Source organism: Durio zibethinus, chromosome 18, assembly GCF_047325235.1.
Source record: "Durio zibethinus cultivar Kanyao isolate XHJ-2024 chromosome 18, ASM4732523v1, whole genome shotgun sequence".
Taxonomy (NCBI): domain Eukaryota; kingdom Viridiplantae; phylum Streptophyta; class Magnoliopsida; order Malvales; family Malvaceae; genus Durio; species Durio zibethinus.
This window is the reverse complement of record NC_143179.1, coordinates 1,946,947-1,998,980: the sequence shown is the minus strand read 5'-3', so window position 1 is coordinate 1,998,980 and position 52,034 is coordinate 1,946,947. Positions and strand designations below refer to the sequence as shown.

Genomic DNA, 52,034 nt, shown 5'->3' with positions numbered 1-52,034 from the left:
ACTCAAAGCACAAGCACACAGCAACCATAGCAAGCAATTCAACAAGAAAAACAGAGAAGAATAACAAAAAGGGCAGTTAGGATTTTGGGTTTCATTGATGTTCTTGGTGTTTTGAGGTTAAGAAATTGAGTGGAAGATTAGGTCATGGAAAAAGATAGAATCAAAGATGGAGGAGTTTGGACTGTTACTCGGGAAGAATCGAAGGGTATATTTTGAGATTTCACTAAAATCTGGTAAATTTTTTACATTGTTACCCTCTTCTGCTAATGGAACTAAATACCAAAGTTATAAGTGGAAAAAAAAAATTCTACGGTGGGTGTAAGTAGGAAAGTCACAAATCATATGAGATGTATGTAGAATTTACTCATAAAATTATACAACAATGATGTAGCAAATAAATATTTATATAGACAAAAAAATACAACTAAAGTAAAATTTTCTATGCATGTCAAATTTGTGAAACTATTTCTAATGAAAATCCTTACAATTAAATTTTTCTTATAAAATAGTTCATAGATGAGGATGAATAAAAAAATTATAGATGCTAAAATTTAAAATTTAAACTTATTGAATATTATTTTTTAAGAATGATTATTTAAACCAATTAAATTAAATTTCGAGTTTAACTTATGATTAAGAGTTAATTTAGCTTGCTGCTGCGGCTAAGTGTTTGATATTAGTGAAAAAATATTGTGACTAATTGTAATGTTTAAAAAAATATGTATAAAATAATAAAATATTAAAAATATGGGAATAATATAATAATTTTTATTTTAAACATATTTTTTTATCACAAAAGTATGCTTTTTTATTTGAGTTGAAAAATCAAGAATTAAAAAACCAAAATTTTTTTTATTGTTTAATATTGTGTTTGAATCAAAAGTAACTTTTAGATGTAAAACCTACCCTAAACAGCAATACGAAACAAGACCTAAAATTTAATCTAATTCTAAGTACACATGAGAGGTCCCATTAGACAAAAATTCTATGCATAAAATTCTTACTTTATTTTAAAAAATCTGAAATTGTGTTATTGTAAATGTCGAGGCTAGAGTTCCTTCCCTCTATTGAAAGGGGTGTGCTTCCGAGGCAAAAGTACACCAACAGTAGCAAAAAAAGAGATGATGGCAAGCTCATGGATTGGTGTGTTTATTTTTGTGCTCGTGGTGGTAGAGGGTGTTTTTGAGGTTCCTGCCGCAAGTGGAGGCATGACTCCTATCCAGTGCAAAGAGGAGCAGCGCCTGCTCGTGAATGCTTGCAGTGCCGTCATGTTCGACCACACCCCCCTCATCCGACTGCTGCGAACGTGTCAGGGTCACCCATGTCGAGTGCGTATGCTCTGCCGTGACCCCTAAGTTGATGACCCTCATCGGAGTTGAACGCACCATTAAGCAGATTGAAGGTTGTGGAAGAACCGTTCCTCGCAACTACAAGTGTGGAAGTAAGATTGAGCATGATCAAGCATACATCTGCTGGTTTCTTTAATTGCATAAATAGAAATCATATTAGACCTTTCCTATCACATTTGTAATAAATCTGACAAATCAAGAAGTGATAAGTAATAAAAAATCACCAAATATATATATGCTATAAATATCCGATAAAACATTGAATCTCTTTAATCTGTCCTTGTGCAGTATATGCATGCATGCCTGGAAGAACGATTTTAGCTTTGTATTCAAATCCAACATGATCTGCTTCTGCTCTTATGTGACTATGAACTTACCAAGTAATTAAAAGTATGCTTTAGTATGGTTGTGATTAAAATCTCTCTTTCTATCCAAGTTTTCGTCACAAAAATGGGTTGTCATGACATAATTAATTAATCATGTCAAAGTCTTTCACATAAACACGAAATATTTATCACACAGAGTATAAGACATAATCCGATTAACACATTTAAGTATAATTAACATGTTTAAGTATGACACAATTAAACATGTAACTATGATTAACCAATTTAAACATAATTAAAAGTTATTTTACTTATTCTATTAAATATTAAAAATTCAATAAATGACTTTAAACAAGTTAAATATGTTTAATAAAGTAGATTAACTTGTTAATACGATTAATTAATCATGAATAAGCAAGTCATTTATAGGTTAAACAAGTCAACAAGCATAACATACAAATATTTCCGCAACATAAATGATCATGACAAAAAGTCTTAACAAAAGAATTTTAAAAAGAAGTTAGAGAAGGAACAAGAAAAGTTTCTGGAATAATATTTTGGTCAAGGAAAGAAAAAAGAAAGATATTTGATAAAAGGGACAATCAGACTGCCAGAATGAAGAAACAATAGTCTTTGGCACTGGGAAGCAAAAGTGAGACGCCAAAACAGTGGAATTACACCTGGGGATGCAGTCAAACATGAGAACTTGAAGTAAACAAGCAAGTCATTCCACTTGACTTAGAATAACAAATGACCTAGATAAAAGAATTAATGCATTGAATTTCTACAAGAATTTCCACAATCGAGTAATTGAACAAGAAATTACTAGATATGATAATTTTAGATATTATATGATGACATGAAAATGAAATGAAAAAAAATATAAAATGAGACAATTTAAAATTAATAAAAACCATTTATATGTTTGGTAAAAATAAAAAAAGATGTTTCATATTTAGAATATCGGCATAAATTGTGATAATAGTAATTTTTGTGTTTTACACATGCTGGTATAAAACAAACATGACAAGAATACACATCAACCAAAAAACTGAGACAAACAATCCTAGCTAAAGTTTTTCTTCTCATTGAATCTGCAAAGCAGTCAACGGAAAAACCAGCTTATGTTAAAATAATATGTCAGGTTACAACATACAGTAACATGCTGAAACACCCAAACTTTTCACTTGTTAGACAAGAAGGAAATTTACCTTATCACGGGTTTATGCTTCCTCAAGTCCCAAACAACTAGAAAAATATAAACATATAGTTAAACTTAAATGACAAGATAAAATAGTCTCGACTCCATTAATGTTCTCACAGTTGTTCTATTCTAAGAAGTGGATGCTTATAAGTATTGGTTGAGCCTTGCTGTTTCAAGAAGAAAAGAGATTTCACCTTGAGTAGCGGAATCACCACCCTGTATGACGAATGCTACAACTACATTAGATGCCTTAATATATACATGTAAAGAAACCAACAGCATGATTTAACTTATAATAAAATAGTAGTCAATGTATTATACCTAAATTTTAACTTAAAATAATAGTAGTCAATGTATTATAACTAAAATTTATCTGAACACACATGATAAGAGATGATTACAACATGCACTGGTCATGAACCATTGTATAATGGTGAGACAGAGAGCAGAGAGCAGGCTGCAAATTGTTGTTGCTAAATGTAGATTTCACCATCATAAACCACAAATTCTAGTATGTTTGGAGCTATGGCATTGAACTCGAGACCACCGAACCGAGAAAGATGGGTAAAGGAAATAGGTAAATGTACCATGCAATCATCAAAAGCCTGAGAACAGATTATCACGTCTGTTAAAAGGAAAAAGTTATATTACAGAAAAAAGGAAAGTCACTTGCCTCAGAACTGAACAAAAGGTTAAACAAATCAAATCAGTGCTACATGATGCAAAGCACAAATTTTTACCACTTTAACCAGATATAATAAGATACATGTACATATTAGCAGTATGCGTATAAGCACAAATTGTCACCTTTTCACGTATAGTCTCAAGCGTGACATGCCAATGAGTGCAACCACATATTTATACATCTTGGCACCTTTTGAAACCTCTGTTTTCTTTATATATACCATCTCCTCATTAAACGAAGTCCTTGGAATCAACGTGGGAGGCAAGATGAGCACAGCAATCAAATCATTTCTGCTAACACCCATTTCTTCATACAATGCAATGACTGGTCTGATACTATTGTGGAAATCATACGTCAAGAGGGAAGGGAAGCATTTCTCGTGAACCGAACAGGGTCGTGAGAAAATCATCCCGCTCATCAAAGTAATTATTGATACGAGAACAAAAGAAACGAGGCCGGCAATTGATTATCTTAACGATGTCGGAAGTGGTGAGTCCCAAGCTACTCAGCAACTTGAGTTTGGATAAAAGGGGAGTTACTTGAGCATGGCGCAAAGAAGGCTGGCATGAAAAAATCTTCAACAAATCATTTTCGCTGCAACCCCATTTCTTGAAAAGTTCAATAGAGTCTCTCAGATACTCTAGAGCTTCTTCCGTCAGGCTTTCAGCTTGGTTTTAGCATATTGTAGAATAGGTGGCGGTAATACGAAAAGCAGCGCTTGAAGCCGTTAACTGGCGGTTCGAGGCGGATACAAGAACCCGGATTTTGAGTAATAGAAGAGATTTAGGGAACATGTGAGAACTCTTCTTTTTGCAATTTTAGCGAAGCAAATTTGTCAGAAAGAGGAGGAGGCCGGAGTTGGAAGAGGGAGAACAAAGAAGCGAAAGCCCAAAGGATAATGTTACAAACTACGTAATTATTTCGCGCAAATTGCTCATGCACGTATTAATTTTCGCTCAAGTTTTACTCTTCTTCAATTTAATCCTTATTTCTATTGAACTATTCTTATCTCCAATGGCAAACAATATATGCAAATTAAATTTTAACTGTAATTAAGACTAGAATATAATATATAAAACAGCATAATTATTAAATCTGGATTGATCCGATCAATCCAGATTTAATAATTATGCTGTTTTAAACCGTTTTTACAATTTGATTTGTCATATTTACAAAACAACTCGTGGTTTATTGAGTTTATTATTGACCTGAATTATTTAAATATATATTTGTAAAATAATTTAAAATTTATATCTATCTTAAGTTTTGTGTACTAATTATTTATTTTTTCATCTTTTTTTATTAAAAATTATTTTTTCTTAAAAAATAAAAATACATTTTCAAAAACTAGAAAGTAAAAAAATAATCTTTGAACGCTTAGGGTTTTTTTTTTTTTTAATTTTTAAATGATAATAAAAATTTTGATACATATATCATAATATTTAGTTTACAAAATTAAGAAAAATATTTATATAATCTATATCATATTTTTATTAAGAAAAATAATTTAAAATATTTAAACCATCCCTCGCACAAATCTCTCTACTGTCTTATTTGAAACCTATTATTATAGAATAATAATTTAGGACAATCCTTGTCAAATTTAACATATGCTCAAATAATTACAACTGCCATTGCAATTTCTATCTTTCATCAGTAGGCTTGAATTACAATTCACCAATCACAATTACAATCACATCAAAAGTTGAGGGAGCTGTTATTAGTTATTACACTTATGTAGAACTGGCAATGGCATGAAAGACAAATCTTTGTTTAGAAACGAGGAAAGCTATAATAAATGATGAATGTCACGGATATTTCAAAAAAAAATTTATACATGTAATGTTTTTTTCAATCAAGTATGTATAAGAGTAGAAGATTTAATGAATAATTAGAAATTAAAAAAAATAATAATAATAATCTCATGTGAGTTGGATCCTGGTCCAAGGATTAATGCTAGCAGCATGCTTAACACATTTAAGACTTAATTTCCTTAAAGGAAATGAAAATGTGATTTATGCAATCTGCGTTGTGTAGAATAACTTCACAAAAGGGGGGTTCTCTTTCCAATTTTCTTTTTCATTTATAAAGGTAATGTCGAATATCTTGCAAGGATGAAAATTTAGGCAAGCCATGCTGAACCCACCATATTAATGGGAACCAAGTGCATGGAGAAAAGAATAACATGAAAAGCAGGCAGTCTCATTTTTTCTTAAATTTCTTCGAAGACTTGCCTTTGATGCCTAGGTATCTCCCTATGTCCTCGTTGTCTTCTTCTCCACCCTTCCTCTTCTTTGTGCCTCCAATTTCTTTAAGTTTCTGCAAATGTTCAAATTTTATTGATTAGAAAAATTTGTTATCCAAGAAAGTAGTTAAAAAAAAATGCTTTATATAAATAGAAACACAGAGCAAAAGGGTGACTCCACCATAAAGGGGCACATTCTACATAGGATTTAAATAGCAACTCTGAGGGTAAAGTGAAAGAAGCATGAAAGACTATATATCTTGAGCTAAATATCAAACCCTAGAAACATATAATATAAGCACAAGACCAAATTTATATAGCTATTACTTCTACAAACCAAATGGTTAGACCAGTAAAAACCAGATGACAAAACAGAAACAAGAAAATAGTGCTTTCAATCCAGCTTGTGATAAGATAAAAATATAGATAAAGCTAAAAGGAACTTGGATTACCATCTGCGATAGTCTTTTTGCTTCAGTGACACTTTCCAACAGTAGCAAGACTTCCTCTTCTTGAGCAGGATACTCGGGTAACTTTTTGCCTGGAATACATAAAACAAAAAAGTTTAGTCCGCTGGACAAGCTACTCAACCGACATCCTAGCAACAAATTTAGCTACTGCAACATACCAATAAGCTTTTCTATCTGCAGGTACCACTCCAGCTCATACTGATTCACTAGTGAGATTGCAACACCAGATCGTCCTGCACGAGCTGTTCTACCTACTCGATGGATGTAATCCTGTTCCCACATGAAATTAGCAAAATGAAGAAAAAAGGGCAGCAAAAGAACTAGCAGAAAACTTTTATTCACTCTATCCTTTTAAAAATCCAGACCATTTCATAGAATAACAGAATGCATAGTTTTTTTCAAGGTCTGACATATGCTGCAACAAGTTAAACAAAAAAGAGATAGTGCAAGCGTAACCTTAGAGTTTGTAGGGATGTCATAATTAATAACCATATCCACAGATGGAATGTCAAGTCCTCTACTAGCCACATCAGTGCAGACAAGAACATTACACTCTCCAGACTTAAACTTATTCAAGGCTCCAAGCCTCTTTGACTGTCAAATACATTACATCAACAAAGTGAGGGCAAATAATAATAAAAAGGAAACAAAGGGAAAAGTTCATGGTGTGGGTTTGGTTTACCTACTGGGGGGGGGGGGGGGGGGGGAGACTCTGCATTTGTAGAGAAAAAGCATAAATCAGTACATCACCAAAATAAATTTCATGTACCTGAGTCATTTGACCACTAATGGGAATGGCCCTTATATTAAGATTCCGAAGAATAAAGGACAAAAGGCGAGTTGCATCACATGTTCGAGTGAAAACCATAGATGTACATCCAGACATCTCAGTCAAAATATAAACAAGATAGCAATCCTGCAATTACAGCAAAATAAAATATATAAATAAAGACATCGCACAAGATATAGAAGTGTAAACAGCACCATATAATAAATGAAGAGAAAGAAAACAAAACAAAAGGCACGTGCAGACAGAACTCAGATCTAATCTCTAAAATATTAAAGCCCCAAATTCTGCATGCCCCCCCCCCCCCCCCACCAATCTTGTTGATGGATATTTCCCTGTTTCTCTCTTTTCTCTGTCTCAATCTCATCATTCTTTCCAGATTCTGCTTCATTCTTCTGTGACTCTTGGCCATCGCAGTATTCCAAAAATAGACTCTTTCTGTCTTTGTTTTTCATTTTCCCTAATTGACAATAAATTGTATGTGTTTGTTGTATGGGTGAATGCAATTGCAAAGAGGCGAGGAAAGAAAACAAGAAAGATCTTAGTAGGACAACAATTCGAGCCAATTTCTAGCTTTTTGTTGCCTATCAGAATCTGGTTAAACTGAAAGACCCTGTACCATCTGTGTCATCCGTGTCATGCCATGATTACACAGTACTTCACCAAACATTCCAAAACTGAGCAAAATATATGTTGACTATTAAAAATGAATGGTCCAAGCACGATATTAGACTACTCCTATAGCCAAAAATTCCATGACCAACCCTTTGAAACTTTCTGATTACTCAAGGGTATATAAAGTAGCTGGCTGAAATATTAGTTTTCTATAGTACTGCTGCTTGCTAGAATTTATATCATCCACCGGAAACTTCATCCTACTTTGTCAGAAGCTTGCTAGCTTCCAACCTGTGCCAGAAAATACATCCTAGCTTTAACAAATAGATCCTAACTATGCTCTATATACCTCCATAAGGCCCTTCTTGAATAATACAAGTCCATTTTGCTTTTCATTTTTAAAACTATCAAAATAGGCTCCGGCAAGAAAAAACCGTATGAATCGCAAGTGCTTATCATCTAATTATAGAAGGTGAAGAGATGACTTAAGAAATAAACTGAATTTAGAAACCATATTTATTCCCACATCATATTATGTATGTGTGCGTGCGTGCGTGTGTGTGTGTGTGTGTGTGTGTGTGTGTATAGAGTCGTCACCACCAGCAGAAGAGAAGAGAGTGTGAGAGTTTAGACAAGCTCAGGCTGAGTCAGCCTACTCCTGCCAAGCCTTGACAAATCAGCATGCTAATGGATTTGGTCCTGAATAGCCAGCTATAACAGCACTCAGTGTGAGTGGCTGTGCAACACAACTTTGTTGCATAGCCTGTGATCCCCATGTAGTGCGTGGACAAAACTCTCTCAAACCATCTAGAAGGCTTACCTTGTAGTCCACACAACAAAAGGATCTAGAAAGCCCAGGTGTGGGCAATATAGCACTCTTGTTTGAGAAGGTTCTTGGATAGAGTTTAGAAGTGTTAGCCTAACAGCACTCACGTGTAAAATCTTGTATAGCACTAAGAAGTTTCCAAACACTGCAGACTCTAGAAGGTTTGCAGAAGATCTAAGAAAGGCTCTACTCTGGGTTATTCTAGAACCTTGTATTACTCAACCACTTGACTTACCCTGGCCCCATATTTAAGGGGCCTCTAAGAGTCCTCTCTTTACATTGGTAAAACAACTAGTTCAATAATATACACTTCCAAGTAATCAACACTCGCTTGATTGTATTTTGCTCTATCAATCCTCTAGTTTGAGTGCAAACATCATTTAATGGTGTTGGCCTAATAGAACCTACTTGAAAATATCTTCTATGGTACTAGGAACTTTTTAGACACCCCAGGCCCTAGAAGATCTCTACAAGACGCTTAGGAAGTCTCTAGTGCTAGAATGTGTGTTTTAGAACCTTCCCGCATAACGTTGCTACCACGCCCTCATCTTTTAGATCATTTTGTTGACCAGACTGCAAGGTAGGCCTTCTAAGGTTTTAGAGAGTTTTGTCAATGCACCACCTTGGAGTCACAGGCTGTGTGGCAGGTTTTGCTATCCTAGCACCTACAATCCAAATAGTAGAAGAATCTAGAAGGCTCTGGGCACAGGTATAATATCACCCTTATGCAGGCATTGTTGCACCCAATGCAATAACTGCAGGCAAGCTTAAGTTGCCAATACAAACTTATGCTAAATACCACACCCAAGTATTATGCCTAAGTCACCCGTTGTTAACCACACGCTAGACATCCAATCAAAACTATAGCGTGTTGGAACACATACTAGATGACTGAAAAAAGGTAAGCAGTGTGAATGCTTGTAAGTGTATATTTGCTAAACTAGTTGTTGTAAAAATGAAGGGGATCACATTATATGAGAGGGTCCTTTACACTGTATGACCAGGGCTATGTCAAGTGGCTGAGTATTATGAGGATCCTAAAGCACTCAAATCCTAAATTCATCCTAAAGGTCTTCTGTAGACCTTCTAGAGAATGGGATGTCTAGAGACTTCCTAATATCGTACAAGATATTGATAGTGTGTGTTATCAAACAGCACCTCCAAACTCCATTCTAGAACCTTCCTGCACAAGGTGCTATCGTACCCACTCCTAGGGCCTTCTAAATCTTTTTGCTACCTGGACAGCAGGATGGGTATTCTAGAAGGTTCCAGAGAATTTTGATTGCAAACTGCCCTAAGGTCACAACATGTGCTGTATGGGCCTATGGCACATGCATTACCATTCATTAAGCCAAATACTCGAGAATATAATTTTCATAAAATTACTCTAACAAACTCAATGCCATTCACAAGACTAGACTTAGAGTCCATCTAGTTTGGCAAGGACCAAAAAGTTTTGCTCAATCCTTTTCAGTAACTTGATCTCTCTCAAAAATAGATAGATGACAATCATCAAAGCCCAATGATTTATATGACATTTACATCTTTGAAAGAAATTTAATGCGGAGAAAATTAGGAACCTTGTACTTTGCAGGTATAAAGCGATACTGCTGCTTCAGTGTGTCAACGGTGGAATATTTAGATGCTGCTTCAATCTGAAAAAGTAATGAACATGCCAAAAGCTTTTAAAACATTAAAAGTAAAAATTGGTGAATGCTGAAAATTTTTGCATAAATATTATCATCAAACCTTCACAGGATTTCTCAGACATGCCCTTTGTAGCTTCTTCACCTGCAACATCAACAAATATTGTGGTCAAGCTTTCAGCAAGTAAAGCCATCTTTTATGTAAAATCAGGTCAAATTGTGAAAATACTGTGCAATAAACACACTTCTTTCTTATGTGTGCTCTAAACATGATTCATTGCTTCAATTTTTTTATTTCTCCAATTCTCCTCATAAAAAATAAATCATCTTATATAGTTGGACCAATCCAAATAAGTTTGATTAATATGGCACTGATGCTTCATGTTAGATTTTTGCATTAATACCAGTATATACAGTCTCAAACTTTAGATAAAGGATTCCACTTGTCTTTAGCACCAGCTTTGCCTCAATAAATTTTCTATCTGACACTATGGAATGAATGCTTTACTTTCTGAAAGTGAGAATCCCTTTTGGGTCAGTATATTGCTTATTCAAAAGGTTACTCAAAGAAGGATTGCAAACTAGCTAGAATGTTGGCATGTTATTTATAAGTATTGTACATCTAACAGAGGTAATGTTTCTCCTGTAGATTATTCACAAGTAGGATAGAAGTAACTAGAGGCTACAGAGCATTGTTTATGTGTAGCATGGCACATTATTCACATATGAATATCATAAAATCTAACAGAATTAATCATAAGCTCTCAAATATGCATGCTCATTATACGCCTAGCTCCTTACCAAAGCCCAAGATGGTATCACAACATCAAGTTTTAATTTTGTCTGACCTCTTGTAGAAATTTTAAAAAGAAAAAAATTCAAACTAACAGAAAAGATATTAACTAACAGCAACCAACAACACCAAACTAAGCCTTTTTACATGGGTTTTTAGCTATATAGATCATATTGCACAAATGTGCTCTATTCAAGATCGTGTTGTTAGTAAGCATGACAAAGAGATGTCTTTTTTACTTTTTTTCGTTGTAGTTTTCAACCATAACCACAATGGTAACTAATAAAGTGAAATGGAAAATGGCATATGAAGGAAATGTTTCTTATTGAATACATATAATTTTTTTTTTTTTTAACTTTCAAGACATACCTTTTTGGTCATGGTTGCAGAAAACAAATATGTGTGCCTATCACGAGGAATAACATTCAAAATATCATCAAGTGCTTTCTCAAAATCCTCATTCAGCAACCTATCAGCCTCATCTAAGACCTGCCAAATACATGCGCATTGTTTCAGCAGTACAAACAGTCAATTATAAATTTAAGTAAGGAAATAGGTATTTTATAAATCCTATCCAGGTCAATTATATGAAACTATATCAAGCAACAACTCTAACATGGCTACATTGACTCTGTTTTAAAGTGCCATGTGAGGCAATGGCATTCATATAATGAAGGTGAAACCGACCAAAGTAGAATTTAGCAGTTCAACAATGGAAAAGTAATCTAACAGATGGTGTAACCAGCGAAAACACTCATACCAAGGCAAAAGGGAGTTTGAAAAAAAAATTGAGGAAAAAGGAGAAAAAGCTTTTACCAAATATTTCAGCATGCGGAGGGAAAAACCTTTAGTATTAGTCAGGTGATCCACAAGGCGTCCAGGCGTCCCAACCTACAGGGTAAAGATTAAAATTCAGGTATCATACAAAAAATAAGAGATTCAGATGTATTCCTTGTTCTAAGACACTTATTTCATTAATTTTCTATGTCCATCCTAAAATTGTAGCTACTTAGAACAACAGGATAATGATATTTTTCTCTTGGGGTTTTCCTTTTAAGGAGGGTTATTACCATTAAGGGAATATCTTTTAAATCCTAAGTAAAGTTTTTCCATCAAAGTGAACACCAAAACACATAAAATCATCTAAATAAAGTCACAGGCATACCAACACAGAAGCTCCATAGCCCTGATCCTAACAATTTGCAGGGAAATCGTAAAAGAAAACTGAAGGCCCTTGGTTGCCTAGATGAAACAAGTATCATAAAAGAAAGGGACTCATATAGGAGTCAAACAGTAGACCAAGATTAAAGAAAAGGACTATAATGACCATAGATCAAGCATATGTATAGTGGAAACCACTTACTATAATCTTTGTCACTAGACTCACTACATCATAGAACATAAAAAACTTAGAAAAGGCATCAACAAACTTAACATATAGACTAGCAATCAATTTTTGTCTATCCTTCTGTTAAATGCAGTTTTATAATTACAACAAAGTCTTCTCTCACAGGTCTACTTAGCCTGGATCCTTTAGGCTCAAATTTGCTTCATTGCACAATGACTTTTAGATAAGAATGGAGGGAGAACAGACGAACTTACAATGATGTGTGGCCGCTTTCCAATGGCAATTTGTTGTTGCATTAGGTCCACCCCTCCAACAAGCTTTCAAAATTAAAGAACCAAAATTTAAGCAACCAAAATAATGAAACTACAAAGCAAAATTTTCAGAGTCAGCAAATAGCATATCACTCATACCAAACAAGTCTTTCAGACAAAATCTTCAACAAGCAAAGCGTAAATTAAGAACCAGTCAAAAGTGAAAATCTCAATCATATTAAACAGCTGACAAAAACCATTTTAAAGTAACTAACTAGCTAAATATTTTGATTGGAAGCTTACCACAGCACATTTTAGGCTAATCCCAGATCCTAAGGCTTCAAATTGTTCTGCAATTTGAATTGCAAGCTCCCTGCAGCAACAAACTATCAACTAAACTAAAAAATATTCAACAACAAGAATATTTCCTTTATAAAAAGAAATTAAATAACTTTTTAGATATCAGACCGTGTTGGGGAAAGCACCAAAGCAAAAAATGCAGGAGCGGATTTGTATCCTTGTTTCGAATGGCACTCTAAAAGAGCGTGCAGTATAGGAAGAGCAAATGCCCCTGTTTTACCCGAACCCGTTTGGGCAAGTCCAATCAAATCCTTCCCTACAAAATAAAAATCCATAAAAAAAAAAATTTTAGAAAAACAATAATATTTCAATTAAACATAGTTTCTTAAAACAACTTAAAAGAAAAGGAAAAGCGGCGATTTTAAGAAGTGAACCTTCGACAGCGTGGGGAATGGCTTCGACTTGGATTTTGGTAGGGGCTTTCCAACCTAAACCATCGCAGGCTTCCACTAATTCGTCGCATAAACCTAAATCTTTAAACGAGTTGATTTCTTCCTTCACTTCTTCACCCATCTTTGTTGAGGTTTGAAGAAGCTTTTACTTGACGGCCCGTGTAGGAAAGAGAGTTAAGCGGTGGAGCGTGGTTAAAACGGCTAGGGTTTTTCTGTTTGGCCGTTATGAACTTGTGAGACACAGAAACAAAGGGTCTTGCTCCATCTTGCCGCCAAAGGTGTACTAAATACTCTCAAACAAAACGCTGCGTTTTAATGATGTTCCTTTTTATTTTTTATTTTATTTTGAATAAGTTTGTTTTTCTTTTTATTTCTTTTTTTTTTTTAGAATGAAAAAGGAGAAATAAATATTATCATTATTATCCCATGAACTCGAGCCTATAAAATCATTGTTAGTGGAAAAATACAAGAAAATTAAATTCTTTTTATGATTATATAAAAATCAACCTTAATTCTCAATTAATATTTCAAAAAATTTCTCTAATTAATTGTTCAAAGGGAAAAAGAAAAAAAAAAGTGATATTGAATCATTAATATTTAAAACCTAGTAAAATTGTGAAATTAGACACACATACACTAATATTTTTAAAAAATAATAATAATCTATAACAACTATGACATTATATGAAAGTAGTCTTTGGATTGTAAAAAGTGTTTGTAATATGTAAAAATATATATAAATAGTTTTAAAATTAAACGTATTCAAACAAAATAAAATTTCTAATAGTAATTGCGGCAACCTTTCTCTTATTCCCAAGCTGTGATCTAATTTGTAAAGAAAAAAAAGTTAAGGATGTAGCAAGAGGATGTATTCTATAAAGAAGCAGCACATTTACTTGCTATTCCTGTTATAAGATCCTGCTTAGAGCTCAAAAATAGCTATTCTTACCACTCACCAGTAATCAGAACAAGAACATTGGCCACCACTAAAATGGTGGAACCGGTAAGGATCCCTCAATAAAATTTTTCGGCTGATAATTCCGCTGACAAACTTGTAAAAAGAATGGCAATCACCACAAACACGAAGGTTCTTGAACACTCTAATGGTTGAACCATCTGGAGTATTTAATAATCCAAATGCAAGGGCTAGTCTCTCACTGTGGTTCCAAAGATTATGCTCTTTTTGTTCTTCATCTGTATCTTGCAATGCATAGCTGGTATCAGGAACATAACCTGCTTCTTTAATCATCTTCTTAAGCTCTCCCAACTTTGCATATATTTCATTGGCCTGAGGATGTGTTTGATCCCCCATTCCAAACAATCCCACCTGGTTCTTCAACTTCACCCAACTGCATGCAGGTTTCTTCTTTATGTTGTATGACCCCATTTGTCTCCTTACATCCTCTACATCATCCCATTTCCCAGTAGTTGCACAAATATTAGAATATAGAACATAAGCCGAGTCATCTGATGGGTCCAACTCAAAAAGATGTTCTGCAGCTTTCTTCGCAAGCTCCAAATTGCCATGGATTTTACATGAACCCAACAAGCTCCGCCAGAAAAGATCATCTGGCGGGACAGGCATTTCGTTGATAAAAGTTTCAGCCTCAACAAGCCTTCCTGATCGTCCAAGAAGATCAATTATACATACACAATGCTCTTTTCCTGGTGGGACATTAAACTCTTTGCTCATTTTAGTATAATATGTAAGACCCTCATCCACCAGGCCCCCATGATTGCAAGCAGAAAGAAGAGAGACAAAGGTTACATGGTCAGGCTTCTGCCCCATTTCCAGCATTTCATTGAAAGTTTCTCTTGCCTTTTGGAAATGCCCATGTCTGGCAAAAGCTGATATTAATATGTTCCATGTTAATCGAGATCTATTGAATGGTTGGGGAAGTATTCTTAATACATCGTCCATTTCCCCACATTTTCCATACATATCCATTGCAGCATTAGTAACAAAATCATCTGAGTCAAATCCAAGTTTAACTGCAAGACAGTGGAGTTGTTGGCCTTCCTCCAAGGCAGCCAACTTAGCGGTAGCAGCAAGACCTTCAGAGAAGCTGAATTGATCTATATCTATACCAGCACTTCTCATCTTCACAATAACTTTTAAGACCTCTTCCTCAAGATGATGATAAGCATTTGCTGCAATAATTGCATTCCATGAGACAGAGTTCTTATGAGGCAATCCATCAAAGATATAGTTACTTGATTGGAGATCACCACACTTGGCATACATTGTGATAAGGGAATTCTGCACATATTTGTTTGATTCAAATCCTGTTGAAACAATATGTGAATGGATGGGCCTCCCGTATTTCAGTAAATCATTAGGGGTCATGCAAGCACCTAGAACATTTGATATTGTAATGTAGTCTGTTTTTATACCTTCTTCTCTCATAAACTGAAAGGCTTTTACTGCCTCATCTGGTTCTTCATTTTCTGCATGGCCACCGATGAGGGCATTCCAAGTGACTTTGTTTCGCTTGGGCATCATCTGGAAAACCTTTTTTGCTTCAACCATCAAACCAGACTTTGCATACATAGTCACTGATGCATTTCCAACAACCACGTTCTCATGCATACCTGACAGAATTACAAGAGCATGCACTATCTTCCCTTCATCAATAAACTCAGAGTTAGAGCAAGCTGCCAATGCACTCGTAAAAGTCACATAGCTAATTGCCTTTTTCATTTGAAGCATTTTGATCAATAATTTTAAGGCATCTAGGCTCCTCCCGTCTCTAACATAGCAGGTCATCATGGAATTCCAAGAAATTAAATCCGTCTCCAACATTTCTTTAAAGACAAATTCTGCATCATCCAACCTTCCAGCTTCATAATACATACCTAAAAGTGAATTGCATATACAAACGTTTGAATCCAGTCCCAACCTAAAGACTAGACCATGCATTCCTTGTCCCCATTTTAAATTATCTACGGAACTGCAGGCAGAAAGCAAAGTTGCAAGAGTAGTAGAATTTATTTTCTTATGAACATGACGCATCAGATGAAAAAATCTCATTGACTCCCCACAAAGTCCATTCTGAACATGTGCAGAAATTATTGAGTTCCAAGAGATCGTGTCACATTCATTCATGCAACTAAAAACATAACAGGCCTCTTTTAGTCTCCCTAAACTACCAAACATAGATATGAGAGAATTAGCAACAGAAACTTTATTTTCAAAACCAGACTTTACAACATGACCAAGAACTTTATGACCCAATAATTCATCTTCAAGCAACGTACAAGCAGTTATCACGATAGCAAATGTGTTCTCATTACAACTAACCTCTTCTTTCATCATTTCCCGATATAAATATATAACATTCTCCAAATCTCCACTATCTAAATATCCAAACATCAATGAAGTCCAGGAGACTACATTCCTCTCGGGCATCTCCTCGAAGAGCCTTTGCTCATCAAAAACTCTCTTGTAAGCTCCATAAAAATGCAGCAAACAAGTTCCCACAAACACATCACATAACAAACCAACTTTAACAACAAAACCATGAACTTGAATCCCTTCACTAAACATACAACCCGACCTATCACAAGCAGTTATCAAGCTTGAAACAAGAAACCCCGAAGGCCTGACACCAAAACTCTGCATTTCACGAAACAAAAACATCACGTCCCCATATAAACCAACTCGAACAAGCCCCGACATCATAGTGTTCCAAGAAGCATCATTTCTAACAGACAAATTATCGAACAGGTAACGAGCGTAATCAACAAGGCCAAACTTTGAGTACATATTAATCAATGTATTTGTAAGAAACACGCTTAAAGGGACTAAACCTTTGATGCAAAGCGCATGTAAGGCTTTGCCAGTGGTTTCTTGGGTGATTTGAGAGAAACCCTTTTGATAAAAGCAAGAGATTTCGGGGTTAGGGTGGTTTGAGAGGGCAATGGTGGCATGACTTCCGGGTTTTTCTTCTTCTTTTTCTGGCCATTGGATTGAGGAGATGACGTGAAGTTTGAAGTGGGTTCGCGAAGGAAGGTTGTAGAGAGCAGTGGGGAGTACTGGAAGTTTGGCTTTGAGAAGGTTTCTGCAACAAATAGCCAGCTCTGGTTATTGGTTTTGTTATGCTTTTGTTCCGAAGAAAGTGGCTAGAAACAACGCCCAAATTCCCTGGTTTGAACTTGGAGGCAAAGGCTTGAACTTCATTTCTTCGTTTGTTGAAATTTTAGTAGGGTTACCTTCTCCTTTCTTTTTTTTTCCTCTTTAGGAGCTTTTTTCAATGTGGAACAGAAATTACTTCATTATTTTAGTTTGGTTAATGTGAAAATATTCCCTAGATTATATTATTTTTCACCATTTAATATTTTAATTTTGATTTCATCAAGTATTATATATTAACCCTTTTAGTTTTGGTAAAAATAAACTTCAAATTATTTTTTGTGACAAAAGCTTTACAAAGATAATATTAGAGGTGTGACAAAAGCTGTTTTAGTCATCACTCTTGCTTTCCAAAACATATACTAAAAGCAAAGCCAGAAGATTGATAAATGAGCTAAGCAATGCAGGTTATATAACGTCTTTGCCATAGCTTTCCTAGTAATATCCATGGAAGAACTACGAGCGAAAGATCAGAAATATTTCTACTGATGAAACCATACAAATGCACAATGTAAAAACTAAAAAATTCATCCCATAATAGACTGCAGACCAGCGTGTACAAAAGGGAAGCAGTAAAAATAAACGAAAACAAGTAGGGATCAAGCTGCTGAAGGATTCTCTCTTCCCTCCCTACTGTTTGATTTTCCAGTTATGCGCAGTCCGTGGCCCAGTTGCAATGCCTTCATAGTACTGAGATCCGAGCTTCTGGTTATTCCAGTCTTTAACAAAGTCTGAGAATAATTCCCGAGCAGACTCAGACGAAAGATTGGAGAAAAACACATGTTTCTCTTCTTTCAGCCAGGTAGCGAATTCATTGTTCTTAGAAAAATAGTCATCATTGGATAACTCTAGGAACCCATGTTTCTGCAGGAATGAAGGCAACAGCATGAGCAAATTATAAGCATAAACCCTGTGTTTACTCCCACCCAAACCGCCAGCTGCGTAGGGAGGCAAATGATGTATAGGCATAAGATATTCATGTGCGTTTAGTTATCACCATAAGATTTCAAAATTTTTACTTTAACACCCTATAATATTTTAGAAGTCTTTTCCCCTTGATTCCAATAGAAGAAGAATGGAAAAGTTAGATGAAAATCCTAACCTCAATTTGATAATTTTATTGCTTTTTTTATTGTTGTATATATATAATTCTCTTTGTAAATTATTAAAGGTGCGTGTAAGATAATTATGTCATTCTTATAGAACAAGTTAAACTATGTAACGCCTAAGAAAAATGGAATAAAGTACAAAACATGTTAAATGAAACATTTGAAACCACAAATGTTCAGGGATGAAAAGGGTAATTTGCCCTTTAAAGTTTGGCAACATATGGCATCTTGCCAACTCGAAAAACCAAAAAACCTGCATCATGTAGCTATCATAATCGACCAATACAATATATACAGAACAGTACCAATACGACATCTAGCAGCTCAGCTGGTTTCAAAGCATCCAGCATTTTACCATGATACATATTATGGCATCAAGCACTACAACAATTCCTTCTACATGCAGTGAGACTTCATGGTAACTGTGTTTTTCATATTCCTTAAGAATGACAGTATGCAGATAATCAGAATCCCCAATGCTTTAACAGTGAATTATCCCAACCTTCCACACAACAAATAAAAAAAAAAAAAAAACCGGCAATATGACCAAATTATAGAGATTGCATTCCACCAACACACCTCCAATTTGACATCATGGGCCTTAAGAAGTGATCTAATTATTGCGTACAGCAGTATGGAAACTATGACTTAAGACTGCAATTTGATAAATATCAAGGTAAGCAGAATAAGAGGACTCACAGAGTGGCGGTAATCTTTGTGATGTTTACTTCTGTGCTTCTCCTTTGACTTCTTCTCTGATTCAAGCAAAGTTCATCAATGTGATATAACCATTTCATATAATGTATGAGACAAGCACTGCAGACGAGGTGCAGTTCTTGAGCATTATCAGAAAATACTGCTGCTAAAGTTTTAATAAATACTGTATGCATATCTCAAAGAATTGGCATGAAGTGAAGAAAGGAACCCAACAAACAGAACGCATCAACCTTTAGATGCAATAGAAAGACATATTTGGATATTCATTACAGTTCTCAAAAAAAAAAAAAAAAAGAATTAATCAGAATTTTATTAGTGAATATTCTAACTATAATATTCATGCAAGTAAAACAATTCTTCAGATTGAATCATTGGAAGCAAATTACTGAGGCAGTTTCTCACTGTCAACTTACAATTTTAAGTCGTGAATCCAATAAAAAGTTAAAGATTTTGGATATTATACTTTCTTTTAATGGCACTAAATCCATTCACATTCTCTCAACTCATGTATTCCCAAAATCTTATATGCTCCAACTTGCAGCAAGAGCAAAGAACCTAAAAAACATGTCAAAAACTTAATGCAGATGAACACATTAACTGAAGCCATTTAAAGAGTTAATATAGTTAATACATCAACACCTTCACAGCTAAAGTTTTACAAAACACATTTAGTGATGGCACTGATTGTAGAGAGCTTGTATTGCTATCTCAATCCAATTGGAACTTCTAGAAATTCCATGAGATAACTACCACATTTATACAAAGAGCTGCCCCAGAAATCCCACCTTCATTAAAAGGCAGAAAAAACTTGAACTAAGGTATCATTTGGATGCAACTGAACCCCCTGTGGAGGTGTGGTTTGCATCAAAAACCATGAAAAACACACTGATTTTGTGTTTGGGCGATACCAGTTCAGTGCCCCACTGTGATAGAGCTTCAGTTGCTCACTGGAATCTCACTGGTCCAGTGAAAATTTCTTCGCTTCAACTGTAGTTTTATTCCATTTTTAGCCTCATTTGTTTTATTTTTTAAACTTTATTCATTTTTTATTTTAAAGTTTTCAAAATGATTTTTTTATAAGATAAAATTACTAATTATTAATATTTACTAACAAAACTATTATTTAACATAAAAATAATTTTATAATTTTATAAATATTTAATAATTTAAAGTTTTTATTACATCCAAATTTTAATCTAATATCCTCAATGGTCATTTCTCTTTTCATCATAATTCAACTCACCGCCACCGTTGCATTTATATCCAAAAGCATATTCTTACTATTGATTTTAAACTCAGCGCTATAGTAACCAATCTTACCTCTAATACTATTTTCAATTTCACTGAAACCAATTTCACTGCCCATCCAAATAGACCCTAACTTTCATATCAAGCAAAATGGCATGTGCTCGAAGCTAATTCAAACAGCAATATAAACATCTCAATCCATAATTGTATATTTATTGTTCCTTCATTTTCCCCCCATCCTAAGATGCTTTACTGTTCTCACTTGAATTTTTAAATTTAAGTCAACAAATGCAATATATACTATTTCATATATAGGCTATAACCCAATTCTTCAAGCTTTTGCCTCGTGAAGAAAATGCTACTCATGCTCAACAAAGACTCAAAACTCAAACCCAAAAACCAAAATAAAATAAAATAAAATAAAATAAAAATTTGAACTTATAAGCTTAAAGTTAAAACCTTTATCAGAAGAGTGGTTGTGAGGTTTCTTGTCTTTCCTTTTCTCTCTCCTATCATTCTTCTTCCTGCTTTTCCTTTCCTCTTCCTCTCCTCTCCTTTGCCTTTTTTCCCTTCCTTCATCTGTAATTTGACAGTAAACCAAATATAATCACTGTAAAAAGAAAAAGAAAAAAAAAAAAACCCTTCTATCAAGTAAGAATTTTGAATAAATCTTACTTGAAGCCCAAAGTAATTTAATTGGCATTTTGACGTTAATTTGGAAAATTCAAAAAAAATTCAGCGAAGAAAATTAAAAATTAATTGATTATTTTTTGATAAATAGAAAATTAGAGCCAACCTTCGGAGGCAGAAGAAGAGTAAGTTGATCTCTTCTTGCTCTTCCTTTCCTTGCTCTTCTTTTCCTTCCTCTCGCTTCCCATTTTCCTTTTTCTTTTTCGTCTCCTCGTGGAAATAAAAAACGCTGCGTTTTATACTATTTGGTAGTCAAAGAAAACGTTTTGGTCAAGCAAAGATAAAAATAAAAAATAACCCCACCCTAAAGAAACCTGAAAACCTTCTCGCCTTCAGCCCCTGAGAGAAACCCAAACCGCCAACCTCTCAAACCCGGCAACCATCACCAGAATCCAGCGGAGCCTCCAGTTAATACACTTCCTGCACTCAGTTCAAATGGTGCTTTACTTTGATTGAGATTGTACTCATGAATAATAGTAATCTAGTGCTCTGTTTGGCTGTAGGAAAAATCTTTAACAATGCCTGAGTTTAGCGCAAATTTATTTGACAAAATTTAACATTTTTTTTGTCAATTTCAATTTCTTGTAGGGATTTTCTTGAGAAAAGTGTTTCAAAGTGTTGCAATCCAGATTTTAATATGGAAGATTCTAATTTTTTCTTGGATGAGCCGGTTGTAACTCAAGGTTAGAAAAGCTTCAATTATTTCTTTTTCTTCTTATTTTTTAGAAAAAAGTTGGTTTCATTTTTGAGGCTGTTTGAATTAAATTTTGAATGTTTTGGCAGCTCGTGCTGGTGCTAAGTTTCAACCCAAGGCTAAACGTAAAGCGAAAGATGAAACCTCTGGCTCAATCGCTTCAAAACTTCCTGATGTTATGAAGGAAGAGGCAGTTAAATTAGCATCCGCTGGCTTAGATGCAGTTCAGGTTGTCCAGCCTGACGATGTTTTTGACGGCACTAGGAGCTCGCAAGTAATAAACCCTTCCCAAGTAGCTGTCTCAGATTCTCTACTTGCCGAGGTTCTAGTTTCGAATTCTTGTGATGATACAAATTCTAGTTTTGGAAGATCAGTTGGGGAGGTAAACGACAAAAAAAAAAAACTATATATTTCGTTCATAATATTGTTGAATTCAGTATCTTTTCTTTTTAAATTGGATACAAATTATTCTGTGGATTTGGACACATTCATTACATCTGAAGGGAAAAGAAAAAAATGGTAACATATTTATGTTAATTTTCAGAATGCAGATTTATTTTTTGGGTTGGAATGTCTTGATCAATTTCTTACTCAATCTTCTAATAATGACGGAGGTATTCAGATTGATTTTGAAGAAACCGGGACACAGGTGAGTCATTACTTCCATAAAAGTTACAGAATTTCTTGTCTACAGTTACTACCTGTAGTAATTTGGTTAGAATATTTATTCATTTCAGGAAGCAGGGGCCTTTCCTGATGTGGAGACTCAAGATATTTTGTCTGATACGACCATTGGCTCTGGTTTGTACTAGAGCTACTAAGTCATTCTTAATTTCTTGCATGGTGTTTTGTGTGTCTTTATGAAATACTTGTTGATATTTAGGAAGGCGTGCTGGAAAATTCAAACCCAAGCCCAGGTTACAAACTAGTGTAGTCACCACACAACCTGCTGTGGTTGAATCTGTTATGCATCCTCCAAATTCTCAGTTTGTTGAAACTATGTGTGGAGAGAGCTCAATTCCTGACATTCCAATGGATGATTTTCCTGATTGTTCACCAATGGATTTAGGTGCTTTTATTCCTCCAGATCCTTCTACCACCAAATATCCAATGAATGAGGAACTAGCAGACCTCACAGAAGCTTCTAACCCAGGTGTTGACCTTTCTGGAGATATTCCTACCATGCCTCAAAAATTGGTAAATCTTTTCATCAACTAATTTCTTTCCTGTATTTGATCTCGTTCTTGGGTAAAACTCTTTTTGAAATTGCTTTACCTCTTGCTATTCTATTTATATTTGTCTATTGGTTCACAGAGTTCTAATATCAGGCCAAAGAAGGCCTCTCACGTATCAAATCCTTCTCCAAAGTCCAAACAGTCTTTCACTGGAGATGAGGGGAATGAAAATGGAAAAGCAACAAAGCAGTTGAGAAAGTCAGTGACTAGTCCTCAGATTGTTGATGATCCTAAGGATGACACTTGTAATGACGATGGTATAGCTTCCGAACTTCCACATAGTTCTGCTATAGATGAGGATAAAGATGATGAAGATGGTGAAGATGACGATGACGATGATGAATATAATGTGGAGAGTGCATATCCGAAAAGGAGAACCACTAGGACGTCAAAGAAAAACGTGAATGAAAATGAAAAACTGCTTCGAAAGCGTAAGATAGCTAATGAAGCTCAAAAGCGTAAGAAAGCCAATGAACCATCAGATCAGCCAGCAAAAGAACAACGGAAGAAATTTTCTCATACAACTCGTAGAAAGAGAAGATTTGGTTGTTACAACTTCTAGACATTAAAGTTGTGAGGTATTATTCTTTATCTATTTACTAATAATTTCCTTTTTCTTTTCTAGTGGATGAGTCTTTGCTGCACACCCCAGAGGATGAAATTGACTTTGCAAAGGTGGCCTTGAAGGATATCATTCTGTTTGCAGATTATAAGGAGCGGTTAGCGGTACATATTCTGTTTTTCTATAAAAGTTACCATACTTTCTCCAGCCATGCAAAGGCTTTTTGCATTAGAATATCATTTATATTATCCTTGCTGATTCATTTCTATTGTCCTTTCTCTGACCTAAATCTGTCATAATATGCAGAAGAAAGAGGCAAAAACATCAAAAATACCTTTGCCCAATCAAAGGTACATGAATCTTTTAACTAGAGATGCATATGGCTAGAACTTTGTGTCTATTAGTTCTTCCATTTTCTTACTTTTCCTGAAATGCTTCTAACTTGCTGCAAACTTATGTTTTGGCATTTTAAGGATATACTCACTCTCTTTATCTCCCTCACCCGATGCATCTGTGTATATATGCCAATGCTACGTTGAGTAGAAATTTTGTTAAGAGTAGGTTGAGGCTTCACTCATAAACTTCACCATGCTTTGGGTAAAAATTGCTTCCATTGGTATCATGATATTTCTTTAGCTGACAAGAAATTTGAAATGTGAGGGCACTTGTTTGCTCTTTTTTTTTTTTTTTTTTTCATTTATGTAATCATTTTGGCCTTGTATGCAGTACTCGTCAGACATTTGATGAGGAAAATGCTCATGATGAAGAAAGCTTCATTGCTTCAGAACAAGACCAAGGCTTTACAGATGATCAAGTGAGTGGTAGGGCTCAATCAAGTTCCTTCTGCTTAAATTATCAGTCTTACATGGACAAAGAACCGAGAGCAAGATGGTCAAAACAAGACACAGAATTGTTTTATGGGGTATGTGGATGAAGAATTTTATATCTTTTTTGATTCCATTAGAAACCAACTATATATCTGAAAACGTAATAGAAAGAGAAAAATGCATAATATGTCTTTCTTCCTTTTTGTGTGAGTGGTTTCAAAATTGTCTCAGTTTGTACTACAAAAATTTGTGTTTGAACCTTAGTTGGCATATTTGTTGGAAGGATGTATCACTGAATAAGTGTGGTAAAGTTACTGTGAATCCCATTTTAGGCATTATGAAGAGACACAGGTTAGGTTCTTAGGGCTCTTTCACCACTTTCTAGAATGAGTTTATGATCTGATTTTCTCTTGATGTCTGCTGTAATATGTGTTTTAGGCCATTCGGCAGTTTGGGCCAGATTTTTCATTGATACAACAACTTTTTCCTGGAAGAAGTCGTCATCAAATCAAGTTAAAATTTAAGAATGAAGAGCGTCGATGTCCATTTAAACTTTCTGAGGCTTTAGCAAGTCGTGATAAAGGTGAAGTTCCTTTTTGGTCGTCTTTTCAATCAAATGCTTCACTGATCGAATTATTGTGAGTTCTGTCATGCTTAAAAAATATGGTGTCGTAATATTATTAACTGTTGTGCAGATCATTCCTATTTTGAGAAGGTGATCAAGCAGTTGCAACAAGTTGCTGGGGCAGAGCAGGAGTCTCATGGAGATGTTTCAGTCGATTTAACACGTGAAGAAGCAGTGTTGACTCCTAGAACTAATGTATGTTTCCTTTTTCTTTATTTTCTTTGTCATCTGATGATAATTTGCAGTGATACCATGTTGATGAGGAGATATTTTGTGTTGAACATGTTGAGGAGTTGTTATGCCCTGCCTAAGGATCTGAATCAATGCGTGGGAATGGCTATATGCATTTTCAAGAATTTGCTATTACAACATTGTTGAGAAATTAGAAGGTGATAAGCAGAACGAATTATCTAATCGAAAACTATCCAATCCCAACAATGCTAGGCTTATTCATTGAATCTGGACAATGTCATTCTGAGTCTCTTACCCTCTTCATGTATTCACACCATGGCTCAAATTTGTCCTACATGCTAATCACAACCATGTTCCTTTTTTTTTTCTCTGGATGGTGGTGGGATAATCACAGTTATGGGAATTTAGATGGATTAAAATTTGGTTATGTACTGCTTATCATTTGTAGCTGTCATTAAATTTTGCATCTTCCTTTGCTGATATGCTTGCAGGAGGAAGTAGCAAAACCTGAGCAGGATGAGGATATAGCAGTCAGAGATCAAGAAGCAGATGTTACTGAAGATCATAGTACTTTGAAGCCTGATGAAACTGATGATGATCATGAAATATTGAGTTCGTATAGAAGTTCATTTTAGGAATCAAGATCAGAAGAGGAGTGGTGTAGATTTTTTTACCATGTGGTGACTTTATTGATCACCCTCACTGAACCAACTTGAATTTAGACTATGATTCTTCTCAAGTTTTACTGAAATCCGATTTCCTTATCATGCCATATGCTTTTAAGAAAAAGCTGAAAATGAGTGTATTGCTTATTTCTAACGTATTTCTATGTTTTTTTCATTTCACTTTTAGGCAATTTTTTAATCTGCTTTTGCAAAGGGCAATTTCCGTAAAGGGGATCGAAGGTGGGATCCTTTTTCTTTAAGAAGAGATAAATAATCATCAATTACATTATGTCCTATTCAAAGGATGTATATATTGTAAGAACTCTATTTATAACTATTTGTATGTACCTTATTCCTTTAATAATTCCGCTAGTCTTGCTGATCATTTGACATGTATTTTTTGTGTTGATATTATATTTGTTCATATATACCATTTGAAAGTCTTATTATTACACCAAAGTGCTATTGGACATCAATTTCTTGAAGAGCATTACCTGTGTTATTGTTTTAAGGATTCTCACAATACGATCACTTGCTACAAACAGACATCAGATTAGTGTAGCTCTTATCAGATCTGCCTCACTAAAAGTTTTCTATTTCTTGAAATTACTATTGAGTTTGCTGTTGGCATGCATGAGGGCTAATGACAAGGTCGGTCCCTCTACTGAACGAGTCATACTTTATTTGCATGCAAGTTGATTTCAGATGAATGTTATGGCACCATATACATCTCCAAGAGGACAAGAATAGTACCAATGATGTTCATTGATGCTTTAATTCTTAGTGTTTCGAATTTGCCTCTAACATCGTGTGTCTGCATGTACATATGATAAGAGAAACTTGTTCCCAGCTTGTGGTTCCTCTTATTATGTACATATGATAAGAGAAAAAGGTTATGTGTTGAATTTATTAAATTATTAAATTTTTTTTTTTATAAAGGAAGTAGCTTTTTGAAAATAGAAAAAGAGGTTGTATATGTTGAAAACCTATTAGATAACATCTTTAAAAGGTGATTATATGAATTAATGCTCTCTTATGTCTATCTTTAGCTTCAGGCTAGTTTAACAGAGGGCTTCCTTGCAAGAAGCCTTATAGTCAAGGCCCAAGGGTGAAACGGTTTATTTGGACTTGCCCGCCTACTGCACTTGAGATATGCATAAACTTTATTATTTTCACACCCCAATCAATCCTCCAAGAAAATCCTTTGTTAGCAAAAACTTCCGAGTAAAAACCCTTTCTTTTAGTAAAACCATGAAGAAAAAATCCGGGGAAAACAAGTCCAAAGCCATTGAGAATAACAGTAATGGAGGGTTTTCAACTAAGGAGGATTGCTCTGCTGCTTTACTTCTTGCTTCTTTAAAGCATCAAAAGTTAGACAAAGAAACTGCTGTTACTTTGGATAATCTGAAAAAAACGTTTCTTCGTCCAAGTAAAGGCAAAGACAAGCAAGAAGAAGAAGACTCTTCTTTTCAAGAGGAACCAAGATCAGTTATTCATGGAAGTAACAGAAATCTTGTTTCAAATTCAACTATCTTTGACGATCATCAACCCCCAGATATCCCTCCCATAGCAGCTCTAGCCGGCCTCATTGGCGAATGTAGCAGGCCTTATGAAAAGCGATTGACGGAGAGTGATTTGAATGACGATAAAATAATGTTGAGTTTGGACAAGAATCACGTCCAAGAATTCATGAAACCATTGTTGAAAGAAGATGAGGATGTGATAAGGGAATCCCAGTGATCACATATGATTCGGAAGGGAAGGAGTACTCGATGAAGTTCGTGTTCTGCACTTTGTATGTGCTTACTACTGTTGGGTGGAAAAAGTTTTACAAAGAACATGGGCCTGGAGAAAGATATCGATATTGTTACTCTTTGGATGTTTCGCCATAGGCTGACACAGAATCTTTGCTTTGCAATCATTTGGAGAAGGTCGCCAATGGCAGTGCCAATGCAGTTGAATTGAAGAAAGGGTCAGTAGTTTAGCAATACTACTATCCATCAAAAAGTAGTTGAATGTTATTCTAGGAATATCATCTTTGGAGTTTCTGCAATCTCATGAAAACTTGAAGAAAGTGTTTAGAAAATCGATTTTATAGAGTATAATATTCACAATATTTTGTATTACATTCAAAAAGGCCGCAACTCTCTTGGGTCAATTTGAGCTTGTAGGGGAGGATAAATATTACATTAAGTTTTATAGTTGAAATTCGTGAAATTTTTTTATAAAAAATAAGTAAATAAAAATTTTAATAAAAAATTCATATAAATAAATTGATAGAGTTTAATAAAGATTAATACTATGTAAAAAAAATATTAAAAATATTATTTATAATTCAAATTTGATCGATTTTATTCAACGATAAAAATTTTAATAACATTTTTGTTAAAAATATTTATTTAGTAAATATATAAATTTATTAAATTTTTTTAAAATTTTTTACATTTAATTTATGTGATGAGATTTTTTAATATATTAATTTTTATTTACTTATTTAAAAAAAAAAAAACTTAAGAAACTCCATGAAATTTCATGCAGGGGAAGAGAATTTTTACTTTGATTGAAACAATCTTAAATTGCTTGGGTAAATCACTTTCATGATCTCTAAGCTTTAAGCGAGTATCATTGTGATCCTAAAAATTTAAAAAGTAACATATTAGTCTTTATATTTCAATAGTCCTAACAAAATGATCCTTCCGTCAATAAAATCATTAGTTGAATTATTAAATGCTAAAATTACAAAATATATATATATATATGTTAATAAAAATTTTTTACTTAATACTAGTAATTTTGATAATTCTATAAAAAATAAAATTACTCTTTACCCTTAAATTTTTCAGTAAATATTTTTTTGGATTCATTTTTAAGATAAAAAAAAACTTGTATCTTGAAAATGAAAATTACCAAATTTTCTTCAAATTTATTTATTGTTTGTTTAAAACACAATTAAATTATAAATCATCATAAAATATTTTTTTCATGTATTTATCATTTATTTTATAACATTTCACCGTCGTAAAATATTTTTTCAAAAATCAAGTTTTTTAGTTATAAAATATTATTATACAAAATTTGATTAAATATTATAAATTTTACACTATCACTTATTAAGAGAAAATAAAATTTTTAATAATTTGAATCACAATTAAAAAATTTTGTTAAAAATTTTTATAAACCGAGTCAAATTTTGATGACAATTTTAAGGTCTCATTCAATACTCAGTTTGACTCTTCCATTAAAATTTGAATAAACCCATTTTACCATTAAAATTAAAATATTAAAAAAATAATTCTATCTTAATATTTTAATATATTTTAAAATAAAAATTAAATAAAAATATTTTATTAATAAAATAATAATTTGATCATATCAAACATAAGCTTTAAAAATCATATCTAAAACTTAGTTCGTGTGAACCTCATTTAGTAGATCTTATTAACAGCTTAATTTATGAATAAGTTTAATTGTAACTTAATAAAATTTTTCTTGAAAAATAAAAATATTAATTAATTTAAAAATTAGAATTACAAAAATAACAATAAAAATAAGAATTAATATACAAAAAAAAATTATAATTATTTTATCTCTTAACCTGAAACTTATAATATTATTAATATATTATCTTACTTTGTAATTTTTCTTTTATCTTTTTATTTAACTGTGGTTCAACTAATGCTTTGACTGACGGTAAGATCATTTCGTTATATTCATCAAAAGTATAGAGACTAATATATTACTTTTTAAAATCTAAAAACCAAAATGACACTTACCTCAAACTTTTAAGAGTAAGAAAGTTATTTACCTTAAATTGTATCCATTCAAAGAAAGAATAAGGAATGGTAAAATTTGATTATCAAATTAAATATAGTGATTAAGGAGAAATAAGTTTCTAATGCATTAGAAGTAACATATTAATATGTTAGAGTTTTATAGTTGATGTCTGATGCATTGTCAATAAATTAAATGATATCATCTCATTAATGAGGTAAATCAGATAATATTATCTCATTAATAAATAAATATTTAAAAAAATATATTAATTTTTGTATATTTATTTTAAGGGCTGATATTTATCTATATAGGATATATCATATGTAAACTCAATATGTTATGGCATTTTTGTATAAAATGATTGATTAAAAAATTCAAGCAAGTTAATTTATATAAATATATTTAAAAGATGGCATTTAACAAATTTTAAATTCAAAATTTAATGCTTATAATCTATATTTCTATCTCAAATTGTGATATATTTCATAAAAAAATTTTTTTTGAAACCTTTAGATCACATATATTAAGGTATATGAATTTAATCTAATTTTAAGTTAATTTAATCTGATTATTATTAAGGGAGCTCAAAGTTGGACAGATTTGAAATTTTGTATAATCCTAATGAGATATGATCAAAATGAGAATAGTCTAATTTGCATCAAAATCAATATCATGTGATAAAACGTGAGAATACCAACTTGTGTAAGGCTAACAAAAGTAAAAGATTTCAAGATGATTGAATTTTGTTTTTTTTTTTTAAATTTAAGAGCAAGATTTATCGATTTATTGAATTTTAACTTATAAATTTTCTAAATTTATAAATTATTTATCACTAAAAGATCGTGAGAGATTCGAACCTCGGGGCTAATGCACCTCTTGCACATGATTGATTGGAAGCGGCGATTCAAGCTTTGATTACAACCCATTATTGAAACAAACAGCCTAAATCTAATTTTGAATGGGCCAATAGGGCTGCTCTGTCCATACTGGGCTTGACCCGTTTGGTCTTGTTGACCAGGAAAGTCATTGGGCTTTATAAAAAGACATGAATAACCTCGCTTTTACCAATTATTACGACATCGAATTTAAAGGGTTGGCTTTCAAACCTTCATCAAAATTTCTTGCTGTTGGCAACTCTCTTTTTAAACGAGAAATAGAAAAACACCAGAAACAGAATATCTTCGATCCGCAGGCTTTAATTCCTCAATTTACTTCACAAAAAACCCAGGTAAGCTTATTTCTCCTCACATTGTTCTGTGTTTTCTTGGTTCTGTTGTTATATTTCCTGCATGTTTTTCTTATTACAACTTTCTTCTGTTACTGAAACATGTTAGTAGGTTTTTTCATGTTATATATTTGTTTTTCTGTTTGAACATTGTTCTTTCATTTTGTTGAAATTTGGGTTGTTTTATTTGAAAAACTTTTGGGCTTATTTATGTTTTGCAGGATAAGTAAAGGAAAGGAAAAAGTGTTTGCTTTATTTCATCTGTTTCTTTTTTTAAGTGTAAAAATTCATTGGTGAATTTGAAAAGATGAGTGGTGCTCCAAAGAGATCTCACGAAGAAGGTGGTGGTCATTCTTCTTCTGCTTCTAAATACCCACATGAGGATACTGGTACTTACCCTAAGATGCCCTCGTCTTTGGTTCCCACTGAGTACCATCATCCTGCCCCTTTTGAGATGGGGCAAGATGCTAGAATGCCTAGGATTCCCAGAACTGAGCCTCGTGATTCGGATAGAAGGTCACCTCTGCAGCACCCCTTGTATCGAATGCCTTCATCTACTGTTTCCAATGATTCACATATGGATTCCCATCAGGGTGGTTCTGAGAGTAGGATGGAGCCGCGGGATGCCAAGGAAAATCGAGAGGTTAGGGTTGAAAGTAGAGAACCAAGGGTGGAACAGAGGGAGTTTTATGGTGAGGCTGCGAAGAGGGAGTATCAAAGTGGGAAAGGGGAAAAGGATGGTAGGTTTGAGAGTAGAGGGGATGAGAGTAAAGAATTGAAATATGATAGGGAGAATTATGGTGAACCAAAGGGTGATGTGAAGGTTGAGAAGGATCTTTATGGTGGGCCAAGTATTAATTCCAGTTGGAAGGATTCAAGGGATTACCATAGAGGAAAAAGATATTCAGACCCCCCGGGTGGAAACATAGATCCATGGCATATCCAACGCAGTAGTTCAGTAGGACCTGTTGAAGCTGGAAAGGAGGGTTCTGCTACTGAAGAAAGAGATTTTGCTGAAGCACATGAGGCTGTTGGTGAGAACAAGTTTGATTTGAAAGGGGAGGATAGGTTTAAAGACAAGGATAAAAAAAGAAAAGATGGGAAACATCGGGATTGGGGAGATAGAGATAAAGAAAGAAGTGATCGTAGGAGCAGCATGCAAGTAGGTAATAGCAGTGGTGAGATCAAAGAATCTGCAAGAGAGGAGAGAGAAGCAGAGAGATGGGAGAGAGAAAGGAAGGATTTGAAGGAAAAAGAAAGGCCAAAAGAGAGGGAAAAGGATCATATCAAGAGAGAATCATTGAATGGAGCAGAGAAAGAAGGATTGAACAATGAGAAGGAATTGGGAGATGGACCTGTTAGAATGCAAGAGCAGGAAAATCAGGCATCTGAACAGAAAAAGCAAAAAGAGTTGGATGCCTGGAAAAATGTTGATAGAGAAGCAAGAGATAGGAGAAGAGAAAGAGATGGTGACACAGAAGGAGACAGACCTGAAAAGCGCAACCGGTGCTATGACAAAGAATCTGATGATGGATGTGCAGATGGTGAAGGGGCAGCAGAAAGAGAAAGGGAAGCTTTTAATTATGGAGTTCAGCAGCGTAAAAGGATGCTTCGGCCAAGAGGCAGCCCTCAAGTGGCAAACCGCGAGCCTCGTTTTAAACCCCGACCTCAGGACAATGATGGGTATGTCCTTCTATTCTTCTTAGTGATCATTTTAGTTGCAAGCATATTTAGCTTAACATGTCATTGTTTTATATGTTATGTGGATTTATTCTCTTTAAAATCCCCATGCATATCGTAGCCTTTGTTATTAAAACTCGATGAACAAGTTCCTAAGCAGGTTCCTTAATTGTTCCTTGTTACTTGTTAGTTAGATCCAGGGGCCTTTTTTAATTATAATTTAAGTTAAGTAAAAAGGTAAAATCTTAGCTTTAGAAAAATATTTTACAAAAACTTGCATTTTTCTCAATCTCACAGGGGCAATTAAGGGTTAGAAGTTTTTAGTTTCATCATATATTAGGAGCAAGTTTTAGAAATTCTAAATTAATTTGAGGGACAATATCGGTGCAGTTAAGGAGAATTTGCTCTGTTCTTTATGTTTGATGTTCATATTTTGGTGTGGATTGGTACTTGTGATGTATCTTTCATTCTTTAATAGTATTGTGGAGGAATCTTGACTAATTGGTAAAAGACTTTAATGCAATTAAATTAATAACTTGAAAGGAACCTGTTCAAAAAGGTCACTAGTACAGTTTTTCAGATATTGAAATCCTCTAGTCCACTTCAGAATACAGTTATACTTGGATGATGCTTGCTCTTATCTATGTGATCACTGAATTCTTCAAATTACTTATTTTCTCATTGAGAAAGGAAAAGATTATCTTAGATTTAAGAAGGGAAATTATGAATTCAAAAGAGAGGCTAAAGTTGGGGTTTCTGAAGGTTAATATAAATTAAAGATTAAAATGCTAAGAATTGACTGAAAAATTGTGGTGGTAGGATCTGCCAGTAATGGCTGGAAAATTTGGGTGTGGGATGGAGATAAAAAAACATAACAGCCGGGCCTTAGAAATCTTCTCCATGAAAGAAATCTCTCTCTCTCTCTCGTTTTATCAATATGCATTCCCTCTCTCCAGCACTTTTGTTTTGCCTCCACTACCTTCAATGTGCTGGCACTTTCTATATAATCCTTTTTCTAGCATTCTGGTTTAGATATTGGTTTTACCATTGCTTGCAAATTGATTGAGGTGTCTATTTGTATTGGCTATTTTCATAGGTATTTTTAAAGTGTTTTGAAGCATCATACTGTTAAAAACAATGCTGCTGATATTAATAGTACGACATCTTATTTTATCTGTTTGTATGGTATGGAATTGATGCCAATTGTTTACAGGGATATGCGTGTTATGATGGCATCTCCAACCTTTCTATCAGTACACAAAATGAAATTCATATAAATTAACTCTTACAAGGTCTTTTTAAGTGAAATGATTTAAATATACTGAAAATTCTACTGACGTCTAGTTGAGGCTTTGACGGCTGGTCATTTTCTTTTTCATGAAGTTTTGCTCTGGTATTTCACTATTGTTATTTTTGTTTTGCTAACCTTGGTTTTTGTTTCTTTAATCTGCAGATCTCAGGGTAAGATGTCATTTAATGCATTCTGGATATCAAATTTGTAGATGGAATTTTGTTTGCATGTTCGATTGAAGGGGACATTATGATCTGGTGAAGTAAGACTGATCTGAAAGAAATTATTTAGGTTGCAAAGCTTCTCTCAGCCTGTGCTTAACATGTGGACATTTATGTTTTGTATGTTTGAAGTGTTGTGTATAATGGTAGTTTAGGCTTGATCTTGTGCATTGACATTTGATTTGGTAGATGAAAACTGCAAACAATGTATTTTCAGAGATTTTCTCTATATGCGATTTGGAAGCTGTGGTAGGATGTATATAGGCCTTTCTACATTAATCTACTCAAGCTTTAACTTAGAAGAGGCAAGGCTAGGAATAATTAAATGGGCAGCATCAATATAGATGATTATTGCTCCATTCCAAGTGGCTTATCTGAAGTTTCTAAACACTAAAGTTTATAATTATTTTAGGATTTTTTGGATTTCAAGGATGCTTAGAAGGAACTATGGTGACTTATAGATGACAGAAACTCTAAACTATTTGAGCCTCATGAGTGTAGGGAACTGTGGTTATCTGAGTGTTGTCTTGTTTATAACATGGTTATCTAAATGTGATCTTGTCTATAACAAATGACCAGATATCTGTTGTGAAGCATGCTGGGTTTTGAAGCCCTTAGACTCTGATCACTGAATGGCTTTAAAGATTTTATTTGGCTCAGACCATGGCATGTTGAAAATGTCCAGAGAGGCTTTAAACATTTTACTTGGTAATCAAGGTTGTGATTAAGTTTTTGTTGACATCTCTTATTGACAGCGGTGAAGTAAATGGGCATGAGCAGGTTTAACCATTTTTATTGTGAAAAGTTGAAGGTGATGGTTTGCCAATGATCTTTTTGTTGATACTTGAGTTGATTATTTTGTTTCTTCTTTTTTCTTTTTTCTTTTTTTATTAAGTAGGGATAATTTTCAATCTCCTTTTCAAAATGTTTTACTCCAAAGTGGGAAAATTAATGTGGTTGCCTCGATGTAGCTAAGGAAAGTCAAAAAATTAAAGGAGTACATGAGATACTAACTGGTTTCTGAGAACTCTTTAAATTCTTTTTTCTTTTCCCTTGTAACTATTGAGTAGGTGGTTGTATGTTCAACTTGTCATTTTGACTAATTAGTGGCTTAGATGAGGGAATTAATCTCATTAATCACATCCTTTTAAGAAGCAAAAGTTGAAGATGGTGTTCCCTCTGAGCTTTTCAAACTGTGAGAAGTTTCTCTTGTGAGTGATGAATACTTTCAGTTGATTGTTGCTTCTTCTTCTTGTACTCAACTATTTTATGTGACTTGTTCAGTGCAAGTTTGTAGTGGATTATTTGTGTTCATAGATGGAACAGAAAGTTTTAGGAAATTCACAGCGGTTATATCCTTTCTTTTCGTCATTATTTAATGTTTTTGTGGTTCAGGTAAACCTGAAGTGTCTTCTGTTGTTTATAAAGTTGGTGAATGTATGCAAGAGCTAATTAAGTTGTGGAAAGAATATGAAAGCTCTCAAGCTGATAAAAATGGTGAAAGCTCTCAAAGTGGCCCTACTCTTGAAATTCGAATACCTGCTGAACATGTTACTGCTACTAATCGCCAAGTAAGATCCAAGATATGTCGTTTTTTTAGATTTTATTCTTTTTTCTCGTGCAATTAGTTCACAAATTTTCTTAATCATGATTTATTTTTTCTGTTTTGATTGCATTTTTTTTCCTTGGAAGGTCTTTGTTATGAGGAGATCTTGATGGTTTTATGTCTTGAAATTGAATGAAAATTCTATGCACCTTTCTATTTTCTTGTCAAAGCCATGATCATTCTTTTTAAGTTTTATAAGTGATCATATGCAGGTTAGAGGTGGCCAGCTTTGGGGGACTGATATATACACAGATGACTCTGACCTTGTTGCTGGTATGTGGTATTGGGAATATGGAGGCTGTGGGGTTAGCTTTCCTTGGCCGTGTAAATTATTTAACTTTTAGCAGTTTACACAATTTTTGTATTGATATTGGGATGTTGCTTTCTAGTTCTTATGCATACTGGTTACTGCCGCCCTACTGCTTCTCCGCCTCCACCGGCTATCCAAGAGTTGCGGGCTACTATCCGTGTGCTTCCGCCACAAGATTGTAAGTCCAAATTCAGTTTTATCTTACTTTTCTACTATTCTAGTATTGAGAAACATATGCCTCAGTAGCTCAGCTTTGTTAACAATAAACTTAGGCACTGCATGAGTAAAATAAAGCAGCATCTGAGCCGAACTTTGTGGTTTGACCTATTTTGGACAAACAAAGAATTAATTTTAATGACGAATAAGCATTTAAAATTGATTAAAAATTCAATTAAGTTAACTGTCGACTATTTGGGTTTTCTGGTAGCACAACCCAGAACCATTAGGTGGATCAAAATTGACTTGAGCCGAACCGACATCATGGTTTGATTTGTTATTTCGGTTTCTTCATTTTTTTTTTTTTTTTGCACAGCTCTACTGGCTAGGCATGGTTATAATCTCTATTCTCTGGTACCCTATTTGTGATATTTTCCATAGGAAAACCCTTTTTATGCATCGTTCTTACATTGTAACAATGATAATTTTGTTAGGCTACACCTCCAAACTTAGGAACAATGTTCGTTCCCGTGCTTGGGGAGCTGGAATTGGTTGTAGCTATCGTGTTGAGCGGTGCTGCATTGTTAAGGTTACAAGTTTCTTCTGATTTTTTTTTTTTTCTCTTTATCCCATCAGTTTTCATAATGTGTGAACAATTTATCATGCTCCTGATTTGCTTTTTCTTGACTTAAAATCAATAAGTGATTATAATATCTTTTGCTTCTTACATGTTGCGTTGCTTGCTATATTTTTAATTCAGAAAGGAGGTGGAACCATTGATTTGGAGCCATGTCTTACACATTCATCAACTGTGGAGCCTACCCTTGCTCCAGTTGCTGTTGAACGAACAATGACTACTAGGGCAGCAGCTTCGGTATATCATGCCTTTTTTGTTCATCTAATTTCTTGAAGTTACAATGATAGTTTTGTCTTGTGTTTTTCTAGTGGAGCTATTGTTATAAAATTTAGTTTGTATTGCTTTGTGTAAAATGTCAATGCTCTTGCCTGCAAGAACTTTTATATCTCATATCATTTGACACTCCATAGCTTGTAACCATGGTCACAATTGTGAAATAATTTTACAACTACTTAGAAAAATGATCATTTAGATTATCCTACAATTTGAACAACATGCATGCATGTGTGTATACCGTTCTTAGGCAGTAATAAGTTATTGTGCAGGAATGTGTAGTATTATAAAAACCAGTGTGCAGCAAATATGTTGCAACGGTAGAAAAATTTGCTGCATAAGTTGGATATGTTGTTTTTTCTTCTTAAATTTGTGGTATTGATTTATATGGTATCTGCATAGTTTATCTGGCAGCAGTTGATTAAGAGAGTTAATGATGTAGAAAATAGTTGAGGAATGTAGAGCTTTGTACTTCATATTCTTGAAATATTAGTTGTCTTTTATTGCTTCTATAATCATCTAATGTGCTGTATTTCTGTTTATCAAATACAAAAAAGCTTACTTGATACTTTTCAATTCTCAGAATGCTTTACGGCAGCAAAGATTTGTACGAGAAGTTACAATACAATACAATCTATGCAATGAGCCTTGGTACCTTCAAATACTTATTTTTTGATATCTTGTCTTGATTCAAATTTGCTTACGCTTATAGATATATGGACATGTTTAATACATAAATATCTTGATATTTTACCATTAAAGCTTCAAATTTATATTTAAGATTCTCAATTTTCTAAAGTTGTAATCTAATAAGTGACTGATTCCTCCGGAACTCTTTGACAGGATTTGAACACGTATCTGTTAGAATGTTTAGTAATGAGTTAACTAATTATTATAAGATAATCTGCAGGTTCAGTTTGTAATCTTTAAGTCTCTGAATTTACTCTAGATTGCCTTCCTAGGTGGGAATTAGGTTAGCTAGGTTGAATTCTACTTAGCTTTAATTTTGTTTGAATTAAAGAGGCTAGAATACGAAATAAATGCTGTACACTTAATTAGCTTTCTCATCTAAGCCCCTATCCTCTTGTTGGAATCCATAAGCCCTTTAACATTTACTTTGAACCAATGGTGCCCTTATTTGGATAGAAAATGGCATGTGGATTAAGATAGCTAACCCTTTTGGCTAGCTGAGATGAGATTGTTATGTGGCATAGATGATGTAGAATGAATTTTGCCACGTGATATGGAGGATATGAAATATATTTTGCCATAATGAAAAAGCAAAAGAAAGAAAAAAAGGGATAAAAGAAAATTTTTTAATATATTTGATACGTATCTACTAATGCCATGTTATTCCTTGCTATCACTTCCGTGTGGCAATCTTAGCACAGGTGAAAAAGAGGTGTAACAGTGTTAATCCATGTGGCATTTTACAACCAAATAAGGACTTAATTGGATAAAAAAAAGTTTAAGGGATTCAATTGATTGCAATAAAAAGATAGGGGCTCAGATGATAGATTTAATTGAAGTACGGAAGCTGTTCTAGTAGTTGGGCCAAACAAGGTAAAATTTTTGTCATGTTAGTAACGATGTGATGCAACACAAGATGGAAAGTGTCAAGAAGTGAGAACGAAAAGGAGTAGAGATAGAAAGGGGAGAAAAGAGCAAGACAGGAGTAAAGTGAGAAGTAAAGAAAGAAATGAAGGCAATAGGGGAAGCAGAAAGATAACCTTAATTCCACTTTTTTTTTTTCCCAATAATCAAGTCTAATTGAACAATTGAAGTAATAAAACTTATAGGGGCTAGGCACCCCTGCAATCACCCATGGTGCTAAACAAACAAGGGAATCTATAAATAATGACAATCACAAAAGAAATCCTAATGGTGGAAAAGAATAGATTCACTCCGATTTGTTGTTAGACATACAACTGTCTAATTATTGAATGGTTGGTGTTCAATATCTGAGCCTGTTCAGAACCTGAACTTTTGTTATGTATGAAGTTGTCATGAATGTCTTGTGTTTAATTGTTTATCAAGCTGCAGCTAGTTAACCTTTTTTTGGTCTGTATTGTTTCAATTCTCATATCTTTCCTTTCTTTCACAATCAAAGTATTTATGTGGTGTTGCCATTTCCACAGGATTAAGTATAGTATCAGTATAGTTGCTGACAAAGGTCTGAAGAAGCCCCTTTATACATCTGCACGTTTGAAGAAGGGTGAAGTACTGTACTTGGAGACACATTCGTGCAGGTAATGTTATTTATATATTGCATTAATTGTTTATGCAACATGATTGATGGTTCGCTACATATTTTAGCCTTTCATCTTCCTTTTTTTCTTTTTATTTCTTAATTTGCATATTCTCTTTGCTGTTGGCTATGCGCTAGTACATAACATAGATAAGAAACATGAAAGGACCCTAATATCTTGTCAGCTACCTTTTTTGGCTGGGGATGAAAGTTAATAGGGCTGCTATTGAGCATCTCATGAGCTACTCAGGACTCTAATTGATTTCAGCCTCTTTAATGAATTAGTTTGAACTTCAGCCCATGGGTGGTCGGCTTCTTCACTTTCATGGACGGAACTCTGTTAGCAGCTCCTGAGCAAAACCAAACTCAGTGTGCAGCTCATGAGAAAAACTCGTTTTAGCTTGCAAATATTTTAATTGGAGATGTTTGTTTACTCTTAAAAATTTAATTCCCGAGTCATAATTTTCAACCTATTTCTAACAATAAAAATATAATTATTTTGGGCAAAAAAGTACAAATATAATTGAATATAACCGAAAAACATTCCAATTAAAAATAATTAAAACTGATACCAAAAATGTCAGATGACCTATGTTTACAAGCTCAGGTGCTACTGACCGTGTGATGGCAGAATAACATAGTTGAGAGTAGCATGTTCTTCCCCCACTTTCACTCTGCTTCCTATCCTCTTTTCTGGTGGTCCCCTCCTTACCTTTGCTTGGCATGGCACGTACATAACTTTCTTAAGATTTACCTAATAATATTAGTATCAGGAAATCCAGCCAATTGATTTATTATAATAGGCTAACTAGTGGTTTTGCCAAGTTGGCTTAGTCTCGTCTCTGCTTCCCATTGCTTTTATTTGAAATCAGTGCCCGAAGTTCTGCATTAAATTTCCGTGCTTCTGTGGTTTGTCAGAACTTTTTTTTTTTTTTTTTATGTCTTCTATCTGCCTAATATCCGATGTATGTACTTCAATTGTAAGACACTATTCCTTGGATTGTTTGCAAATATTTTAGTTTAATATTTATGCAGTACATTTATGGAGAAACATCTCTGGAAGTCTTGAGTTGCTGAAACCAGTATGGTTTATAGAAAGTTTTAAACAAAATTAGCCAAATTCAATTAAAATAGCTCAGTTAATTTGGTCATGTTATTTATTCAGAAAACAACTCAGTTACTTTAAAATTGTTTCACTTGTTATGAAAATCTTTGGCAAACTGACTGCATGTACTTGAGTAAAATATATTCTTTAATTTAAAAAACTAAATATAAAATATAAAAACAGAAGTCAAACAGTTAAATACTTATCTAACTTGTATTTTTGATAATCTGATTAGCAAATGAACTGATTGGCTATTCTCATAATTGGTTTTCTTTGGTTCTGTTTGATTGATGCTTTTTGCTATTTGCTTTTTTAGTAGAAAGTGAAAAGCAAACAATGAAATATGAATTGAAAACAAGTGAGAAATAGCAAAAAGAAAAATGGCAAAACACCAACTAAATGGAACCTTAGTTTTTTGATAATTTTAGTTGATTACTTGGAGATTCAGTTTTAAGAATACGCTAACCTATTTAAAAGAACTGACTATTAACACCCTCGTAATAGTAATGTGACAACTTATTGGTGATGTTCTCGTTTTTTAATATTTTAAATTATTATTATATGAAGGTATGAACTATGTTTTATTGGAGAGAAAATGGTGAAAGCTACCCAAGCATCTCAAGCACATGAAGCAGATATAGAGAAGTCTCAGAATCACCACTCGCATTCCTCAAATGGTGAAAAAAATGAATCTGATAACATCATGATAGACGTTTTCAGATGGTCTCGCTGTAAGAAGCCCCTTCCCCAGAAAGTGATGCGCTCAATTGGAATTCCCCTGCCACTTGAGCATGTAGAGGTGCTTTATATTTCAGAATTTACTTTCTTGAACATGCATTTTTCGTTACCCGTTTTAGCATCTGCCATGTCAATCACCCTTTAAGATATTACTATAAAGCCGATAGGAATAAAATGGTTCAAATTCATCGGTGAAGCATATATTATAGAATAATCTGAAAGACCATTAGTACCTATTAGATGATGGGTATCAAGAGCCTTCAAAGATGGAGTTATAATGCCCACTTAAAAACTTAAGCAACTCCCATATCACATTTTCATTTTTTCCCCTGCACCAGATTCTGTAAGAGGCATACGACATCTGTTATTCTCCTTTCCAGCCTGCCAATTTGATCCTTCCAATTTTAAGTACTGGTGCAAAAATTTAGTGGCATATTTCTTTTTTTTTTTTTTTCATTTTCTTCAGTCGAATCCTTATCAGGAGCTTTTTACGGTCAAACAGGTATTGGAGGATAAAATTGACTGGGAAGATGTGCAGTGGTCACAAACAGGTGTTTGGATAGCTGGAAAAGAGTACACGCTTGCCCGGGTGCATTTTCTATCTTCCAATTAGCTGTTGTTTTCAAGTTTGGTATCACATGTATTACCATTTTTCATGTTTCCATGTATGAATGAAAGCTATTGATTTTAAATATAATATCCAGGGTTAAATTTAGTCTTTTACTTAACAACTAGAATGAAGCCTCGTGGTAAGTGCAGCTCTGAAGGAGACCGCTTGCCATGCCAGGTCCCATGCCTGGCCTCCAACTAAGAAATTTGACCTGCATCCAATTGACATAATTGGAGAGAAGTGATATGGTTCTCACTTATAGAGTTAGAGAAGTCTGTTTTGGTTTTGATTTCACGTAAGTCAAAGGTTCATTCCATTGAATGATCATGATTGAACAAGAATTGGTATCAAAATTTCCGTTTTACAAGGCTGAAAAGCCTTTGAAATCTACATGGCATCTTTTCCAAGTTTAGTCTCATAGCTCTTGAAAGTATCATTATTAGACAGTGATTTAACATTTTAAGGATGCGTTTGGGAGCATATAGTTATATTATTACAATACTGATATAAAAACCTACACATTCTTTATATATATATAGAAAGGAACTGGGATATCATAAAAACAAAAAGGATTATAAAAGACTGCCCTGCAAACAAATCTTCCAAGAAAATTAGGGGCAGGGAAGGGATATATTCCCAGGCATGTTACTTAGAGCCGCCCTTCTAGCCACTCTATGGGCAGGCTTCTGCCATGATGGGATTACTATCTGTATACAGCGATGAGACAGCACCGTTACCATCATTCCTACACCTCAGGTCTGGAAATAAGAACGTAATTCTGTTCATATAAGATTGTTAATTCAGTTGAAGTTCTAATTATTCAATTACAATTTCAGATTATAAGAAGGCTCAAAGGTCAAAAAAAAAAGAAGTTTTGGATAAAAATTTAATAATCATTTAAGTTTTTATTGTTTTATTATAATTAATTAAATCATTAAATATTTATTTTAATCAATTAAATTTTTATTAAATGAAAATTTATTAATATAAACACTTATTTTTATCAAATTGGTAGTTTAATTGGATAAAAATAAATATTTTAAAATTTAATTAAGTAAAAATAAATATTTAAAGATTAAATTGATTTTAAATAAAAATCATATAATTTGATTGATTGTGATAAAATATTATAAGATTTTTTCAATTGTTGGAGCTCTTCTTTTGTTTAATCTAGGGTCCATAAATGTCCACGTCACTCCTTTCTTTTACTCAATCAAAACACTGTATTTCATTAAAATTTAACAACGTTTCCTTTTCCTTTCCATATTCTCTGTCATCTTCTGTCTCAAATCTTTCCTATATCCCTCAAGCCCAAACTCAAGCAAATCTTAATCTTTCAATTTTAAAGAAAAACTAGGAAATGAAAGTTACCTGATTTACCATATAAACAGCAAAAATTAAACGAGAAAAGAATAAGAACAAAACCAAAGAACAAAAAGGAATAAGCTTTATTTGGGTGTATATAATAAATATAAGTCAAAAGAAATTGTTTAATTAATTTGTTGTATGTTGGAAATAATGATTCCAATCTTATTAATGATTTATTTGAAATTGGTTAAATATTATTGATGGACAAAAAAATTTGCAAGAGAAAAATTTTAAAAATGAAACGATTTTTGATAGATAAATTTATATGTTCATAAATAAGTAAAATATCTATAGATTAAATATAAAAAAAAGATGTAAGAAAGATAAAATTTTATGATATAAACACTCATAAAATTAGTAAAGATTTATGTTTGTTTATGTTTGAATGTTTGAATGTTTGTATGTAAATTAGAAGAAATTGAGATGATCCACATATATATGGTACATAAATACATATGAGTATATATTTATTTTGTTTGAAAATATTTTATAAAATTAAAAAAGATTGATAAGATTTATAGATATTAATTAAGAGTATTAATTTGATTATATGTTTATAATATTTTATAATTAATAAATTTTTTTATTCGTAAATGTATGTCGATTAAATTAAATTATATTTAATTACTGTTTTTGATATAATTAATTAATTATTTAATTTTGTTTCAATTCACCTAAATGTTTGATTGGATTCAGGCTACGTGGCCCAACAGTTCAATCATATGGGTGTGCAATGGCGATAACCAAGTTGGCAGCAATATTTTTTGATTATTTATATATTATTTTTCAACATTTATAGAACATGCGAAAAACGGCTGCTGCAATTACAATCTTTGAATGCAAAGTGGATTCAATATATTCTCATCTTATCTAATTTATATGTCCCAAAAATAGCAGAAACTTTTGAAATGCAAAAGCAGAAGACACAGAATATGGAAGAAAAAGAAAACGGTACTAAGTTTTAGTGAAACACAGTGTTTTGGTCAAGTAAAATAAAACAAATGATGTGGACAATTGTAAACCCTAGATTAATGTTTGAAAAATCATTAGAGAACTTCACTATTATTTAATAGAGAATATTTCTTATCACGGATTTAAGGAGGAGTCTTGAATCTCATATCAAATATAAAAAAAAAGTCACTGAAGTATAAAAAGGTTCACAGCATCTCTTCTTTGTGAGGTATTTTTTATAGGATAAAATCGTAAGATCAAGGGGGTCAGAGCGGATAATACCTCATAAAGGTGTGAATCGTATTATTTATGCTAATCTGAGACGTCGGATGAGTGGATGCCCGGGTTTCGGAGTCACGCGGGTCGAAGCTTAAGTCTTGACCCATGACAAGTGATATCAGAGTTAACCTTAAATCCTTCGATCCACGTCAAGTTTCTCGAAAGAGGTAGGCAGGGTGACCAACCTTCGTGACAAGGGCATCACGAGGTTGGGTGGGGGAGAATGTCACGAACCTAAGGAAGAGTCTTGAATTTTACATCAAATATAAAAGGAGGGTGACTGGGGTATAAAAGAGTTCACAGTGACGAAGGCGTCACGAGATTAGGTGGGGAGAATGTCACAGACCTAAGGAGGAGTCTTGTCACGAGGTTAGGTCGGGGAGAATGTCACGGACCTAAGGAAGAGTCTTGAATTTCACATCAAATATAAAAGGAGGGTGACTGAGGTATAAAAGGGTGAGGTTGGGTGGGATAGAATGTCACGACCTAAGAAGGAGTCTTGAATTCCACATCAAATATAAAAAGAGGGTGACTGGGGTATAAAAGGGTTCACAGTGACGAGGGCGTCACGATGTTGAGTGGGGAGAATGTCATGGACCTAAGGAAGAGTCTTGAATTTTACATCAAATATAAAAGGAGGGTGATTGAGGTATAAAAGGATGAGGTTAGGTGGAGAAGAATGTCACGGACCTAAGAAAGAGTCTTGAATTTCACATCAAATATAAAATGAGGGTGACTGAGGTATAAAAGGGTTTACAGTGACGAGAACGTCACGAGGTTGGGTGGGAAGAATGTCACGGACCTAAGGAGGAGTCTTGAATTCCGCATTAAATATAAAAGGAGGGTGACTAGGGTATAAAAAGGTTCACATCATCTCTTCTTTGTAGGCGTATTTTGTAGGACAAAACGTGAGCCCAGGATGTCAGAACGGATAATATCTCACAAGGGTATAAACTGTGGTAGAAAGACTAATCTAGGACACCAGATGAATATATGTTCGGATCCTGAAACCATGCGAATCAAAACTTAAGTCTTGATCTGTGACACTCCTCTTCTCATGAATTTTAATGATTATTAAATATTTATTCAAGGTCTTTTATTAATTTTGTTGCCCAATGAGAAACATAGTATGGAAATATGAGTTTTGTATAAAAAATATTTAAATTATGATATCCGAAATGTTTTATCAATCAATAAATTATTACGACATATGATTCGATTTGATTTCAAATTAATCAAAATTTAAAAGTAATTATAAAATGTTAAAAGGTTTAAAAAAAATAACCGTACTATCCTAAGTGATTGGTTTCAAAATATAGTTGGATAGATGTCATGATTTTTTATTTAATTTGTTGATGAGCTCATGTTAACTTTTAGGATGTGATATTTTATTGGACGTACGAGACTTTCAGACAATAATATAGATTTTTGTTACCCACATGGTATTAAGGTGGATGTTGACTCTAATAATAAGGTGGCATTAACTATGTTAATGAGGCATTTTCATACAGTTGTAAACTTGAAAAATATGGAAACATCGATGACGGGAATATGTTTGTTTTCTTTTTTTTTTAAATATTTTTTTATGAAATTATAAAATAAATTAAAATTATAATAAAATATTACAATTATATATAATAAATTATTAAATAATCAAATAAACAAATTAAAATATTACTAAATAAATTTTAATATAAAATTGATTCAAATTTACATACAATAAAATTTGAATCTCATTATATTTGATTGCAACAAGTAATAAAATACCGAGAAAGTGTGAGATTGGCATCTAGCAAAGATTTTATAAAGTAGGGAAAGAAAGAAATGGGAGTTTAAGGCTTTAAGCAAGAAAATTGCAATTTATGGTTAAGCCTCTGTGAAAGTAAGCATTTGAATTGCCATTTGTTATTTTTATTTATTTATGTATTTATTTATTTTTTCTGGTTTCAAAGTGTCCAAGTCTATTTGCTAACTTGTTGGTGTAATCCATTTGTTGTCTCGACTTTGTTTGATAAAAAAAAAAATGAAAATGAATATTGATTAATAAATTAATAAAATTATGTTTAAATTTCATAATCTCTTTTTATTTTATAATTTAATTATTGAATTAGTAATTTTTTTTTCATTCTTATTAATTTCTGTCTTTTTACAGTCAAAGCGACATTAACATTAAAATTTGAAGAGGAGAAATGTTTTTAACAGTTGATTAAATTACAATGATAATTTGGCGCCTACCAAGTCAAGTTTCAATTTTAAAAAACCCTACAAATCAAATCAAATCATGAAGATTTCCACTTTCAACTTTGATTCATGCTTGCATTGTCCGTCAAATTAGGATTCACACGTGCTCTCGTGCAGCACGACAGGGCCCAACAAAACAAAATCATACCTCTTCATTTTCTTTCATACATTTTTTAAAGATTTTATTTGAATTTAATTTTTTTTTGAAAATTTTTTTGAATATATTAATATAATTAAAAAAATTATATAAATTTACTTAATTAAATTTTAAATTTTTAAAATTTTTACCATTAATTCTTTTAATATATACTTTAATTAATTATTAAGAGCGAATTTTAATAATATTGGTTGTTGAAAACCTATTAATGGTTCAGTAGATAGAGCCTTTCCTAGATAGAACTCCGTACGTTTTCTCCTTTGCTTAAAAATTCCAACTTGGTGTGTTCATTGTCGTCTTCTAACTAATTTTTATTTCGTTTGTAAATGATTAATTTAATTAATTTTTATTTAAATTCTAGTCCTTTAGGGCTCCACCTTGACTTGAGAATAATCTTTTGATTGGAAAGAAAGTAACTGTGCTCTTACTTTTTGGAAGCTTCCTTAACCTATTGTTATTTATTTATTTATTTTAATGATAGGTCCTTTGTTAGAATTAAACTTACTAATTAACCTGTCTTACAAGTGGGTTTGTTAATGTAATATTATGTAATTTCTGTAATTATATTACATAGATTAATATATTTAATTTTAGTTTTTGAATTCTATAAGAATATGTTTAAAATATTTTGGGATTTAAAATTTTAAGCTTTCAATTGCATTAATAAAAATTATTGAGGTTCGTTTTTAACTTACGAGGAATAATTTATTTTGCTAGGTTTATCTATAAAAAACTTGAGACATATGATTTCATGTCTTTAAATTACAATCTTTTGTAATGAATTGGGGCATTACAAGCTTATTCATTTAATTTAGATTGCACCAATTTTTAGTAACTCCCTGAAGGCCTGACTGAATAAATTAAACTAAACATTTGATTAACGCTAGCCCCTCCCCTATTGTAGACAATACTGTGGCATTTTTCACACGTTGAACAAAGACTTTTGTTTCTGTTGTAGCAGATACATGCAATGTACAACAAGAAAAGCAATGGAGACAGTCGACTATATTCGTCTGTAACCATTCACTTGCCACACAATATTTCTTAAACATTTCTTATTTCTTTAATCAGAATCTCATAACTCCTTTTTTTCGGTCTTCGTTTTTTTCAATAGAAATTTCAACTTATCAAATGTCAGTCAAATCTCATAATATATTTATTTGAGATTAATAAGATATTATTTAATAAATAAAAAGATTTTAAAAAAATTTAAAAAATATTTTTTTTGATAGGTAAAATTATTTACTTATAAATATATAAATTTTTTACAAAATTAAATATAAAAAAAAATTAAAGAGTTTTACGAGATTGACATCTTATAAGATTATTGAAGATTTACATCTTATAGTTTTATATGTTTAAATATTTATGAGTGATTAGAGGAGATTGAGAAAGTTTACGTAAATATGTGCATGAGTACATATGAGTATGTGTGTATATTTATAATTTTTTACAATTAGTGAATATTTTTTTTTACCTGTAAACGTAGATCGGTTGGGCTTAATCACGTTCAATTATTATCTTTTGTATGATTGATTGATTATTTGATTTTGTTTCCATTGGCTTGACTGATTAAAAGCTTTTTGCTTAACAAGTGATATTAGAGTTAAAAGTTTAAAATGTAAGAAGAGACAATCTTAGAAAAACTTGATTTAAAGAAAAAGTTCAAATTTGTATTTTGAAAATTGATTTGCAAAAAAGTTTAAGACACACAAGAGAAAATGATTGTGAGACTTTCATTGCAAGTTGAGTCAAATATATTTAGTATGAAAACTGATAATTTGATAGAATTTGAGTCAATGTGAAGATTGTTGAGAATAATGACTCAAATCTCATAACAGATTAGTTTGAGATTGATAATATATTATTTAATGGATAAAAAAACTATCAAAAGAAGAATTTTAAGAGAAAAGAGATTCTTGATAGGTAAGTCTATATGTTTATAGATAGATAAAGTCTTTATAGAGTTAGTTATAAGAAAAATATGTAAGAGAGTTGTAAAATTTTATGAGACAGGCACCCATAAGACTACTGAAGATTTACGTTTTATGAGTTTATATGTTTGAATGTTTGTGAGTGGATTAGAAAAAATTGAGATGATCTACATAGATATAATGCATTGCACATAGGTATACGTGTATATTTGAAATTCTTTACGATTAATAGATATTTTTTCTCATTTATGAACGTAAATTGTTGAATCAAATCACATTAAATTATTATCACTTACGTGATTAATTAATCATTTAATTTTATTTTTGCTAACTTGATTGGATCAGAGCTTTTTAGTCTAACCCTAAACCCACGTCATGAAATAAAAAAAACTCATTAAGGATCCATCTTTTTTTTCCAAGAATACTCGGTGTTGACCTTAATGTCATTCAAAAACAGAGCCAAAATCTAAAAAAGAGCATACTAATTTAATTATATTATTTGCTTCTTAGACAAGTTGTTTAATTTGATGCTGTCTAGAAATTCTGAAACATTTACGATATAAATAGAATCGAGAGACTCGAAGTTCGATGTTATAGAGTCGTCTCGAGATGGTGAGGCAACAAATATCCTGGAATAAAACATTTCTAAAAAAAGGAATATGGAGCCCTGACGAAGATCAGAAGCTGATTGCTTATATAAAGAGATATGGCATTTGGAATTGGAATGAAATGCCCAAATATGCTGGTATGAGACATCCCTAATTATGCTAAACTTTAATCGTGTACAAGAACAAGCTATCGATTTAGATTTTGTGATTAGAGCATTTTCATGCACTTCATTTTGGTTTGTAGGTCTGTCCAGATCAGGGAAGAGTTGCAGGCTTCGTTGGATGAATTACTTGAGGCCTAATCTAAAGCGTGGAAACTTCACCAGGGAGGAAGAAGAAACTATAATCCAACTGCAAAAGAAGCTAGGAAATCGGTTAGTAACAGCACAGCCACCTTACTATTTTGAACTCTGAACTAAGTTTAATTGGTTTATGCAGTTATTTTTTGTGACATCTAGGGATTCAAATTCTAACATCTGCAACTCTTTTCTCCTATTTTCAGATTACTATCTTGATAAAAAAAAATTACTATTTTCAAACATAAGATTATAGATAGGACGACACGATTCCATTTTCACAAATTTCGATTAATTTTCAGATGGTCGGCAATTGCTGCAAGGCTGCCGCAAAGAACTGACAACGATGTAAAAAACTACTGGAACACTCGCTTGAAGAAAACAGTAGAGAAGAACAATATTTCAGCGTCAGGAAACACATCACCTACAGAAATCAATTCAGGTATCGAAGCCAAGCAGGAGAATTCGTCTCACGCTGAATTCTCAATGTTCCTCAAAACTTTGCCGGACTCACCAATTCCTACATTGGATGACTTCCCCGAACCTGCGGCCACTTATAGTTATACCATGGACGACAATTTTGTTTCATCTGATTTTATGGAGCAGCAACTGATGACAGTAGTAACTCTGGACAACCAGGACTGCCAAGCTAACCAGGACTGCCAAGCTATGTCACCAAATCCTCAGCTATGGCTACATGAACCCATATTTGAATGTGATTCCTACTATGATCCTCTGGATGACTTCTGGCTCAATCCATTTATTTAGTGCATAAAGAGTGAGAGCTGATCCCTTTACCCTGCTTCTAAATTCGATTTCAATAAGTATTACTATTATAATATGGATGCTTAAAGTGATATTTGTCCTATTAATTTCAACATACTACGGCTGGTATCGTGTAATTATGAAAACATAGAGATTGTCAGAATATTTGAATTATTAGAAACCAAAAACATATATTTTACGAATCTGTCATATCGACACAAATTCTTGGTGTTTTTATGTGCTTAAAAGTAGTAAGTCATGTTCGGTTTTAAGGGAAAACATTCAGGTAACACTTCTTCCTTGAAAGAGAAAAAGACAAAGAAGAAGATCAGCAAGAGCTTCTGGTTGTTTTCTAGAACTTTTGTATGGGTTATAGCTGTCTACATTATTCTTGAGCTTACAAGTCCAAAACGTATGTGGTGGCTAGTAAAGTAGTCTTGAAAAGCTTAAGGCTAAAATTGCTGAACTTCAGGGTGTGTAGTGATTGATAGATATGATAATTTTAAATACAAAACGTAACATGATAAAAAGAATAATATGAAAAGAAATATAAAATGATATAATTTAAAATTTTAGTAAAAATTATATAAGAACCAAAACTATATTTTGTGTATGGTTGTTTGGAATATCAACAAAAATTGTAAATACAATAATTTTTTTGTTTTAAACATTTTTTACATGAAATAAATAGATACAAATACATGAATTGTAAGATTTAGTTGTATATATAAGAATTTTAATTAGCAAGAAAATGAAAGCTATACGAAGGAAACAGATAAATGGGCATTGGTTTTTCAATCAGAAAATTGATTAATGTTAACAACAAACTCAGCTGTTCACCAAATAGGTTGGAAAAGTAAAAGAAAGATCAGCTGGAATTTGTGTAGTGAGTATATTTGCCACCCAATGCAATGCCGATGGCTGGTCAAAAATGGAATATAGACGACAGTATATCACGTGCTCAGTCGCATTCTATAACCTTCTATGTTCTTTCTAAGTAACTTTTTCTTTTGACAATCAGGTCTTAATAATTTGTCCTGTTTTCCCTTTTTCTCTTGGTCAGTTGATTGCACTTCCAAAGTCTTCTCAAGCAAACAACTTAATTGTCACTTTAATTATTATTTTTTATCAGATTCACATATATCACTTTAATTATTTATTTTTAATCTTCAATTATTATCAATTAATCAATTAATAATTTTATTTCGTGTATTAGACTTACATTGAAACACATCAATTCAAATAGTAATTTTCATCTTAATCTGCGTCCGACTTTCAACATTATAAACCTGAAGACCACGTCACGTTTTTTAATTTGTATAAATTGTCAAAAATATTTCAATGTGAAACTCATTACTTGATTACACCGGTCATGTCTGAAATTTTCAATTATTAAGTAATCAAGCTTCAAGTCAGGTTACTTGCTTCTTCTATGTACCTGCAATCTTTTCCAAGGTGACTTTTGACGAAGCGACAGTCAGTATGCGAGCTATAGGCATTACTCCAGCTTGGCAGCTATATAGCAATGGCCATTATTCTACTACAACGGTCCTAGACGTTAACAAGAA

General features: G+C 33.1%; 6 protein-coding genes and 1 pseudogene across 23 annotated transcripts; 3 read left to right on the top strand and 4 right to left on the bottom strand.

Annotated features, from left to right (window-relative positions):
* Positions 1-875: 875 nt before the first annotated feature.
* On the bottom strand, positions 876-4,670 carry LOC111298927 (uncharacterized; annotated as a pseudogene). The gene is made up of 3 exons (XR_016329575.1): positions 3,687-4,670; positions 3,074-3,095; positions 876-1,427 (listed from the first exon to the last, which is right to left on the bottom strand). The product of XR_016329575.1 is annotated as an uncharacterized LOC111298927 (transcript).
* A 773-nt stretch (positions 4,671-5,443) lies between these two features.
* On the bottom strand, positions 5,444-13,556 carry LOC111298926 (DEAD-box ATP-dependent RNA helicase 10-like). 3 transcript variants are annotated; one of them, XM_022893688.2, is made up of 13 exons: positions 13,280-13,556; positions 13,014-13,161; positions 12,849-12,918; positions 12,549-12,611; positions 11,763-11,837; positions 11,316-11,435; positions 10,257-10,298; positions 10,088-10,162; positions 7,049-7,195; positions 6,736-6,873; positions 6,438-6,549; positions 6,262-6,350; positions 5,444-5,883 (listed from the first exon to the last, which is right to left on the bottom strand). In XM_022893688.2, exons 1-13 carry the CDS (start codon positions 13,416-13,418, stop codon positions 5,767-5,769), a joined length of 1,335 nt encoding a protein of 444 aa, XP_022749423.1. In that variant the 5' UTR covers positions 13,419-13,556; the 3' UTR covers positions 5,444-5,766. The 3 variants fall into 3 exon arrangements, with proteins under 3 accessions (XP_022749423.1, XP_022749424.1, XP_089603095.1); XM_022893689.2 differs by lacking the exon at positions 6,736-6,873 and having other exon boundaries at positions 5,608-5,883; XM_089746969.1 differs by lacking the exon at positions 11,316-11,435 and having other exon boundaries at positions 5,608-5,883.
* A 518-nt stretch (positions 13,557-14,074) lies between these two features.
* Positions 14,075-17,605, bottom strand: LOC149513600 (Tetratricopeptide repeat (TPR)-like superfamily protein). The gene has a single exon (XM_089746956.1). The coding sequence runs from the start codon at positions 17,061-17,063 to the stop codon at positions 14,250-14,252; it is 2,814 nt and encodes a 937-aa protein (XP_089603082.1). The 5' UTR covers positions 17,064-17,605; the 3' UTR covers positions 14,075-14,249.
* Positions 17,606-17,811: 206 nt separating this feature from the next.
* Positions 17,812-21,424, bottom strand: LOC111300177 (style cell-cycle inhibitor 1). Its single transcript, XM_022895828.2, has 4 exons — positions 21,300-21,424; positions 20,963-21,082; positions 19,238-19,293; positions 17,812-18,293 (listed from the first exon to the last, which is right to left on the bottom strand). The coding sequence occupies exons 1-4, from the start codon at positions 21,379-21,381 to the stop codon at positions 18,060-18,062; spliced, it is 492 nt and encodes a 163-aa protein (XP_022751563.2). The 5' UTR covers positions 21,382-21,424; the 3' UTR covers positions 17,812-18,059.
* An 85-nt stretch (positions 21,425-21,509) lies between these two features.
* On the top strand, positions 21,510-26,389 carry LOC111298924 (Homeodomain-like superfamily protein). Of its 15 annotated transcripts, none has more exons than XR_016329574.1 (14): positions 21,510-21,600; positions 21,782-21,876; positions 21,977-22,269; positions 22,432-22,536; positions 22,625-22,688; positions 22,771-23,084; positions 23,202-23,667; positions 23,748-23,848; positions 23,991-24,034; positions 24,411-24,606; positions 24,950-25,094; positions 25,207-25,331; positions 25,430-25,525; positions 25,820-26,389. XR_016329574.1 is itself a non-coding variant. In XM_089746965.1 (13 exons), the coding sequence occupies exons 2-13, from the start codon at positions 21,831-21,833 to the stop codon at positions 25,961-25,963; spliced, it is 2,043 nt and encodes a 680-aa protein (XP_089603091.1). In that variant the 5' UTR covers positions 21,510-21,600; positions 21,782-21,830; the 3' UTR covers positions 25,964-26,389. The 15 variants fall into 15 exon arrangements, 12 of the variants coding, with proteins under 12 accessions (XP_089603091.1, XP_022749422.1, XP_089603090.1 ...); XR_016329573.1 differs by having other exon boundaries at positions 21,510-21,631; XR_016329572.1 differs by having other exon boundaries at positions 21,510-21,631; positions 22,607-22,688; positions 25,820-25,957.
* A 4,452-nt stretch (positions 26,390-30,841) lies between these two features.
* LOC111298923 (uncharacterized) lies at positions 30,842-41,972 on the top strand. The gene is made up of 12 exons (XM_022893686.2): positions 30,842-30,995; positions 31,214-32,675; positions 34,126-34,133; positions 35,580-35,755; positions 36,003-36,063; positions 36,180-36,278; positions 36,751-36,845; positions 37,017-37,130; positions 37,750-37,817; positions 39,305-39,415; positions 41,087-41,318; positions 41,760-41,972. The coding sequence occupies exons 2-12, from the start codon at positions 31,300-31,302 to the stop codon at positions 41,868-41,870; spliced, it is 2,451 nt and encodes an 816-aa protein (XP_022749421.2). The 5' UTR covers positions 30,842-30,995; positions 31,214-31,299; the 3' UTR covers positions 41,871-41,972.
* Positions 41,973-49,198: 7,226 nt separating this feature from the next.
* Positions 49,199-50,593, top strand: LOC111300239 (transcription factor MYB63-like). The gene is made up of 3 exons (XM_022895878.2): positions 49,199-49,542; positions 49,650-49,779; positions 50,004-50,593. Exons 1-3 carry the CDS (start codon positions 49,407-49,409, stop codon positions 50,467-50,469), a joined length of 732 nt encoding a protein of 243 aa, XP_022751613.2. The 5' UTR covers positions 49,199-49,406; the 3' UTR covers positions 50,470-50,593.
* Positions 50,594-52,034: the final 1,441 nt, after the last annotated feature.

Coding starts and splice junctions, on each gene's coding strand:
- LOC111298923 (XM_022893686.2), top strand. CDS start 31,300: ATGAGTGGTGCTCCAAAGAGATCTCACGAAGAAGGTGGTGGTCATTCT. Junction 35,756..36,002: donor TTACTGCTACTAATCGCCAA/GTAAGATCCAAG, acceptor GATCATATGCAG/GTTAGAGGTGGCCAGCTTTG. Junction 37,818..39,304: donor AATCTATGCAATGAGCCTTG/GTACCTTCAAAT, acceptor CCATTTCCACAG/GATTAAGTATAGTATCAGTA.
- LOC111300239 (XM_022895878.2), top strand. CDS start 49,407: ATGGTGAGGCAACAAATATCCTGGAATAAAACATTTCTAAAAAAAGGA. Junction 49,543..49,649: donor TGAAATGCCCAAATATGCTG/GTATGAGACATC, acceptor TTTGGTTTGTAG/GTCTGTCCAGATCAGGGAAG. Junction 49,780..50,003: donor CAAAAGAAGCTAGGAAATCG/GTTAGTAACAGC, acceptor ATTAATTTTCAG/ATGGTCGGCAATTGCTGCAA.
- LOC111298924 (XM_089746958.1), top strand. CDS start 21,831: ATGGAAGATTCTAATTTTTTCTTGGATGAGCCGGTTGTAACTCAAG. Junction 21,877..21,976: donor TGAGCCGGTTGTAACTCAAG/GTTAGAAAAGCT, acceptor ATGTTTTGGCAG/CTCGTGCTGGTGCTAAGTTT. Junction 22,270..22,431: donor TTGGAAGATCAGTTGGGGAG/GTAAACGACAAA, acceptor GTTAATTTTCAG/AATGCAGATTTATTTTTTGG.
- LOC111298926 (XM_022893688.2), bottom strand. CDS start 13,418: ATGGGTGAAGAAGTGAAGGAAGAAATCAACTCGTTTAAAGATTTAGGT. Junction 12,612..12,848: donor TTAGCCTAAAATGTGCTGTG/GTAAGCTTCCAA, acceptor TAATTTTGAAAG/CTTGTTGGAGGGGTGGACCT. Junction 11,838..12,548: donor GAAAGCGGCCACACATCATT/GTAAGTTCGTCT, acceptor TTTACCCTGTAG/GTTGGGACGCCTGGACGCCT.
- LOC149513600 (XM_089746956.1), bottom strand. CDS start 17,063: ATGTACTCAAAGTTTGGCCTTGTTGATTACGCTCGTTACCTGTTCGAT.
- LOC111300177 (XM_022895828.2), bottom strand. CDS start 21,381: ATGGGAAGCGAGAGGAAGGAAAAGAAGAGCAAGGAAAGGAAGAGCAAG. Junction 19,294..20,962: donor CAACCACTCTTCTGATAAAG/GTTTTAACTTTA, acceptor TGCTTGAATCAG/AGAAGAAGTCAAAGGAGAAG. Junction 18,294..19,237: donor ACAAAGATTACCGCCACTCT/GTGAGTCCTCTT, acceptor TCATTCCTGCAG/AAACATGGGTTCCTAGAGTT.